Source organism: Durio zibethinus, chromosome 15 (genome assembly GCF_047325235.1).
Source record: "Durio zibethinus cultivar Kanyao isolate XHJ-2024 chromosome 15, ASM4732523v1, whole genome shotgun sequence".
NCBI lineage: Eukaryota > Viridiplantae > Streptophyta > Magnoliopsida > Malvales > Malvaceae > Durio > Durio zibethinus.
The window spans coordinates 17,835,401-17,907,489 of NC_143176.1; positions in this window are offsets into that span (position 1 = coordinate 17,835,401).

Here is a 72,089-nt window from a genome sequence, read left to right on the forward strand (position 1 = left end):
TGGACATCTACTGCCATCATTTAAGTAAGCTTTTTTTGGTAACCAATCTTTTTATTTTTTCAATATACCTTAGTAAGATATGAGAGATCCAAGCGAAAGAGAGTTGAATATTCTTCAATAGTTGGCACCATGTCAACCTCATTGAACAAAGCAGCGATATGAAATGTCCTAAAACTGAACCATGGCCCTAATAAGCTAATCATCAATAGGGATTGAAAGAAGTAATGTAAGTTTTCCAAACTTCTTTTGGAAAGTCTCCTTAGTAGTGACACTCCATTGGATCCAAATACTAACCAAATCGCTAAGATTATTTCGTTTGAGAATGAGATGGATTTTGACAGGAAGAGTAGTTACATAATTGGCTGGCAAACAATCACTTCCTATAAGCTGAGCTTTCTCAGACTTCATTTTCAGGCACATAAGAAACTTTGATAGGCTCTCTATAGATGTAATTAAGATTCTTTTTGTTAAGATTGTTTTATGGCAATCACTCTTTATGTAAATCTAATGATACAAGTATGTACAATAAAGTAGAGAGAGAAAAAAAAAGGTTAGTTAACATAATATAATATATACAAGGAATAATAAACTATAAAGGGTTAATATGCCAAAATATATATAAAGAATTTGCAAGAATAATAACCATCCAATCATGTGTCTTATTTAGGTTTTTTTTAATTAAAGGGAGTTCAGGTCTCTAGCTTAGGTTTGGATCCTTAAGGTTCATGTACATGTTGGGTTCAAAAGCTTGACAATCTAAAGGCTTACAAACTGTTCCTTACATCATCGTCTATTATAAATTAGTAAGGCACCCTAATCCTCGCCCACCATTATAGGCTCAAATAAAATGGTTCAATTTGAGTGAAAGTTTTCGTTAGCTCACCGGAAGTTATCACCTCACGAAAGTATACATACTTGCTCCTTTCTAATAAAGGATAAAGCCCAGGCATAAAGCTTATGCATGAATGCAAGTGTGGTGTGTGTAAAAGGAAATGCGGAGTAATCAAATAGATAGGTGTGAATAAATAATATCTACAAAACAAATAAATAAGAAATCACAAACAAATAGGTTAGTCTACATGAAAGTCATAAATAATTACATAATAAAAACTATCAAAGTAAGGCTTAAGATAATACTTAACTAATTAATGGCTTGACTCTCTAATATCCCCAGTGGAGTCGCTAAACTATCATAATGTTTAGGTTGGGAAAACCTACCAATTAGACACAAAAACTATGAAGTTGCCACCAATCTTTTTTACCTAGATGTGATTGACCACTTATGTGAGTCTATCTTTTTTAAGGTTGTCCTAAGCTTAAGTTGAGAGTCTCTAAAAAGAATAGGTTCTGGTCTATATCAATAAACTAAGGTTCGGAAGTCGGTTACATGTAGGAAAAGTATTAGCACCCTTTTATGCCCGAATTGGTACCAAATTAATTATGTGTTATCTAAATTAAACCTCAATCAAATATGGTTTTATCACGCAAATCAAACAATTCCAGTCCTTTTATTTATTTACAAAACATGGTGACACAAAAATTCTATCAAAATATCAAGCAATCATGTAATAAATATTAAATCATACCATGCAATAAATCATGCAAATATATTATAAATCATACCAAATATCATGTAATAATATCATGCCTAGATCATATTAAAATATTCATGTAAGAATGTCATCCAAATATATTAATTGTCATGCAAAAATAACAATTATGTAAATATATAATATCATGCAAATATATTAATAATTATTCAATAATATAAAAGGCCATGAATAATATAAAATACCATGCAAATGTATAATCATGAAATCAAATATAATCACACAAATATATAAGTAATTATGTAATTAAATATAATCATGAAATTATGCACAAATGCAATTAGATATCATTCAAATATAGTATTTATTATGCAATAAATATAAAATCATGCAATAATAATCATATAAATATATAACCATACAAATAAATATATTAATAATAGTACAGAAACACAAATAAATAAATTAATAATCATGTAAGTAAATATATAAACATGTAATAAACATGCAATTTAATATATAAACCATGCAAATAAATATATAATTAAATATACAATCATGCAATTAGACATGCAATTAAATATATAATCAAGCAAATAATAATATTAATAATCATGCAAATAAACATGCAAATAATAATATTAATAATTATGCAAATAAACATGTAATTAAATATATAATCATGCAAATAAGCATGCAATTAAATATATAATCAAGTAAATAAAAATATATAAACCATGCAAATAATTATGCAATTAAATATACAATCATGCAAATAAATATGCAATTAAATATATAATCATGCAAATTATAATATATAAATAATGCCATTATGTAAATAATAATATATAAAGCATGCAAAATATGTAATTAAATATATAATCATGCAAACAAAATGTAATTAAATATATAATCATGCAAATAAATATATTAATAATCAAGCAATTAAATATATTAATAATCATGCAATGGAATTAAATATAATCGTACAAATAAATATATTAATAATTATGCAAATATATTAATAAATCACACTAATAAATATATTAATAATGCAAACAAATATATTAGGCAAATAAATGATCATGCAAATATAATATTAATCATGCAAAAATAAATATCATGCAATAAATATAAAAATAAGAGTAAGTAATTAAATATTATAAATGTTATGCAAAAATCATAAAAAAAATAAAAGCAAACATTACCTCAATAGATCACGGGTTCCAACAATTTTTTACCTTTCAAAAACTGATATTTCCTACTGTAAATCTTAACCTTTTTTTCTAAAAACTCCAACTAGATCTTCTTGCAAAATTTTTTGCTTGATTGCTTCTTACTTGTTGATTTAAAACTTTGCCCGAATTTTCTCCCTTTTTAATGACCTCTGTTTGATCTTGAAATTAATTACTGTCATGCCCCCATTTGATCACAAATTTAAGGTCCTTATATAGGGATTAAATCTCGTTTGATTTGGAAGGAATTAATTCAACCAAATTTAGGATTTCTCTCCTAATTTTATTTTCTTAGTAATCTTCCCCTTTTCAATAGATTGAGCTCAAAATCTTTTTAAAATTATTCAACCATTAAAGTTAAAATCTGAGATAGAATCTAAGAGTTAAATTGAATCCAAGATTTCTCATGCAAAATCCCACATTCTTTTTATTCCCCCCCCCCCTTTTTTTTTAAATCAATTAACTGTGACTCTTTTGATTAGAAAACAAAAATTAAACTAAAAATTAAAATACAAATAAAATTTAAAGCTTAATTTTTAGGTCCAAAATTTACTCTTCCAATTAAGGCCCAATTTTTCAATCAAAATTAAAATTCAAAACCTAATGAATTTTAAAAAATCATTGGACAAAATAAGGCGTCTATAACTGGATTTGACTCAAAATAAATTATATAGTTTTAATTTAATAAAATATTATAAAACTACATTTTTTCCTAAAAACGCATTATTTGTTGATAAACGATTGAACTTTTAGTTCTTGTGATTAAAGATAAAATTCTAATAGCCTAAAATACAAAAATATAAAAATATTATTTTTAATATAAATTATATTTTAATTATATATAAATGTAATATTTTTATTTAATTAAGATATTACATAATAACTTAATTAATATAATACATATAAAACTAAATAAATAATAAAAAATATTTATATATATCTTGAAAAAGGGGGACAAAACATCCCAAACCCACCTCCGACATGATCCTACATTTAAAAAAAGAAAAACTGCCATGACTGTGACTCGATCTCAATTTTAAAAGAATAATCATCCTTATTAAATCGGGGTAGGCTAAACCTATAAGATACGAGTTGTTTTACCCTTCCTATCTCTAGTAACCCATTTTGTTACAAAATTTATTTGATTAAAAAAATAACAAAAACTGAAAACAAGGGAAGGGGAAAAAAATCAAATAGGGTGCCACGTGCACACCTTATTTGACTATTTATCTTTTTAAATATAATTAAGAAACATTAAAATAGACAATTTAAAATATAACAAAAATAAAATTAAATTAAATTTTAAAAAATTAAAATTAAAAAAGGGTCAAATTTAAAAAAAAAAAAGTTTAGTTGGGTGCCATGTGGACATATTTCATTTAAAGATAGCAATAGGGTCGAGTTGGGTGAATCTGAACTCACCCCAACACTGACATGATTTTTTAATAATTCTATCAAATTTTGACTTTGGCTTGACATCAAGTTTTTTATATACCTAACTTTGAGTCGACATATATATGTGTAACACACATCCACCTTGACTTAACCCGAAATTAAATTCAATAATTTTTATTTAATATAATTTTTATAAATTTTTTTTTATATAAGTTACATCTTAATGATGTATAAATTATAAATTTAGTATTTTTATTAAATTAATATATTAAAATAAATTTATTAATATAATGTATATATAAATATAAAATTAAATAAATAATGTGTATATATACCCGGGGCGGAACACCCTAAATCAACCTCCAACCTAATCATGATTTTCAAAAAGAAAAAACAACCTAACCTCTAACCCAATTTTGATTTAAAAAGAATGCCTCTATTTGATTAAGATGAGTCAAAACTCATTTAATAATATTTTACATTAATAACTTTATTAAAATAATATATATTTAAACATAAAATTAAATAAATAATAAAAAATATATAATTTTATATAAACTCCAAGGCAAATCGTGGCAAAATACCTTAAATTCATTTTAGATCTGACTCTGTTTCTCTTTTAAAAATACTAATCTTCTTTGAATCGATCAAGATTTTGAAACAATCATCACTATTAGATCTAAGTGAATTGAAATATGTCGAATAGGGATTATTTTAGTATTTTTGTTTAGCGACTCTTTTGTTGTAAATTTTATTTAATTAAAAAACACATAAAAAAGCAATAAAAAGGTGAAAAAAAAGTGAAATGAAGTATTAAAAGAACACTTTCATTGGCCTTCTTTTTTTTTTTTTTCATAAAATTTATCTAATTTAAAAAATAAAAAAAGGGTGGAGCAACTTAAACTCGCTCGCGACCTAATCATGATTTAAGCGACAACCAACTTGAGTCAATCTCAATTTAAAAATGTCCTTATTGTATGAAGTAGGTCAAAACTTGTTGGAAATTGATTATTTTGTCATCCTTACTTAAATTGACTTATTTTCTTATAAAATTTAATTAAAAAAATTAAAAAAAAGAATGGCAAAAAAAAAAAAAAAACCAAATTGGGTGTCACATGGTGCCTTTGTTTAACTCATTTTCTTATAAAATTTAATTGATATATTTAAAAAATAAAATTATATAAAAAAATACTTAAAATAACAAAAAAAAAGATAAGATCGAAAAATAAAAAAAAAGCATTCAGGTGTCACATTGACAATTTCATTTGTATCCTTTTATGATAAAATTATTTAATTTTTAAAAAAATAAAAATAAAAAATTTTTTAACAAAAATGCAGAAAGGAATGCAAAATTTTTTAAAAATAAATTTATTTATTGAATATGAAAAGAAGGATAATAAAAAAATAATAATAAGAGAAAAATAAAAGAAAAAGTGACAAAAAAAAAAGGTTTTGGGGATAATTTTTATTATGAAGTGACATGTGTACGGATATTTCATTAATTTTATAATTTTATTTGTTGCGAAGGTGACGTGCATTAAAGGCATGTGTATGGCTTGTACTGAAAGAGAGTGAGATGAGGAAATTGTCGAATACCTGCACTTGCAAGCAGAGGTCACGTAGATGTAATTGATTTGATAAAGAAATAAGAGAGAAACAAGATAGCTAGCCTTCAACTAAGATATTTTTAGACGTAAAATGACAAGATTCAATATCCATTTCGGAAGACAGCTTCGATTGCCATCTAAAATTAATCCTAGTGTTGACGTCACACCAGTTCTTAACCTCCATGTTATTTTCCCACCGAAGGAATTTGATTCCAAATAGTGGAAGATTATCATATATACAGTGGTAGATTCAAATGGAGAAGTAAAGAGTTTTCGACACCTACAAATATTGGAAAACGAAAATTTTTAAGAGAAAATTTTTTTTGAATACTTTCAAGATTTTTTTATATATTTTAAATAAAATTAATAAACTTATCGATAACGTTTTTATTTAGATTATGAGCGAATATCATAAAAAAATTTAAAATTCATCATTGTATATATATAAAATTAAGAAAATAGTTTTTAAATTTTATGAATAGATTTAAAAATGTGAAAATCATTAAATTATCATGATCATTTGACTAAGCATGCTATTCATTTTTTTCACTTGCAATTTTTAAAAACTTTGGTATCCTAATTTTAATAATTCTAGCATAATTATTTATTACATAAGCTACATAGGAAAAAATGTGCATTCTCCCATTTTAACTGATCACTACTAGAAATTAATAATTAGGATTTGGTCACAAATCCTAATTATTATAATCAGTGACATATATGATCAGTTAAACCTATACTACGTAAGTAAAGTACTTTGTATTCGATAATAAATGTATCGCTGAATTGATCAGTTCTACTTTCAAAGGGATTTTTCCCATTGAATATTCGAATTCCAAGCACAAAATGAAAACCTCCCTCGTTACAAGAAAATGAAAGATTAGTGACACTTTTGTAACAACGTTTCATTTACAAATTCTGTTAGCTTTTGTGTTTTTATAAAACTTAAAGCATTTATTATCAAAACGTCATTAAATATTCAAATAGTGATGTTATTACTTATAAACGTTATCCAAGATTTGATATTAACGGTGTTTATCGACTAAAACTCCTTGAATAATCTTGTCTTAAAATTTTGAGTGAATGACGTTTATTGACTAAAACTCATTGAATAATCCTGTCTTAAAAGTTTGAGTAAATACTAAAAGCATTTTTGACAGAAAACGGCTTGAATAATCCCGTTAAAAAAATTGATAGGAAATTACTGAAGATAGTTTTGGCAAATAACGCTTTCAATAATCCTTTCATAAAAAATATATGTGATTATTGAAGACGTTTTCAACAAGAAACGCCTTTAATAATTCCACCAAAAATTTTCACAGGCTTATTGAAGGTATTTTTTTTTATCAAAAACGCCTTCAATAAATATCATATAAAAAATTTTGGATTATACGGATATTAACAATAAGGTGGTAGGTTCGATTCCTCCTTTTAGCTTTTTTTGAATTTTTACAGAGATTATTTGTAATTGATCATTCTAGGCATTTTCTGGACAAAAACGCCTTCACCATTTTCTCCAAAAATTTTAGAGAAAATGGTGAAGGCGTTTTTGGCAGAGAAAATGCCTTTAATAATCTATAGAAAAAATATGAAACCGATTCTTGAAGGCGTTTTTGGCCAAATTCACTTTTAATAATCCAATCAATAAATTTTTAGTATGGATTACTAAAGGCGGTTTTTGTCAAAAATGCCTTCAATAATCCATACACAAAAGTTAGAACAGATTCTTAAATGCATTTTTTGCTCAAAACTCCTTTAATATTTCACATGATAATTTTGAATGGTCGGATTATTGAAGACAATATTTTTGAAAAACGCCTTTAATAACATTTTGTTAGGGATTATAAAAGGCATTTCTGGCAGAAAAATACCCTTAATAATCCATACCGAAATATAAAACGGATTATTGAAGGCGTTTTTGGCCGAATGCACCTTCAATAATCGATTCAAGTAATTTTTAGTTGGTATTATTGAAGGCATTTTTTTTTAAAACACCTTCAATAATCCATACAAAAAAATTGGAATGGATTCTTGAATAAGTCATTTGCCCTAAATGCCTTTAATATTCCACACAATATTTTTTTAGGTGAGATTATTGAAGGTGGCTTTGGTTAAAAACGCCTTTAATAACATTTTGTTAGGGATGATTTAAGGCGTTTTCTTGCTAAAAACACCCTCATTAATCCCATCAAAAATACATTTTTGATATTGTATATGTCAAATCAGTTGTAGATTTATACCTAAAAAATATTTGATGTCAGTTGTATATTTATGCCTAAAAAATATTTGGTTTATATATATGATACTACGAATTACATTTTGGAATTTACACAATGAACATTGTTGTATTTCAAAAAATTGACCACATATCTGAATTTAAAACTGATAACATTGCCATACTAACATACTTTTTTGAAATAATCGTATTCAATAATATATTAAGGACACATAGTGTATTCATTTTAAGTATACCAATAATATTAAACCAATACCCTAATCTACAAACTTAAATTTTCCATTCAACATTGCATGTTAAAAACATTACAACAATTTGTTCCTCATATATTTACATTCAACCAACAATGTCTAACCTCAAGATTTATCAACATTGATAAATGATAATAAATACTCACACCATTCTTTACGGACTTCATCCAATTCCTCTACCGTGAAGCTTTCTTTACCCTTCCACAAAAAAAAAAATATCAGAAGTAAATGTTAATAAATGATAACATAATTTAGCTTTTTATTTTTTTAAAGATATGATGAGTTTATGAAATTTATACTAACCTTGAATGGTGTGGTCATAAAATCATATAAAATTATCTCCCTCATAAAATGAAAGACATAATATCCACATTCAGCATTACTGGGTTGACGATGTACCAAAAAATTAAATTGAGTGGGTTTTGGAAACGTTTATCTATATAAACTTAGCATAAAAAAATAAATTTCACATTTACTAGTAATGACACCTATTTTGATTTTTTTGTCTTCTTATCGAATGCAGATATTATCCTAAATTAAAAAGAAAAAAAATTACTTAATACATAAATAAAATTACTTATGAAGAAACAAAAGATATATAATATAATAAAGTGTAATACCTCTTTATAAAAGTTTGAATATTAGGGTTAGGCATCGCTATTGGATTAACTGAATTAAGTAAGTATGGCGTTATGGATTTGGTATCAATCACAATAAGCACCCAATGACGAATGCAAAATAATAACAATGATATACTCAGATTATGCATCAGATCAGATTTGGGTAAGGTTGGAATAATTAAGGTTGGAATATAACTTACTACGTATTATATGAGAGCAAATAATAATCAATTAATCTTTTCATGCATTCAATCACATAATTAGCATGATAAACAACTGTGCTATTCTGCTCACTAACGAAGTTAGGGTCAATGAATCTAAAACTATTGGTTAATTGTCTCTTATTGAGCTCTCTATATAAGAAGCTACATAATAACAATCAACAATGCTAGTTAGTATTGCATCGTAATATAGATTAATACATATTGAATGTACATATTTGTATTTATAAGCTAACCTCATATAAGTAATAATATCAACAGCTAATAATTCATCCAAGTCACAAAATTCTTTAACCTCTTCCACACCAATGAAAAAAAATGATAGTTTATCAAATAACCCTTCCTCAGACTCAATGGTTATAAAGTTTCCTCTGGATAAATGCTTTAGTGAATAATTAGATAACTCATCCATGGTAGCCTAAGCAAGGGTCATACTCTGAGTCCCAACATCTTACTACAATATATAATGAAATATAAGCATTAAAACCAAATCAATAAATATAATAAAAAAATTAATATTAAACTTATAAACAAAATCATACTTCATGGGTGGTAGCGAAGGATGGGTTTGCTACCTCACTTGCAATAGAAGCTTGTCCTATGGGGACGATGCTATCAGACTGGCCTACTGGCAAGCTATGCTGTATTGCTACCAACATGGCCTTCAAAGCAGCGAGTCTTTGCTATTGCTCATTGAGGCATTGCTTCTGGTCATCAATTCATTGCTTAATGATTGCTTCATATTGTGCATTTCTCATTCATGGGGTTTTGGGTTGATTACTAAAAAACTTTGATGGCAAGATAAATTTATCAACCCCACGAATATCACCAGGCCTTTCTTTAGTGCCTAATGCTAAAGACAATGGATATTCATCATACTCGATTGCCAGCTCACTAGATTTGACTTTGACAGCATAATCATCTTGAAAAATAATAATAAGATAGGCTGTAATAACAAATCTATACTAGCTAGTATACAGTCATTCATACAACCACAATGCCAATCATACATGATATTAAAAAAGTAATTATACATACAATCTTTTTTGCCATTTCTATAGTTGCTTCATCTGTAAAAGATCCATCATTTTTAGATGTCTTTATTTCCAGACATCTCATTTGGAAACTTTGGGGCTAAAGCTCTCTGATTCCTATTAAATTACTATAATATAAGAATCAAAATATATAAAATGAATGTTCATAAATTTTCATTAATGAGTTTAAAACAAGTGTGTGAATACATACAAGCTCATACTTCACATTTGCATATCCTTTTCTTATTGTTCGATGGTGATATTGTTGTTTGGCTCGAATGTTCCAATGGTTTTCTTTGATTTTCTACAAAAGAAAGAAATTTTGTTAATCACATATGAAGATCAAAGGATATATTGCATAAATACTTACAAATAATTTTTTTGGTAATAGGTTTGCATATTGAGAATTCTTCTAAAAGCTGATATCAAATAAAATTTGTCCAATTTTTAACACTTATTACATCTACATATGACACAGGTGGAACAGCCAATACATCATCTTGATTAGCCAACGATAAAATATGTTGGGTTGTTAATCTGCTTTTAAAGTTTCTGAATACTTTCCCAGTAAATTGTAACATAATCATTTTAAAGTTAATTGGGACGTCGAACCATTCCTAAATAAGTTAACACAATTAGTATGAACACATTGAATTTCAATTAAATTATCATTTAACAAATTTTACAAAATAGTTGAATAAACATACCACAATCGACTGCCATATATTATTCTTTAGATCATCAAGAGCTCATCACTAATTGGTGTACGTAATTGAAATCTTGCTATGAACAATGGCTTTAATATAAGTAGCCAACTTAACAGCTCTTTCAGACACATGCTACCCACTTTGATTGAAGTTAACGTGAATTTTTTTGTCACTCACTTTAATTTGTTTATTTGGGCCCCTTCCCTTTTCTTTTTTGGCTTACAAGTGTGTCTTATGCATGTTCATTAGAAATAGAATGATGTTCAGAGTCCATAATACCTGCGATCTTGATCATAATTATACAAATTATATAAAATGATAATCTAAATTTAATATTGTACGTAATTAAATACAACCAATACCATACTATGTACAAAAACACCATTTAGCAAATTAATTGGCAATGTGCTCAGACACACCATTCAGTAAACAATTCAAAAACACCATTCAACATACCATTCAGCATATAATTCAGCATACGATTCAACATACTAATAACATACAATACCATTTAGCAAAATAATATCACATAACAAGGTTCAGCAAATCACAATATTTAAGGTGTACTACACAGAAACAACATACATACAATGAAAGGCGCTTGGACGACTATGCTTACAGTGAAATTAATAAAAATATATAAACGCATATGTAAATATTAAGGAACCAAAAAAAATAACTCTATCAAATAATATAAATAATATAGTAAACAAAAAGAAAATAAAGATATACTGATAAAAAGAGAGGTGTGCGCCATTGATTTGTTAAAGGTTGATGGCGATGATAGGGATAAAGAAACCAATGGTTTGATAGAAATGTATTTATGGGTTTGGTTTAGTTGATTAATGCAGCTTTTAATTGTTCTGTGTACTAACAGTTTTGTGATTCTGATGTTCAAGATAGGGGAATGAATATAAAAATTATTATTAAAGGCATTTTTCTAGAAAATTAGCCTTCAATAATCCCCTTAAAATTTTATTGGAGATTATTAAAGACGTTTTTTTACAAAAAAGACACATTTAGTAATCTAAAAAATAATTTTCAAAGAAAATTATTAAAGGTGTTTTTCCTCAAAAAATGCCTTTGATAATTTTAAAAAATTATTGAAGGCGTTTTGAGTAGAAAATCGCCTTCACTGATATTTTTATGATAAAAATGGAGGGAGTTATTGAAGGTATATTAAATAGAAAATGCATTTAATAAATTTCTTCAAAAATTATAACAAATTATTGAAGGCATTTTTTACTAAAGACATCTTTAATAATCTCAAAATTTTTTTAAAGAAAATTATTAAAGGCATTTGTTCTAAAAACTTACCTTCAATAATTATGTACAAATATTAAAACGAATTAGTAAAGGCGTTTTTCTAGAATAAACGCCTTCACTAACCATTTTAAAATTTGAGTACTAATATATTGAAGGCATTTTTTTAGTAGAAGATGCCTTTAATAATCCTAAAATTTTTTAAAAAGAAATTATTGAAGGCATTTGTTATAAAAAAATATCTTCAATAATTATGTACAAAATTTAAAAGAAATTATTAAAGGCATTTTTCTAGAATAAACGCCTTCACTAACCATCTTAAAATTTGAGCACTGATATATTGAAGGCATTTTTTAGTAAAAGATGACTTTAATAATCTCAAAATTTTTTAGAAGAAAACTATTAAAGAGGGTTGTTATCATAAAACACCTTCAATAATTATGTACATAAATTAAATGTAATCAATGAAGGTGTTTTTCTAGAATAAACACCTTCATTAACCATAAAAAATTTTAAGTTGTGAAATATTGAAGGCATTTTTCATTGGAAGACGCCTTTAATAATACTAAAAATTTTAATAGAAAATTATTAAATGCATTTGTTCTAAAAAAATGCCTACAATAATTATATACATAAGTTAAAAGGAATTAGTAAAGACATTTTTCTACAATAAATGCCTTCACTAATCGTCTTAAAATTTGAATAGTGAAATATTGAAGGTGTTTTGCAGTAGAAGACGCCTTTAATAAATTATTTCAAAAAATAAAATAAATTAGTCAAGGTATTTTTCTAGAATAAAAGCCTTCAACAACCCCTTAAAATTTTAGTTGTATAATATTAAAGGCTTTTTCTACAGAAGACGCCTTTAATAATCTCAAACAATTTTTAAAAAGAAATTATTGAAGACGTTTTTAGTAAAAAACCATCTTCACTGATATCCACAGGTAAAATTGAGAGAATTATTGAAGGCATATTATGCAAAAAATACCTTCAATAAATACACCATAAAAATTAGATGAAATTAGTGAAGACATTTTTGTAGCGTAAATGCCTTTAATAATCCCAAACAATTCTACAACAACTTTATTGAAGGCGCCTATAATATATTCAAAAAATATTTATGAAAAAATTATTGAAGGCGTTTTTCTTAGTAAACGTCTTTCATAATCCGATCTAATAAAATTCTTCCTAAACTTAACGCATGTAATCACCAACTTCAAGCTTCATCTTTATTATTTTATTATTTCTCTTTTCAAACCAAGTACAATTTATTTTCCTTTCCTTCAGCTTTTAGTATTCAACCATTGTCATTTAGAACCCTATTTTGACGATTCATTACTTATTTACTTTAGCTTTTACTTCATTCAACTATTCTTTCAGCTTTTGCAATTCATGATTTTCTTTTTAGTTTAAACAAATATTCCCAAAACCCACCTTATTTCACCTTATTTTAACCCCAACTACAAATACTCTTGGGTGTTATCTATGTTACCAGTAGAGTTTTAACATTCATAATATCAAGTAGCTGATAAATTACTTCACAATAAGGAGTTCTCATTTTCTGTAAGTACTGGTCTTATTATTATCTTTTGTTTAAAACATAGTAAACTTAAGTATTGTACATGTTTGTTTTCATATAAATTATTTATATACATTTGGTCTGATAATGTAGCAAGTACTAAATGATAAGAGTTAAATGCAAAAGTCAAGATTAAGTCAAGAGTACAGAGATGAAGTGAAAAGTTTTTTTAATTTTGCATTTGAGAATACAAGTGAAGATAATATGATATTATGCCCATATGTGAAGTGTGCTAATATCGAGTGGCAAATGCTTCAAGTTATTTTTGAACATTTAATTTGTATTAAATTTCTTTCAGGATATGTTAATTGATATTTTCATGAAAAGTCTATACTGTCAAGGTCTTCCACTAGAGTTCTTTCAACTTTAAGGGCTCCCCAACATCAACATGATCCTTTTATAGTAGATGATATTAAAGGCATGTTGGAGATGCTTTTAACATTTATAACCAACATTTTCGTAATCATTCTCTCCAAAATGAAGGATTTAATCAGTCCAATGTTGAATGAATGAATTTGGTGAACCTGGGATAGGTGTACATGACCAACAACCTTGAGGAGAAGCATAAAAATTTTATAGGCTACTTGAGGATGTGAATGAAAAACTTTGAGGGATCGAAGCATTCAAGGTTATCTTTTTGAGTTCGTCTTTTTTACTTGAAATGCTTATATGGATGGACGAAAAACTCTCTGACTTTATTATTAGAGTTTATGAAAGAAATTTTTTTTTTTACAAAAATCCCTGAATCTTGTAAAGAATCAAATAAGACGATCAAGGATTTAGGTCTCAAATATGAGAAAATTCATAGTTGTCCCAATGATTGCATGTTGTATTGGGGTGATAGAAAAAATAAATCTTATCATTTGTGTGATCTTTCTCGTTAGGTGGATAAAAACCCTGATGAAAAGTTGAATGAGGATGGTGATGAGGTATGTGTAAAAAAGAAGCCTGTTAAGGTTTTATTCTATTTTTTATTAATATCAAGACTTTAACGACACTTTATGTCTTTCAAATTTGTAGATTTAATAAGGTGGAATCATGAGAAGTAGATGGATGATGGATCATTGAGGCATCCTATAGATTCTTTGGCATGAAAATCATTTCATTCTAGATTTTCAGACTTTACATCTAATCCTCGAAATGTTATGCTTGGACTAGCATCTGATGGATTCAACTCGTTCAAAATGATAAGTACTTCTTATAGTACTTAAGCAGTTGTATTGATTCTTTACAATTTGCCACCATGGATTGCTATGAAGGAATAGTCATTTATATTGTCTATGATAATTCCTGAGAAAAAAGTCCAAGTAATGATATAGACATCTACTTACAACCTCTTATTAAAGAGTTAAAGCAATTATGAGAAGGAGTGTTATATGAGACATCGTCGACGGTTAGATGATAATCATTGATTTAGATTTTAAAAACATCTCTTTAATGGAAATGAAGAGTTAAGGAGATCGCTTTTACCCATAAATGGGTCTAATATCTTGTCAAAGTTAAAAGATATCAATTTCACTTATGGAAAAATGACTTCATAAAAAAAGAGTGAAGGATATCTTTGAAGGCGTTTGGCCTCATATTACATAAATTGGTGATATTGATATTAAAGTTGATGATCTTGATGTTCAAAGTGATGAAGAGAACGATGAAGAAGATGACCTTAATGAGTCTGAGTAATGAAAAAAAATATCTTTTTTAAGTTACCTTATTAGGAATATAATTTATTATGCTATAACCTTGATTTGATGCACAAAGAGAAGAATATTTGTGAAAATTTTATCAAGACAGTTCTCAATGTGAATAGAAGATCCAATGATAACTTAAAGAGTCAGCTTGACCTAGTTGATATGGGAATTTTCCTTGACCTTCATTCGAAGTTGCTTTATAGTGGCGAATATCGATTGCCTGCTATTTGTTTTGGGATTTCTAAAGCTGAAAAAGATGTGTTTTGTAAGGTTTTGAAAAATGTCAAAGTTTTGAATGGCTATGCATCAAATATATCGAGATGTGTGAATTTGAAGGAGTGAAAGCTTTTTTTATTCAAGTTTTATGATTATCACATTTTGATGCAATACTTACTTTTAATTGCTTTATGTTCATTAATGTCAAAGCAAATCACTTCTGTGGTAATTGAATTGAGGAACATATTTAAATCTTTATATGGGAAATGTATGAATGTGGAAGTGCTTGACAAACTTCAAGGTCGAGCCGTGATTACTTTATGCCATTTAGAAAAGATTTTTCTTTCAAATTTCTTCACTATTATGATGCATTTGGTTATCCACCTTCCATATGAAGAAAAAGTTAGTGGGCCGATTTATTATTGATGGATGTATCATATCGAAAGATATTATTTGTTAATAGATTGATTACATTTTTATTAATGATCAAGCCACTCTACTTAAAAAGTTATATGACTAATGTTTTATGCTATAGGTTTTTGGGGAGGTTAAAGTCTTATGGTCGCAACAAACACTATCTGAAAAGTTCTATTGCTGAAGGATATTTAGCAGAAGAGTGTATGACATTTTGTTCTCATTATTTAGAAGATGTTAAAATGAGATTTAATAAACCATCAAGAAATGTTGGTATGTAGTATACTGACTCTACCTATGATTATCTTTTTCAAAGTTTTGAACAGCAAATAGGCAAAGCTGAAATGGTGGAGTTAGATGATAAATCTTGGGCACAAGTACATCAATATCTTTTTTTTCATCTTGACTCAATTGAATCATTTCATGCGTAAGTTTTTTAGCAAGGAAATTATTCATTACATTAAGCATAATTTATTTTCTTTTTTTTAATGTTACTACGTTATCATGATGCTTTGTAATAAGTATAGAAACAATTTGAGAGCTTCTGCACATTATTAACGATCAAACCCTCGAGAGCTTGATAAATTGTTCACCGAAAACTTTCATGAATGGTTAGGAGCAACTATAAGTAATGCCATACTTCCCATTATGAGAAATTTACATAGAATGCTTACGGTATAACTTACATTAATAACATATATATATTTATTTCACTTTTATAGGTTTGAAGTGGAAGGCTTGTTAGTGCAGAAGTGAAGTGTCTTTCATAAAGTTTGAATCGGATTGTGAAACGATACAAAGATTTCATCATCAATGGATTTATATTTCATGCTAAATCCTTGAGAGATTTAGAAGTACACAAAATTCAAGAGTTATGGTGACTTCATCAACTACTAGCTATGCTAGTGCTAGGGACACAAACCCTTTAGAAGGAAATGTTGACTATTACAGTATGATTAATGACATCATTAAGTTAGATTATTATGGCAAGTGAAAAATTATCTTATTTCGGTGTGATTGGGCTGATGTGAATAGTGCTTGAGATATTAAGAAAGATCAGTATGGATTTACACTTGTGAATTTTTCTCAATTAATTCACACTAGACAACAACTCATCGATGAACCTTATATTTTTTCATCTCAAGTCAAACAAGTTTTTTACTCTGAAGATCTCAAAGAATTGGGTTGGTTTATTGTTCTTCAAAACATACCTAGAGACTTATTTGATATGGGGTTAGATACCAGAGATGATGTTGAACATGGAACTAAATGTTATCTTTTTGTTAAACAAAACTTGGATGAAAATATCTCCAGTAACTACGCTCAATGAGTCCACGAAGATGTTACTGAAGACATTTATAAACCATGAAATGGTACATTTATATTTTGTAATTTGAGTGTTTAAGACATAATATAATAAATGATTATATGTAATTAATGTCGCATTCACTATTGTATATCTATTGTATTCTAAATCATACATTATCTTTTGATTTAATTAAATTGATATGTTTTTTATATATCGTAGGTTTTGATCTCTTAACTTCTCAATTTTTTTATATATGTTAAACTAATATCTTTTCTACATTCGCTTTTATGATGTAGGTAAGCTACAATGCGAAAGAGTAGGTTGGAAAGAATACATATCAAATAAATTAGTTCAGAATCGTCTACGGCACCTGTTGATATTGGCTATGGACTAAATCTTTTAAAGGGGAATGAACATACTGTCGGATCTAACTCAGTCACTTCTAACCCTTCAATTGATATTAGATTTGGTAATATAGGAGGTCTAGGTTTAAATAGTATCCCATCAATTGATTATGCTTTAAATTTGAATGCAGGTATCATATACCCTATATTTAGAATTTGAGTATAATGATAAAAGTATTGCCATTTTACAAATTTATTTTTTATTTATTGCAGTTGATAACAATGGTCAACGGAGGATTAGAGGCCGAACAACTTTGAAGGAATTGTTTGCACTACCATCGAACAAGCGTATTGTAGTGTCTGCAAACTCTGATAGGCAACCAATTGGTAAAGAGGCTTAATTGTTGGCTGGATTTCTAGGCATGCTTGCCTGTAATGGAATTAAATTGCCTATTCATTATGAAACATGGCGTAAAGTTCCAAAAGAAGTTAAGGTTGATGCATTAAACTTTATTGAGGTATTAGTATAATTAATTACATATAAAAATATAATTATTTTACATTTTGTTTACTTATTCAAACTTTTCTTATTGTATTATTACAGTCAAGATTGTACTTCAAATACTAACTTCATTTGTGCTTAAGTCATTAGGAAAGAAATGGAAAGATTATAAGCATAATTTGAAGAATAAGTATTTCAATCGAAATACTATTGTAAAGGCGTTGATGAAAAATCTACCCCGTAATATGATTAGATAGCAATATGAATAATTAGTTATATTTTTGTTCTCAAGAAAAGAAGAGGTACTGATTTATAACTTTGTATAGTATAATGGAATGATGAAAGTGTTTTATGCTTTAAGTTGGTAATATTTGTATCTCTATCATATACGCATTTATTTTTTATAATAAGAAAGAGAACAGATTGGGATTGGTAGCAGAAAGCAACATAAATATAGCCATACAAGTGGATCAAAAAGTTTTGCAAAAAAGCAAAAAGAAATAGTAAGTTTATGATTTTAAACTTATTCCAATGAATGAACTTTTTGTGCCGTTAAAAGGTAAATTGCAAATTAACAGTTATTGTTTTATTTTAATAGTTTTGATAGTTTCAGTACATAATAATAAACTTATCGAAAGTTTTAAACTTAGTTGACATGGATGATATGTATAAAAAAGATATTGTTTACGTATATTTAGGTAAAAATACAAATTTGCTGTTATTGTTGTATTTTAATAGTTTGGATAGCTTCAATACTTGATATTAAATTTGTCTGATTGATTGAACTTGATTTCTACGGTTGATATGGGAGAAAAAGTTATCGTTTATGTCTACTTGAGACTATTTTTGCTTATAAAAGGTAAATATACAAATTAAAATTTTGGATGACTTTCAATAGATTGAATGGCTTCAATCCATGATATTAAACTTGTCCAAATAATTGAATTTGGTTTCCATGATCGATATGTGCGAAAGCCCAAAATGCTTTTTATTGTTTGCATTTGTTTAAGACTATTGTGTTGTTACGGGACCAAAATGTAAATACATGATATTAAAATTATTCAAAATTTTAATACTTGATTGATAGGCTTGATATGTATGAATAAGTTACGGTTGATATGTATCCTATCAAATAACATATGTTTTTGTATAAGAGAATGAGATGGGCGGTAAAATTAGATGTATGAAACTTTTTCGCTTAACACACATAAAAAAGACGGATCTTACATGAATGTTAAAACACAAGAAATTATGATAATTTGTAACATCTATTTTAATAGAAAAGTAAATATTTACTCTTTTTAACATATTATCAATTAATCATTAAACTTGATAGTTGTATATGACAAATTTACAGGAGAAAGTGAAGAGAAAATGGCTGCTGAGATTGAAGTAGCATCTGATGGTTCTTTCAACATGCAAGAATTGAAAAATTGGATATTCATAGAAGTTGCTAGAAAAAAAAGGCATGGACGGGTCTGGGGCCTTGGATTGGTCCAACACCATCTACTTACTATGGACATAGTTCTCAGCAATTTACATTCTCAGTAAGTCAATCTTCGTGAGACATTTCAATATTGAGAGAAGAGTTGCAAACTATGCAACAACGATTTCAGCAAATGGAAGCAGAAAGAAAACAGGAGCATGCTAAAATTGAGGATGAACGTGCTAGAATAGAGTAAGAGTGTGCAAAATTTCAGCAATTGCATGATCGATTTGATTATCTTATGAATTTTATGTAACAACAATTTTCAAGAACTGATCTTGGTGGTCCACCAACTCAAGTATTATATTTAGTAAATAGTTATATTTTTTAATAAAAAAAAATGCTTACAATGAAGTGTTAAAAATTGTATGGTATTATTCAGTAGGTTCTTGAGCACACTAGTGACCAAGGTTAAAAAATTTCTTCATCAATTGGTAGCCTTTAAAATCTATGTAGTCATCAATTTCATACATTTTAATTTTTATTTTGTTAATGTATTAAAAATATTTGACTGTTATTATACTAATTAGTAAATTTTGTGTTAATTAGATGCATATTTGAACGTGAATTAAGTTTATATTAATTTTAGTTTTTGAATTTAAACTCGTTTTTGAATTGTTAACAGTAAAACCCTGCAATGCCATTAATATCTTAGCAGGCTTTTTACTTTTGAAAATTGGTTTTCCACTAAACCAAAGTAGGAAAAACCCATTCGACAATAAATCCCTTTTTTAGATGGTTAGAAATTAAATTTTTACAAGAGAATGATTCACTTATATTAATGTAAATTTTATTTTTTATCTTTAAATCAAAATTATTAAAATTTAAAATATTATTTTAATATAAATTTAATTTTAATTTAATAATAAAAAATTAATACTTGCATTTATATAAATATCTTACTCTTTTTATAATATTATTTTATAAAAGAGACCGAAATCCATGAATAAAGCAAAGAGAGTTATTGCAAATGTTAGAAATCATAATCTTATAAAAATCTACTTCCAAAAAGTAAATTATAAATCATTTAAATTAAATCTTAAATTCTAAAATTTTATAATTTATTCGTTTATATAACAAAATTAAAAACTGTCGGTAATTTACCTGTACGTCTTCGTCAGCCGGTGGATGCACAGTATCACGTGTACATTGTCCATACCAAAGTTTCAAGATTTGATTTGTTCACCTTAGGAAATGTTAGACTTGGAGGAGTGGCAGCTGCATGCTCCAATCATTAATTGTAGTAATTTCGACATGCCTCACCATATCGTTTAGAGAAAACAATATACATAAATATAAATACCCAATCTTTTGGGTAATTATATGGATTTAGATTGAATTATGCCCTTAATAGAAATTAATGATTTAAGAGAACAAAATGGTTTACCTATAAGTAATTACTTATATATCAACAAATGGTTCATCTATAACTCAATTACTGAATTGAAAGAGATAAAAATTAGTATAGGTTGCTTTTTCTTATTAAGAACAAACGTCTGTGGGATGTAAGAAAATTTCATTCTAGCTTCTTTTTTTTCTCGGCCAAAATAATTTATAGAATCTCATTCTAATTATACTAATTTAAATTGAAATAATTTACTGTGGCAGAAATTATTATTGTTAACAGTAAAACTTTAAAAAAATTTTGAAGTTTTTTTTTTTTTAATTTTTAATCAAGGGTCAAAATTTCAACTTTAATCGTTAAAATTAAAAGTTCCTCCAACAGGCCTCAATAGTGTTCGAAGGCAAAGCTAAAGGGAGGCTAGCAGGTGCCATGTTCCCTCTAAAACTTAGATAATAAAATATTTACATGTACAAAAAAGGTTGATAGGGTTACTTTTAAGGTAAGTGCAGCTTGAGATATGAGATGGCAAGGGCGATGGCCCCTAAAAGCTATATAAAACATGTAATTTTGATTTTTTTATATTGTTTATTATTTTTATTATTTCATTAGTTTTTATTTATTTATTTATTCAGCTTAATTTTAAAATTCAAGTTAAATTGAAGCCTAATTTACTATTTAAAGCTAATTGAAATCCAAGTTAACTATTTTTTTTTATTATGTTTATGTGCTTCATTAACATATCTAACCGTCGTCTCTTTACAGTTTTTATCAAAATAAGTTCCTTCTAAATTTTTCATCCAATTCTCAATCTGATTATCTCATTACTTTAGCAAAAATAAGTTTTTCAACTTGAGTGGTGTTGTACGGTTGAAACACTTTTTTTACTCTTGAGAAAACAAGTAGACTGTGAAATTGGTTTTTTTTTTCTTTTTTATTAGTTTACAACAATAGTAAAATATGCTATATTATTTTTTTATTAGTTTACATTGATTTGTTAGATTGTTTTAATTTAATATGCACCTTATTTTTTTATATGTTTGCATTAATCTATTATATAATTTAAATTTAATATGCTGCTTGTTTTTTTATTTGTTTACATTGGTTTATTAGATTATTTTAATTTAATATGATGTTTATGTTTTTATTTGTTTGCATTGATTTCTTACATTATTCTTTTTATAAATAGATAAGAATTTTTATTTTATTATACTTATATAGTAATTGGTAATTTTATTCAAAATTTCAGGAATATTATTGTAGCTACGAAGTCAAGAACAATAGATTTTGTTTCTTTAAGAAAAATAGTCAAAATATAAAGTCAGAGACAACATTTCTATTGTAGAAGCCAATGCTACACTTTCTAATTTTACGTCACAAAATGAAGCACCGCCACCACCATCATTTACTCCAAATTGTGAAACTCGTGCTTCTAAAGTTCCTAGAGTTGAAATAAAAACAATTGATTTATCTAATTTAGAATGTGATCTAGGATGTGTAAACAAATATATAAGTATTTGGTTAATCTACATGATGAAATTCAGAAAGCTTATATCAAGGCTGGACCATATCAGCCTAATTTTTAGAATATCCTGCTTCTAGTTCAAAAAAGCATCTTTGTCATTTTCAAGCATCATGGTTCAAAATTTTTCTTAGTTATAGCATTTTGTTTCCTTGTTTTCTCTTTTATAACAAGTCAAGTGGACACTTTGGATCAACTGCATTTACTTATAAGGGTTTTAGAAATTGGAAAAGGTACATTAAGGATGCAATTGAGCTTTTTTTTTTTTTTTTTACTTATATAGGAAAAGGTTGAATTCACCACATAACAATGCAAAAAGAGCTTGTGTAGATTTAATGAATCAAGCTCAATAAATTGGAGTATCACTTGATAAGCAAAGAATACAACAAGTTGCAGTTAATCATCTAAGTTTGAAAACTAGTATAGATGTTATTTAATGGTTGACATTTCAAGGTTGTGCCTTTAGAGGTCATGATGAAAGTTTAGAATAAAAAAATCTTGAAAACTTTCTTGAATTTGGTAAAACTATTGACATCTTATGATAAAAAGGTTGATGTTATGAAAAATGCTCCACAAAATGCCACATATAATTCTTCAACATTATGTTAAATGACTTCATGATGCAATTCGTGAAGAAATTGGTAATAGAAATTTTTGCATTATTATGGATAAAGCCAGATATGAGTAAAAAAAAGAGCAAATGGCAATTGTTTTAAGATTTGTTGATAAAGAAGGGTTTGTGAAAGAACTTTTTTTTTATCTAGTTCATGTTAAAAATACTTCCACACTGACTTTGAAAAATGAGATTTTTAATGTTCTTTCCCATCATAGTTTTGACATACAGAACCTTCAAAGACAAGGATATGATAAAGCAAGTAATATATGTGGAAAGTTAAATGGCTTACAAGCTTTGATTTTGAAGGAGTGTTCATATGCTTATTATGTTTTTCATAACATATAAATCTGTAAATATATAGCTAGACTTAACAAATGGAGTCGCCACTAATCTTTTTTAACTAGGTATGATTGGTCACCTAATGAATCTATCCTTTTATGGAGCTCTTAAGCTTGACTACGAGTCCCTAAAAGAATAGGTTCGAGTCTACTAACTAGAACATGGTTTAGGAGTTCGATTACTTATTGGAAAGGTTATAATACCCCCACATACCCATCTGAATGATGGTACCATATTATTTTAAATTTATCATAAGGTCTTGATTCTAATGGTTTTAAGTTTTAATGTTTAAATATTAGAAATAATTCTTAAGATTTTCCATCAATCTAGTAAAACTTTTAAAAATATTTTTTCACCTCAAGAGTATTCAAGAATTTCATTTGTTTTCTTGAGAGACTCTCTCATTGGAAAAAATGTTTTATTATTTTTTTTATTTTGGTTTTTATTATTGAAAACATATCTAATTATTCCACCATTTGGGCCCAATTAGAAATATTTTTTTTATTTTCTAAATTTTTCACCATTTGGGCTTATTTAGAAATTCTTTTTATTTTTTATTTTTGAAAAAAAAATAATATGACAGTTATTTTTCTTGGAATTTCATATAAATTTTTTCATCATTTGGAATAAATTTAAAGAAATTTCTCACCTACAGGTTTCTTAGGAATTTACTATTTGAAATTTATAAGATTCTCATCCTTGGATAACTGTCAAATATTTTTAACCAAAATTTTTATTTGGAAAAGAATACAAATACTTTTATTGAAATTTCATCTAAATTATTCCATCATTTGAGACACATTTAAAGAAATTTCTCACGTAAAGATTTCTTAAAAATTTAATCATTTGAAATTTCTAAGAATCTCATCCTTGGATAATTTGTATTTAATTCTAAAATTTTATTTAAATTTTTTTATCTTTTTTTGTTTGAAAATAAATATTAATTATTGTTATTGAAATTTTATCTAAATTATTCTATCATTTGGGACAAATTTATACAAAATTTCTTGCCTAGGAATTTTATGAAAATTTATCATTTAAAATTTCTAAAAATTCTATCATTGGATAATTAATACTTATTCTTAAAAAATATTTTATTTTTTTTTATTTTTTATTTTTTTTTCCAAATTGAATCATGCAAAAATACTTAAAAAAAACAAACACATAAATAAAATACTAAATAAAATAAATAAATAAATACCAAAAAAATAGAAATGGCTCAGTTGGGCGACTTGGTGCGGCTTGACTTCAGACACAAATAGCAGCTCAGAAATGCGGCTCGAGAAATCAACTTAGCTTGGCTCGGCTATAGAGTTTGGTTGGGACAAGAGTCAGCAAAGTGGGTTGTGCTTGGGTTAGGTTGGCTCGAATAAAAACATGTGGATCCTGGAGGTTTTTTAATGCCAAAACGATGTCGTTTTGAGGGAGTATAAATAAAAAGAATCTAGCCTTTCTTTTTTAGATTTCTTTTTCCCCCTCTTTTTTCTTCCCTTTTTCTTTCATTCTCTCTCTAAACCCTCAAGAACACCGGTTAATCTTTCATCAAAATTTGAAATTGTCATCGAAATCTGGGTAAGTTTGCCAAAATATGGCTGAAAGTTCATCAAATTTTGAAACTTTGCCAGAATCTTGAAAAGTCACCGAAAAATTCAATCAACATAAAAAAATTCACTGAAAAATTCAATCGGTGTCAAAAAATTCATCAAAAAACTAAAACTTTTTCAAAAAAATTTCCAAAAAAATCATTTTTTTAACACCAAAAAAAATTTTCTAACGAATTCCTAATTGCTTTTACATGTGGCTTTGTGTGTTTTTTTTCCCTATTTCTGTGTGTTATTTCTCTATTGCTGTCTCTATATTTCTATGTTTCCCTCTATGTTTTTTTTTCTGTGTTTTTTTTTTGTCTTTTTCTCTTATCAGTGTGTCCATTTATAAAATGTAGTTAAAAGAGTTTCTGATTAACTCTAAGTTTAGCATCAATAAGAATTCTGTATTATCATAAAAAAATATCATTTATCCCTTACAAATTCAATCCACCCCCAACTCTACCAACATCCTTGCACAGCCAAATTTCTGTTTTTTGCTCTATTTTTCTTTTATCATCACTATTATTATCTGAGCACCTAACATAAAAATTATAGATAAATCATATAAAAATAAAAAAAAATCAAAGATAAACAAACAAATGAATGAATAATCAGCATAAGATAAAACAAAAAATATATATAATATGTAAAATAAAAATGGACAAATAAAACCAAAAAAATGTAGAATAAAATAAAATAATATAAAAAAATAAAAATGAAAATGGACAATAGGGCTTAATAATCTAGCCCTGTTGAACCAAGCCCAATGGGTTTAGGCTCGAACCAATTAGGGTATTTACAGTGGCTCCTCTTTGCCCATTTCTTGTGCAACAAGAATTGCACAAGAAATGTGCAAAGACATGGACACCCAATCAAGACTTAACTTGACACTTCCACTAATTTTTTTTTTTTTTTGCATAATCAAACACTCAAACTTCCTAAATGACACAAAACTCCCCTAAGTAAAGACTCATAAATTTTGGAAAAGTAAACAAGGCTCCTCTAATCAGAGGCTCAACAACTTTGAAAAATAAACAAGGCCCCTATAATTAGAGGCTTATCAACTTTGAAAAATAAATAAGGCTTTTCTAATTAGAGGCTCAACAACTTTGAAAAATAAAGAAGGCTTTTCTAAACAGAGGCTCAATGACTTTGAAAAATAAATAAAGCTCCTCTAATTAGAGGCTCAACAACTTTGAAAAATAAATATGACTCCTCTAAATAGAGGCTCAATGACTTTGAAAAATAAATAAGGCTTCTTTAAACAGAGGCTCAATGACTTTAAAAAAATAAATAAAGCTCCTCTAATCATGTCTAGAGGAGTCATAGATCATATTTGATGAAATTTGTCATAGAAACTCAAAGATTCATAATTTTAGTTCGAAATTCAAAGATTCACGATTCAAAGATTCACACAAATTTTCATATTCACAAAAGCTTTTTAGCTTCACAAGAATTCACAAAAATTTGATTCTCAAAATTTTAGTTTCACAAAAATTTGATTTGTAAAATTTCAAATATGCAAGATTTCAAGATTCGTATTTGTAAATTGTAAGACTAGCATCCAACATTCTAAAGAATCAAATTCTGAAGATTCACATTCAAATTCTGGTGATTCACATCCCAAAGTTAAAAACTTCAGGGATTCACTTCCCAAATGTTAAAGATTTTGATTCAAAAAAATTTCTCACTTAAAAACTTCCGGATTTCATCCAAAATTTCAAAACTCCTCATTTGAGTTCAAAGATTCACATTCAATAAATCTTAGAGTTTCACATCTAAGTTCAAAGGTTCTCATTAAAAAATTTAGAGATTAGCATCGAAGAGTTTAAAGCTTCTCATTCGAGTTCAAAGATTCACATATGATAAATCTTAGAGTTTCACATCTAAATTTAAAGGTTTATATTTGATAAATCTGATATTCACATCCAAAAAGTTCAAAGCTTTTTGAAGATTCACATTAAAAAAATTTTAAGGTTTCACATCTCAAAGATTCTTATTTAAAACTCAAAGATTATCATTGGATAACATCAAAGATTTCATTTGAAACTTAAAGATTCTCATTTGAGGATTCAAAGATTATCATTGAGGATTCAAATATTCTTATTTGAAAATTCAAAGATTCTCTTTTGAGGATTCAACATTTTATCTTAAAAGACTTCAAAATATTCAAAATTTCTTTTCTAGATGACTTTCAAACTTTTACCAAAGTTAAAACTTTGTAAGTAATGAATGTCATGATCAATGATGCAAATGCTTTCTTAATGATGCATATGCAACAATCTAGATTCTCACAATGCCATATTCTCAATCATGATTCAAATGTTTACTGCATAATGCAAAAGCATAGCCAAACCAAAGTTTCAAATATTATCCAAACAACAATGCAAATGTAATGCATTTAATGCGAATGTTCATGTCATGAAATTCTAATTAATTGTGGTAATATGGTTCTCAAGACTCCACTATCTCTCATCTTTCTTTTTTATCTTCTCAGCACTAACTATTTAGAACAAGTTTCGTCAATTGATATTTGACTGCAATTCACAGGCTTTTCAGCACTAGCAATATCAAAACAAATTTCGTCCATTGATCCATACTATTTTCACCATAATTCACAAACCTATCAGCACTAGCCATTTTAGAATAAATTTTATCTTTTGATCCACATTATTTTCATCATTTGATTACAACTAACAGGTTATGTCGATCAATTCATCACCGTATATCCTTTTAAATCATCTTTTCAAATTTTTGCCATCTTTTCATTTTTTTACCCCCTATCATCTTGGATTTCTTTTCAAAAGAATACAAGAATCTTTCATGAACATTACCATTCATTCATTATCATTTCAAATCATGACAAATATAATGCAATCATACATTTTCTCAATTCATTCTAGGGATGTAAGAATAAAAAAGCACAAGGTGAATTGGGAGAAAGGTAATAAATGAGGAGTGAGTCTGGTACAAAACAAATGGACAAAGGAACAAATTCAAAGAATATCACTAAAGATGGCATTGAATGGTGTAACAATGTTCAAACAATGAACACTTAGACAATTCTTAATACTAATCTAGAATTTTTTTTGAAAACTCATTCTATTGACTTTCAAAGTCATTTTGAGCTCATTAAACTTTGACCTAACTTTGAGATATTTTCAAATGCCTTGATCTTCTATATATTTGAACTATCATCCAACTCTTAGCTTAGATGCTTTTCTACTCAAATCACCCTTTCAGGTTTTCAATTTGAGTTTTTCTTTTCTTCTTTTTTATTTTTCATTTTTTTCATTTTTTTTAGTTTTTTTTCTTTTTTCCTTTTCCATTTATTATTGATATCTCTCACATACGATAACATGATTCCATGGTTCCACCATAAGCATGCTTTAGCCTAACATATAATCATTTAATTTGAGCATTTATATTTGATCCAAATGGACTTTTAAAGGTTATAATGTAGACTATGGTGAGAAGTCATGAAAGAAATAGATAAAATAGGCTTAAAACACATATTTAAAGGGTTTAAAATCGAAGGATCATATCCCATCATGTGATATAATTTGGTATTTTGCCCCATTTTACATTATTTCACTATTTTTTTCTTTTTTCATTCACCTTATTCCTCACAAAAAGATTCTCATTACATTGCCCCAACTCATTTGTAGCATTTAATTTTTCTTTTCCTTTTTTTTTTCTTTTGTTTTACTTTTTTTTTCTTTTTTTCTTCTTTCTATCTTTGAGACCTTTTATGATCTTTTGCCTTTTTTTTTTTTAAAATTACCCTCCAGTGTAGGTGGTGATCCTTGGTTAGGGTTCTTTAGAAAAAAAATCATAATAAGCCCAAAAGGGTACCAATGAATGATTTTTCGAATGGTAAAAGAAAAACGACCATTTTTCATCTCAAATGTGAATGCTTTCCTTGAACATAACTTATTGAACAAAAACAAGCTCATGGTTCTTTATAAAAATTACACATATTTAAAACATATTAATTTCATATCTACTCACAGCTGGCTTTTTTTGCTCAAATAGTCTCATTAGATTGAAGTTTATCAATGTGAATGAGTTTTCAAAATTAAATCCTAAAATTATTGTTATCATTGTCTAAACATTCATCATTTAGAATTTGAGAATGAGAATAAAAAGATATGACAAATAGCAAAGCATGGAATAGTGGCCTGGATGAAAGAGAAAATGAAATGCATCAACTTATCTTTTATTAAAATGATAACAAATAAAATTTTATTGCATGAAATAATTCCTAACATTACTTTGAAAGAAATCTTAAAATGACAAGCAACTTATAACTAGCCTTAACATCCTTATCAAAATTATGCCCTTGTACAATCAAGTGAAGGATTTTTATTGACATCTTACCCCCTTGATTCATTGAAGTTCACTAAGCCTTTTCGGATCAAACTTTACACTTTGTGTTTAAAAGCATGGCAAGTTTTAATAGAATTACCCACGTTCCCATTATGATAATCACACGTTGCATTAGCATCGTATTACTTTGGATAGGGGGCTTCAATGGTTCTAAAATAATTGAAGATACCAAGTTGTTCTTGACCAATTTTAGGAATAACTCAGTGTAAGTCATGGGGATAGGGTCAATAAGTGCTTTTTTTTTGTTTTCCCAAGATCTCCTTAAACCACTTGCTTGGTTGTTAGGTTTTGAAGCTGATGCGGGTACTTAAAATGCTTATTGGTAGGTTGGTGGGTAAGTTGGTTGCGGATATAGTTGGTAAAAAGCTTGCGTAATACCATTAACTATGGGATAATAAACAGGATAAACTTGTGGTAAATATGGAGCATACCTTCTGTATTGTTGCCTATCAAAGTTTACAGCATAGGCTTCAGTTTTTTTTTTTTTTTGGCAACCTTCTTTTCTTAGTGGTTTCTCATTCCTGAAGCTTGGTTGTTAGATTTTGAAGCTGATGCGGGTACTTAAAAGGCTTATTGGTAGGTTGGTGGGTAAGTTGGTTACGGATATGGTTGGTAAAAAGCTTGCGTAATACCATTAATTGTGGGATAGTAAACAGGATAAACTGGCGGTAGATATGGAGCATACCTTCTATATTGTTACCTATCAAAGTTTATAGCTTGGGCTTCAGCTTTTTTTTTTTTAGGTAACCTTCTTTTCTTGGTGGTTTTTCCTTCTTGAAGCTTACCACTTTTAATGGTATTTTCAATGATTTTCCTTGAAATTACCATATTAGCGAAGTTTTTCATTGCATTCTCTATCATAATAGAGTGATTTTAAAGTGTTGACGAATAACACTGTAGTTTCTTTCTTGGTTAAAGGAGGCTACACTTGAGTAGCTATGTCCCTTCACCTTTGGGCATATTCCTTGAATGATATAGTCACTTTCTTTTTCATATTTTGCAAAGATAGGCAATCAGGGGCTAAGTTTATAATATACTGATATTAACTGATAAAGTCGCGGGCCATATCACTCTAGAGCTGAATGCGAATCCTATCTAGCTAGACATACCATATGGCAATAAAGCCAATAAAGCTATCTTAGAATACATGCATTAACAGCTTCTCATTATTAGCATGAGCAATTATTTTTTAATAGTACATAGTAATGTGAGTCTTCAGATACTTTGTACCATCATATTTTTCAAACTCTGAAACCTTAAACTTTGGAAGAATAATGATATATAGGACTAAATAGAGCCTGACAGCATCTACAAAATCATAAATATCAATTCCTTCTATGGCTTGCAACTTTTCCTCTGATAAGTTCATCTTTTGTTCAACTTTTAAGGTTTTTAAAGTCTCTTTCTCCTTAAACCTCAATTAATCTTTCTCTTTCGGATCATCCAAGTTGGAGATTAGTATTAGTTCTACTACCTTCTCAATAAAGATAGGATTTGCATAACTCTAATACTGTTTTAGATTTAAAGTTGATGGTATTCTAAGGTACATGTACCTTACAAGATAGGTGAACTGTCATGGTGGTGGATCTTGAGTGGACTGGGCTTGATGAGGCCCAAAACTAAGAGGGTATCGAGGATCAGTCACCTTTTGTGATGGATGATCGTGCTGGCTAATGTTTTTCTCTATCTTTTTCCCTTTATTTAACTTGTTTAAGGCACTTAGGATTTTACTCAACTTGCCTTCAAGCTTTTGTTGAGCTTTCTCTATCCTCTCAAGACGATTAGAATTTTCTTATTCCATTTGTCTAGCTTGAGCTCTTGCGTTGTATTGGTGAGTTGATTATGTAGGGTTCTTATTTAGTGGAGATATCATTGAACCTTAAATACCACAATTATGTTAAAAAATGATATGCTTTGTGTGTAATGCATGTAACATACCCATGGATGTAAGTATGAGATCTGATTTATCAATAACTACTATGTAGTAAATATTCCCTTTATACACATGATGCAAATGACAATGTTAAATATGATAATGAAAATGATGCATGAAATTAAATGCAAGCACTAACTAGACTGATGTAATGCACAAAGTCAAACAAACAAAACGGTTAGCAAGTTAATATATCACACAAATTATTCCTTCTTGTGTCCTAACTTTAGGGTTATATTTATCAATAGGTAAGAAGGGCTCTATCTTAGGGCTGGCCTCTTAAGTGTAGATTAGATGCTGGGTTAAATGATTTTGACCACTAAAAGTTCCTAAACTATTCCTTACATCATTGTCCATCACAGACTAGTAAAGCATTCTAATCTTTACCTATCATAAGCTACCAATAGAAATGATTTAATTTGAATGAAAGTATTTCTCTAGCCATTACAGAGATTATCATCTCACGAAAGCATAGATACTTTACTCCCTCCTAAGAGAGACGAAGCCCGGATATAGAGCTCATGTAATGTAAATGCATGTGACAACATATATGAAGGAACATAAAATTTTCAACTCCATAAATAAAAGAGAAAAAACCAAAATAAAAATGTTAGTAAACAGATAACATAAATCATTACAATTTAAAACTATTAGAACAAAGGATAGGATAAGTTTTAAAATTATGGCTCGACTCTTTAGAATTCTCAGCGGAGTTGCCAAATTATCATAACATATAGATCGATAAATCTATAGCTAGACTTAACAAATAGAGTTACTACCAATCTTTTTTTAACTAAGTGTAATTGGTCACCTAATGAATTTATCCTTTTAAGGAGCTCCTAAGCTTGACTAAGGGTCCCTAAAAGAATAAGTTCGGGTCTACTAACCAGAATAAGATTTGAGAGTTTGGATACATATGAGAAAGGTTATAGCACCCTCAAATGCTCATCTGAATGATGGTACCATATTTTTTAAATTTATCTTAAGGTTTTGATTCTAATGATTTTAAGTTTTAATGTTTAAATATAGGAAAAGGCTCCGTCATTGGAAAAAAGGTTTAGTTTTTTTTTTTATTTTAGTTTTTATTATTGAAAATATATCTAATTATTCCACAATTTGGGCCAAATTAGAAATATTTTCTTTTTTTATTTTCTTTTTTTTAATTTCTAATTTGTTTATTTTTTTTTTTAATTTCTAAATTCTCCACTATTTGGGCCTATTTAGAAATTCTTTTTATTTCTCTTTTTTTTGGAAAGAAAATAATATGACAATTATTTTTCTTGGAATTTCATTTAAATTCTTCCACCATTTGGGACAAATTTAAACAAATTTCTCACCTAAAGATTTCTTAGGAATTTACCATTTGAAATTCCTAAGATTCTCATCGTTGGATAATTGTTAAATATTTTTAACCAAAATCTTTATTTGGAAAAGAATACAATTACTTTTATTGAAATTTCATCTAAATTATTCCACCATTTGGGACAAGTTTAGAAAAAATTTTCACCTAGAGATTTCTTAAAAATTTACCATTTGAAATTTCTAAGAATCTCATCCTTAGATAATTTGTATTTAATTCCAAAATTTTATTTAAATTATTTTAATCTTTTTATTTTTTCTCTTTTTTTTGTTTGAAAATAAATATTAATTATTTTTATTGAAATTTTATCTAAATTATTCCACCATTTGGGACAAATTTAGACAAAATTTCTCACCTACGAATTTTATAGAAATTTACTATTTGAAATTTTTAAAAATTTCATCATTAGATAATTAATACTTATCAAAAAATATTTTATTTTTTTCCAAGTTTAATCATGCAAAAATACTAAAAAAAATAAACACATAAATAAAATACTTAATAAAATAAATAAAAAACCTAAAAAATAGAAACGGTTCAGCATGGCTCGACTTCAAACAAAAATAGTGGCTCAAAATGTGGCTTAAGAAATTGACTCGGCTCGGCTATAGGGTTTGGTTGGGACATGGGTCAGCAAAGTGGGTTGTGCTCGGGTTGAGTTGGCCTAAATAAAAACACGCAGATCTTGTAGATTTCTTAACGCCAAAACGACATCATTTTGATGGGGTATAAATAGCAAGAATCTAGTCTTTCTTCTTAAGATTTTTTCTTCTCCCTCTTTCTCTTCTTTCCCTTTCTCTTCCTTTCTTTCTAAACCCCTAAGAACACCGATTGAATCCTTTAGCGGATTATGGAATTATTGTTAAAATCTGGGTAGGTTCATGGAAATCTGACCAAAAGTTCATCGATTTTTAAAAAATGGATGCCAAAAACTAGAAACTTCCTTGAAATCTAGAAAAGTCACTAAAAAGTCACCAAAAAAATTCAACTGTTGCCGAAAAGTTCACCAAAAAATTCAACTGATGTAAAAAAATTCACTGAAAAACTAACAATTTTTTAGAAAAAATTCAAAAAAATCTTCCTTTTTAAACCCAAAAAAAATTTCAACAAATTCCTGACTGCTTTTATGTGTGCCTTTGTGTGTTTTTTTCTCTCTGTTTTTATGTGTTATTTCTCTGTTGCTATCTCTATATTTTTGTGTTTCTCTCTATGTTTTTTCTCTGTATTTTGTTCTCTTTATCTTTTTCTTTGATCAGTGTGTCCATTTATAAAGTGTAGTCAAAAGAGTTTCTAATTAACTATAAGTCCAATGTCAACAGGAATTTTATATTATCATAAAAAAAAAATCATTCATCCCTTATAAATTCAATCCATCCCCAACTCTACCAACATCCTTGCACAGCCAAATTTCTGTTTTTTCCTTTATTTTTCTTTTATCATCACTATTATTATCTGAACACCTAACAAAAAAATTATAGATAAATCATATAAAAAACAAAAAAAAAATCAACGATAAACAAATAAATGAATGACTAATCATCATAAGATAAAACCAAAAAAAATAAAATAATATAAAATAAAAATAGATAAATAAAACCAAAAAATGTAGAATAAAATAAAATAATATAAAAAATAAAAATAAAAATAGACAATTGGGCTTGATAATCTAGCCCTATTGAGCCAGGCCCAGTGGGCTTAGGCCCGGACTAATTAGGGTGTCTACAATGTTCATTGTTTTGCTCATTGACTTCAATTAGCATTGGTTGTAGCATCTAGAGAAGTGGTTGAAATGCATCAATTTTTTAAAAAACTTGGTTGATATTGTTAATGTGGTTTGTGCTTCTTTCAAATGTCATGATGAATTACAAAAAGCTCAAGCAACTGAAATTGCTCATTTAATTTCTATTATTGAATTGGAAATTGAAATTGGTATAAATCAATTGGGTATTTCACAGCATGTAAATGATACTCAATGGAGTTCTCATTTGAATTCAATTATCAGTTTAATAAAAATGTTTTGTGCAACATGCACTATTTTTGAAAATATAAAAAATATTGCACCTAATCATTCTCAATAAGGAGATGCTCATGTTGCATATAATAGGTTGAGATCATTTGAATTTGTTTTTGTGTTACACTTGATGAAGGAAATTATGGGCATTACTAATATCTCGTTCTCAAGACATATTGAATGCCATAAATCTTGTGTTGACAACCAAAGAATTGATTCAAAGGTTCAAAGAAAGTGGATGTGATGAATTATTGAATAATGTGATGTCATATTGTAAGACTTGTAAGCTAGATACTCCAAATATGAATGCTTCATACATGGTAGGTCGTGGTCATAACAAGAAAAAACATGTTATACTGGATTATCATTATCGAGTAGATATATTGTTGCTGTAATAGATACTCAGTTGCAAGAATTGAACCATAGATATAATTACCATGTTATTGAGTTACTTACTTTTATTGTATCTTTAGATCCCAGAAAGTCTTTTAAAATATTTGATGTTGAAAAAATTGGCAGCCTTGTTAACAAATTTTATCCAAAAGATTTCACTCACCAAGAGAAAGAATGATATCCATATAAGTTGAGACATTATGAAGTTGATATGTGTCAACATTCTGATATGAGAAAAATATCAACACTTTTTGAACTTTGTAAAAGATTAGTTGAAAGTGGAAAGTAAAAAATATATCAACTTGTTGATAGATTGATTCATCTTATAGTGATTCTTCTAGTTTCAACTACATCTATAGAACGTGTTTTTTCAACTATGAATATTGTAAAAACTCAACTCCGAAGTAAGATAGAGGATGATTTTTTGAGAAATTCTTTGGTTGTCTACATTAAGAAAAAAAATTGCAAAAAAAGTTGATATTGATGTAATAATAGATGATTTTAGTATGTTAAAAAAAATGAAGAGTGCAATTTAAATAATATTTTATTTATCTAGCCTTTTCATGTTTAATAATATAATTTTTTTAATTTTATTTTAAAAATTTAAATTTAAAATTATTTATTATTCTAGCCCCCTTCATCCTAATGCTGGCTTCACCTTTAATGGTATCGACAAGATTTGAAGTCCTGTGGGCTTTCAGATTGTAATATCAAAAGTATTTGTAGCAATCCTTAATTTATGCAATTATAATTTAATTTACAACAACGTAGTGATTGAAAACATAGTTACTTTGCAGCCAAAAAAAAACCAAATTTGTAGTTTTACAAAAAAAAAAAATCTTAAAAACTGTTATATTGTTAATCTAGTTTGTTACTTGTGTAATACACAGTTTATTTTTATTTTTATTTATTTAAATGTATTTAAATATATAAATTAATATTGTTTAATTCTTTAAATGTTCAATATATATGAAAAATTACAAATAATATAATTAAGATATCAAAATATAATAAATTAAAATTTTTAATTACAAATTAAAAAATTCAAAACATATAATAATATATTTAAAATAAAATTTATTTTTAACAACTTAAAAATAATTAAATTGATCTTCTACTTAAATTTAAAAATTTTGAATAATTAAATAATTTTAAAATATATATTTTTAATAAATATCATAAAAGTAAAAAATATCTTGTATGTCATTATAAAAAAAATTAAAAAAAATTTTTTTACGTATAAGAAAAAACCATTCACGTAAATAAATTTTATTATATTTTTAATATAATATTATATATGATTTTGATTCCTTGCAGTGAATACTGGTTGAAAGGTGCTCTATCATTGTCACAATTATATTAAAAAAATTCACAATTATTGTTAACAAAATTCACAAAGTTGTGACATCAGTAACCATCGATACGTGCAACGTTAGCATGCTGCATGATGTTGAAAATTTGTAGCTTTCAAATAGTACAACGCAATTATTTGGCTTTGAAGGAATATATAATAATTACAGAGTAATATTCAAAGAGTTTTGCACTTTGTTATTTGGCTTAATGATAAAATGTATGTATCTTTGCTCCAATAATCAAGTTCCAATACCTTCCTCCAAACAATGGTATCTTAACAAAAAAAAAAATCAAAACTCTCGAATAGATGAAAATACACATTATCTCAATAATAATTATCAAGTTTATCAAAAAATTAAAGGAATAAAATATGCAAACTAACTATACATGCATGTTAATTCACCATGAATGTAGCATCTAATTAGCAATTAGTTAGTTTATTCTTGCGTAAAAAAAAAAAAAACAGTAACTATTAAATCATGTTTAGAATTTAAATCGTTAAATTTGTAATTTAATTCATATGATTTATATAATTACTTTCAAGATATAACACATAGCATATTAGAAATTCAAATTTTAACATTTATAATATTTTTTGCTCTCTCCAAATTGTAGCCTTTTTTATATATAAAAAAAAAATCAAATCACAAATATATATATAGATATTTATGATTTTTATATTTATAGCTAAATTGTATTTAAAAACATTTATGCTTATGATAATACTATGAAGTTTCTAACAAGCAATAATTCATTTTCTACCATAATACAATAATCAGATAATATTAAAGAATCTATAACATACAATTAAAAAATTCCAAAAGATTAGAGATAAACACGTCTCATATAATAAAATGATCACTTTATCTTATAAACCATGCGTATTTTTTTGGATGCCAATTGTTTTATGGACTGGATTAATAATTAAACTATTTTTTATTGATTTTGATGGAAAGCAAATGGACTGAAATTTTATTTGGTCTACGATCTTATATAAATATATAAAAAAAAAGTTTTTGGTTAAAAAAATTGTTCAATTTGAATGACTTATATAATTAACATGTAAACAATCTTAAAAAATAATTGTGTCCTACATTTAAATTTTTTATTTAATTTGATTTTTTTTCTCAGCCAAATAATTGATTTTATTCATAATAATAACGGCAATACAATAGGCCTTGGTACCAGCAGAAAGCTTCCCATGACAACCACACCGCCGATCTTGTTTATTCAACAAATACCCTATATCCATTATAGTTAGGTCTGAAATAGCTCGGAAGATTCAATACCCATCTTAGCAAGGGACTCTGCACAATGATTAGCCTTCTTACAATGTAGACAAAATCTACCTCGGTAATGATTTCAACACACCTATCTATCTCGACAAAAACCTTCCATAGGTTCCAAGGTCTCAGATTTTGTTGCACACGTAGCTATTAGTAACCATTGGGTCTGATTCCACAACTAAACGCATTTTTTCAACCATGGGGAGGAGAAAATCTGAAGTACAGTCTTAATGGCCATAATTTAAGTTGTACTAGAGTCCTGCTCTCCAAGTGGGCCAATATTTCCAGCCGAATCACGTAAGGTCCCACCACAACCTGCCGAAGCTAGTTTCCTGTTAGCATGGCCATCCACATTAAACTTCAACACATTTTCATTTGGGCATAGCCACTTGACATCCTCTCTGTTGTTACTTGTTAACAGCCCTTTAAATATCTGTAAAAACTCATGGATTTGACCCGGAAAAGGGATCTCAGTTTGATTAAAAACAAAATTGCCACTCCATTCCAATTTTTCCTTATAAATCGACTCATTTTTGGCGAGCAATAGACCCCAGAATAGAGCACCACAAACCGTTAACTACCTTTTCTTAGCTAACCCACTCACTGTAATTCCTTCACAATGGAGCAACATGTGCTCCACAATATTCAGCATTACCCAATCCCAGCCCCATCAGTGAAAAACAGAACACCACACAATCCAAGCACTATGGCAGGAATCCAAGATACGAGGGCAATCCTACTAGACCTGATTATCAGAGAGATGTGCACTATCTTTACTCTTCAAATTCACTACATTTATCATATTTTCCGTTTGAACATCGGGCCGATATCACTGTAACACCCCTCTGCCATGCTTCTACTCAATTAACCTCTTCCATTTTTATTTGATTAGATTGGAGATTCCCAGGCTGCTCAAACTTTTGATTTACATACTGCGGCCCATCTCATCTTAAAAATCCTTTTCTTTTTCCCCTTCCCATAAGAAAAGCCCTTCTCATCTTTCTCCAGTAATCCTTCCCGAAAGCCAATAGACATTCTGCTGACATAAAAAATCAGTCAATCCTGCTTTTTTTTTTTTTGACCCACTTTTTTCCATGTAACGATAAATCTATCATCTCCCCGAACAAATTAATTCATTAAAATTTCCAATCCCAACCCCCTCCATGAACAATCACTCCTTTCCTCCGAGTGCCTTGCAGTTTTGAAGTCTCTTACAATACACTGATTTCCTCCCATACCCACCTTTATCTCCAGCAATTCCCGCAATAAACTCTTCTTTCTTACGAGATCCGACCCATCCTAGACCCGGTCTTTCAACACTAACCATTCCATCTCTTTAAATTTCTTGATGACAACATCTTCATCCCCTATTAGAAAGATTCCCAATTGTTTACCTACGTTCCAAATAGCCTCCGCTTCCTTGAGTATCTCTTCCACTTCCACCTCTTTTGATAGCACTCTGTTTCGGTTTGAGAAATTCCCGTCTGAGATTGATGCATTCACTATACGATCTTCTTCAGTCTATCGTTTAGAACCAATCGTCCCCATTCTACTCTTCTTGACCAGTTTTTTCTCTTTCGTATTAACTCTTCCAAGAAACTTTTCCTCAATTTCTTCATAAAACTTCCATTTCTTAGCCCTAGACTAGGTTTCGATGCCCCTCTTTGCCTCCCGAATGTCTTCTGTTTCTTTCACACAAGAAGAACCTTAAGTAAAATGAGGCCCATTCATATCTGTTACGTATTGGCCGAAGCCCATTCCTCCAATACTTTTAAATATTATATATGTGCATAAATATATATATATATATATATGTGTACCTATATACACATGCATTTACATATATAAAATTTTTAAATTCTGAAAAGTTTCTCTTTAAAAACAATCTATTCATATTACTTTATTGAAATAAAATTCAAATAAAAAATTAAAATAATCATATTCAAAGATTTATTTTTAAATCATTAAATAATGAAATATGAAAATGCAAAATGAAAAAGGATCTACTTAAACATATATAAAACTAAATTAGTTCTACACCTTCTTATATCATTTTATATGATTTATGTTTGATAATCCGACCAATAAATTTTTTGCAATATTCAAATAAAACATTTTGCCAAATTTCAAGTAAATTTAAAATATATAACTATTTGTGTGATAATAATAAAATATTAATCATTAGTATATATTGAAACGATATTATTCTCAATCAAAATGACAAGAATATTGAATTGATTTGAAATATTATGTGAATGATAGGTACAAATATAATGTTAAATCATATATTGTTGGTGGTAGAAAATTATGAAAGTTTGAAAAGTTGATTTATATATATTTTTTCTCTTTTTAAATATTTATTTTTAAATCATTAATTATTAAAATGTGAAAAAATAAAAAAATAAATATTTTAACCTTTCATATTTTACTTTTTACTTCAAATAAATATTGATTTAATAACTTAATATGCAATATATATATGTACATCAATAATGAGCATATCTATTGTTTGGAATCTAATTATATATATATATATATATGTGTATGAAAATTCTTCATATTTTACTTTTTTATGTTAATTTATTAACAAATAATTAATACTTCCAAATATTGAAATTAATATGATGACTTTTCATGCAATGATTTTTTATTTAAACTAATTTACACTCAAAAAAGATAAAAACATTTAATATTTGTATTTATTTTGTGGAAACCTATCATTACATAAAAATAAATGGAGAATAAATTGTTTTTAATATATCAAATCAACTAAATAGTAAACATTCTTTTATCTCTTGTTTATGTTTGTACTCTTTAAAATATATGATATCACTAAAAGCTTATGTTTTAAGGGATCGGTGTTAAAAAAAAAAAAATTAAAGGAATCATTTTCATGTGTTGTCTGACAAAAAGTTATTTTGAGAAGGAAATCTAAATAAACAAATACATTTAGATAACCACAAGCTTTATTAATTTGACATTAAACCCATAATACTAATTCTTTGGGTTAATATTATAAGTGGTCCATGAATTATAGTGAAATATTCAATATGGTATTTGAATTTTTAAATTCTCTAATTAGGTAATTGAACTATGAATTTGTTAACTAATGTAGTACTTACCCTTAATGTGGCTAGCTCTAAATGATGATATTTGATGCACAAACAACCTTTCAAGTACAATATTAGTTAAAAAAATGATAGTTCAATACCACGTTAGGAAATTTTAAAGTTCAAGCATCACATGGAACATTTCACTATAGTTCATAGAACATTTTTTAACATTTTTCTTTTTTTTTCCTTGTGCATGTTCCAAAAAGTAGAAACTCATATGAAATTATTGTAATGAATTATCTTTTAAAACTCATACATGCTAATTAGCATGGTTTCAATAGTGGGATAAGATGGATTAATTTTCATTAAATTCTTAATATTTTATCAAGTACATACATATCTTTTCATAATTTTGGTAGCCGTTAAATTAAAGATCTTAATGAAGGTGACGATGATGATATGTGCATGTAGCCATTAAGATTAAGAGAAGGGTAAGTTTACATATCTTTAGCTTACATAGATTTTTACTTTTTTTTTATATATATGTGTTATTTTCAAAAGTAAGAATTTGAAATGAAAATGATAATTTCATTATTATATATAAACTATCATTTAAAACTAATATTTTAACCAATAGATATGAAACGAAAATGACAATTATGTTACTATAAACTATCATATTAAATGTAAACCTATTTAAGAGTCAGGCTATCTGTCCAAGCTTGAAGGCCCATCCAAGTTTTGAAGGGGTTTAGACAAAAAATTAAAGCCCGTTAAATGAGATTAAACATAATTTTTAGGCTTGTTTAAATTTTGGGCTAAGCCTTAGACAAAAGATTTAAAGCTTGACCCAGCCCAAATTCACACATACATAAATTTTTTATTTATATATGTATATGTGAATTATATATAAATTAATTTGTATATATATAAAAATTAGTAATAAAAATATATACATTTTATTAAACTTAATTTTTATTTTTATATAATTTTTAATTTTAATTTTTATATATAAATTTTTAATTTTTAATTTTTGTATATATGTTAATTGAATATAATCACATTAAACCTATGTTAGCGTTGAATTGATTAAAAGTTTCGAATTGCCAAAACAAACATTTGCCTAACTTGAATCAAACTCTCCTAAAATTGAACATTTTTCTAACGTTCTATCTTGTCAAAATTCATTTAGGAGCCAAAACAAAACAAATTCTCAAAACAAAATGGATTAAGGCATGTTTTGGATAAAAGGGATCAATCCCCTAAGGGAAAGGATCGATCCCTTCCCTTACTTGATCGATCCCCTAGCCAAAGGGATTGATATGTTTTTCTTCCAATAGCTAAACTCGTGAGAATTTATCAAGAACCAATCAATCCCCTCCCTGTAAGGATTAATTGGTTAGGGTTTAAACTTACCCGATCGATCATTCCCTTAAAAGGATCGATTTGTTTTTTATACATAATGCAGTCTTGGGTTAAAAATCCACAAAAGGGATCGATCCCCCTACATAGGGGATTGATCACCTTAGCAGGGGATCGATTCCTCCTTTAAAGGGATCAATTTGTTTTTTATATAGAATGCAATCCTGGTTTGAAAATTCACAAAAGGGATCGATCTCCCCATATAGGGGTTCGATCACCTAAGAATGGGATCGATCAAGTATGTTACCTAATCGATCGGGTAAGCTTTTTAAGGCACAAAATTGGGCTTTCACATAACTGACCCAAGCGATCCCTTATATGAGAAGATCAATCCCTTGATGCCCAAAAAATCCCAATGGCTATTTTTTGTCTGATATTTTACAAGTTTGAATCATTAAATGTAAAGCAACGACTATCTACTCTTTTTTATATACAAATGAAGGCTTTTACTACAAATCAACAGTATAAAATAGCTAAGAGAACATATTTCCTCCACCAACCATCTTGTTCAAGCATTCAAACAAGTTCAAAAGAGAGAAAAATGTAAAAAATCTTTCTTATATCAGTTTTTCTCTAAATTCTCTTGTCAATATTACTTTGTACTTAAAGCTAGCAAATACTTAATCTTAAAGAGGTTATTTAAGTTTGCATAACATTTCAAAAATTTTGTATTGTGAGATTGTGAGCTTAAGGGGAAGATAACCCTTAAGAGTTTGTGGCGTTATTGTGTAAAGCTTTGAGAAGCTAGGTTGCAACTTTTAACACATAGTGGATTGAACTTCTTGGCAAGTAAGGCTAAGGGAGAGGACGTAGGTGCCTAAAGAAAGGACCGAACCTTTATAACTCTTGGTGTCTAATTCTCTATCTCTATCTTTTTATTTTTAAGATTGTTAGTTTACTCTCATTTATTGTGTTCATTTGCTTAAATAAATTATTTTGCAAAATTTGTGCTTATTAAGCATTAATTTTTGAAAATTTTATTATCAATCAATTCAACCCCCTTTTTGATCTTTTTCAAGTCTTTGAGCTAACAATTGGTATTAAAGCTAGTATTCTTTTTTGTAGGTCTAACGACCCAAGAGTGATCATGAAAATGGCTCAAAAAATATGGTGATTAACGTGGAACAACCATCTTCAAGCTATAACAAATACAATAGGTAACAAGAAGTGCATCCCATGGTAAATGAAATAATTACTACATCTCCTAGAAGTGAAGGCCATTCAATTATAAGACCTCCTTTCTCTGTTGGTGATAACTACTCCAATTGGAAGACTAGGATGAGGTTGTTTATTCAAGCCAATGATTATAAAATTTGAAGGGTCATTATAAATGGTTCTCAAATTCTAATAAAGATGGTAGATGGTAGGGAGGTGATTAAGCAAGAGAGTGAATGAGATATCAATAATATGAAGATAGCTCAACTCAATGCCAAAGCAATACATACACTCTTTTGTGCATTGGAGCCTAATGAGTACAATCGATTTTTTTTGTGTAAAAATGCAAAAAACATTTAGGACAAGTTAGCTATCACTCATGAAGATACAAATCAAGTAAAAGAGATAAAAAAATTGGCATGCTCACTCATGATTGTGAGTTATTCAAGATAAAACCAAAGAAAACCATTAGTGAAATGTCAAACTACTTCACTGACATCATTAATAGTATAAAAGCTCTTAGAAAAACTTACTTAAATATAGAGATAGTGAAAAAAATTCTTAATAGTCTACCAAAGAGTTGAGAAGCTAAAGTAATAGCCATTGAGGAGTCCAAAGATCTTTACACACTTTCTTTGGATGAACTAATAGGTTTTATCCTTACTGATAAGATGAAGCTCAAAAGAGGATAAGAACCAATCAAGAGAGGTGGCATTGCTTTCAAATCAACCTTTAAAAAAGATGAAAAAAAATTTTGACAAGAAAAAGATGATGAAGATGAAGAGATGGCCATGTTTGCAAAATAATTCAAGAAGTTAATGAGGATGAACAAGTCTTCAAGTAGAAGAAAACCATAAAGGAAAATGATTAAAGAAGAATCAAGTAGAAGAAAAAATGAGCAAATTATTTGCTATGAATGTAATAAATCAGGTAATATTAAATCTGATTGTTCTTTATGAAAGAAACAAAACATGACAAAGCTAAAAAAAAAAGTAATAGTTGCAACATGGAGTGATAGTGACTTTTTCGAAGATGAATCAAATGAAGAAGAAGTAGCCAATCTATGTTTCATGGCTTTTGATGAGCCTAAGGTAACTTCTAATCCATATGATTTAAATTCATACACATTTGATGAATTACAAGATACTTATGATGAATTAGCCATATAATTTGAGAAAATGAACATGAAATATAGGAAAATGATCTCTAAGTTAAAACTAGAAAATGAACTCGTGACTAAAGCAAAGGATAACTTACAAAAGAAAATTAAGCTCCTAAAGTTGAATGTCAATAACTTGACTAAGAAAAATGAAAATTTGCATAACTTATTTTTTAGATTTTATATGGGACATCAAAAGCTCAATGACATGCTTGACACATAAAGAGCATTCTTTGATAAAGATAGATTAGGTTATAATGATGGCAACAAAAAGACTCATTTAAAGAATTTTCTTGTTAAGCCAAATGATTCATCTAGCATATGTGCATATTGTCATAAATTGGGTCATTCTATACAATATTATTTCTTGAAGAAAGTCACTTGTAGAGGTTAGCTCATTAGAAAAATATGGATTCCAAAAGGAGTTAGTACATCTCAAGATGAGATTACTAAAATGAAGTGGATTCCAAAAGGCACAAAAATTATTAGTACTAACACTCAAGGACCCAAGAAAGTTTAGGTACCTAAAACAAAAATTTAATTGTGTTTTTATAGGTGGATGAGCATTGCTACAAAGCAAATTCAAGCAAGAACAATCCATGATACCTAGATAGTGGATGCTCAAAACACATGATAGAAAATAAGACTCTTTTTAAGAACTTAAAAGCTAAAAGTAGAGGAGATGTTACATTTGGTGACCACTTTAAAGGCCAAATTGAAGGGATTGGCTCCATTGGTAACTATACTTCTACTACTATTGAAAATGTTTTACTTGTAAAAGGACTCAAGCATAACTTACTTAGTATTAGTCAATTATGTGACAAAGGACTTAGAGTTGTGTTTCAATGCTGTCAAGTAATTGATATCAAAACTAACAGACTTCTTTTTGTTGGACATCGTTAAAGAAATATTTCTGTAGTACATCTAAATGATCTTTCCTCTAAAAAAATTTATTTTATGGCTAAAAAGAAAATGAAATTTGGATTTGGCATAGAAGACTTGGACATGCAAGTATGCATGTAATTTTAAAACTTTTTCAAAATGATTTGGTTGTTGGTTTGCTAAAGTTGAAATATGAAAATGACAAGGTTTGTGATGCATGTGCTCAAAGAAAACATAGAAAAATCTCTTTCAAATTTAAGAATTGCATTTTAACTACTAAACCTTTTCAACTACTTCATATTGATCTTTTTGGTCATACTAGGATAATGAGTCTTGGTGGAAAACAATATGGGTTTGTTATTATTGATGACTTTACTAGATTCACATAGGTTCTATTTTTGCATTCAAAATGTGAAGCTTTGAAAAAATTCATCACTTTTAGCAAGTAAATACAAAATGAGAAAGGCTATTCAATTTCTAGTATATGAAATGCAATCCTGGGTTAAAAATCCACAAAAGTAATCAATCCCCCTACATAGAGAATCGATCACCTAAGCATGGGATCGATTCCTCCCTTAAAGAGATCGATCTATTTTTTATACAAAATGCAATACTGGTTTGAAAATCTATAAAAGGGATCAATCCCCCCACATAGTGGATCAATCACCTAAGAATGGGATCGATCAGGTATGTTACCTGATCAATTGGGTAAGCTTTTTAAGGCATGAAATTAGGTTTTCACATAACTCACCCAATCAATCCCCTATATGAGGGGATCGATCCCTTGATGCCCAAAAAGCCCCAATAACTATTTTTTTTTTTGATATTTTATAGGTTTGAAGCATTAAATATAAAGCAACGGCTTTTTACTCTTTTTTACATATAAATGAAGGCTTCTACTGTAAATCAACAGTATAAATTGCTAAGAAAACTTATTGCCTCTACCAACCAACTTGCTCAAGCATTCAAACCAGTTCAAAAGAGAGAAAAGTGTAAAAAATCCTTCTTGTATCAATTTTTCTCTAAATTCTCTTATCAATATTACTTTGTACTTTAAGCTAGCAAATACTCAACCTTAGAGAGGTTCTTTAAGTTTGCATAACACTTTAAAAATTTTATATTGTGAGATTGTAAGCTTAAGGGGAAGGATAACCTTTAAGAGTTTATGGTGTTGATTATGTAAAGCTTTAAGAAGCTAGGTTATAACTTTTAACACATAGTGGATTGAACTCTTTGGCGAGTGAGGCTAAGAGAGAGGATGTAAGTGCCTAAAGAAAGGACCGAACCTTTATAAATCTTGTGTCTAATTCTCTATCTCTATCTTTTATTTTTAAGATTGTTAGTTTACTCTCATTTATTGTGTTCATTTACTTAGATAAATTATTCTACAAAATTTGTGCTTATTAAGTATTGATTTTTGCAAATTTTACTATCAACCAATTTACCCACTTTTAGTTTCTTTCAAGTCTTTGAGCTAACAATTGATATCAAAGCTAGTATTCTTTTTTGTAGGTTTAACAAACTAAGAGTGATCATGAAAATGGCTCAAAAAAATATGGTGACCAATGTAGAGCAACCATCTTCAAGCTATAACAAATACAGTGGGTAACAAGAAGTGTGTCTCATGACAAATGAAATAGTTGCTACATCTCTTGGAAGTAAAGGCCATTCAATTGTAAGACCTTCTCTCTCTGTTGGTGACAACTACTCTGATTGGAAGACTAGGATAAGGTTGTTTAGTCAAGCTAATGATTATAAAGTTTGAAAGGTCATTGTAAATGGTCCTTAAATTCCAATAAAAATGGTGGATGGTAGGAAGATGATAAAGCAAGAGAGTGAATGGGATATCAATAATATGAAGATAGCTCAACTCAATGCCAATGCAATGCATTCACTCTTTTTGTGCATTAGAGCCTAATGAGTATAATAAAGTCTCTTTATGTGAAAATGCAAAAAAAATTTGGGATAAGTTAGCTATCACTCATGAAGACACAAATCAAGTAAAAGAGATAAAAATTGGCATTCTCACTCATAATTATGAGTTATTTAAGATGAAACCAGATGAAATCATTAGTGAAATGTCAAACCGCTTTACCAACATCAGTAATGATTTAAAAGCTCTTAGGAAGACTGACTTAAATATAGAGATGGTGAAAAGTCTACCAAAAAGCTGGGAAGCTAAAGTGACGGCCATTGAAAAGTCCAAAGATTTTCACATACTCTCTTTGGATGAACTAATGGGTTCTATCCTTACCTATTAAATAAAGCTCAAAAGGGGATAAGAACTAATCAAGAAAGTTGGCATTGTTTTCAAATTAACCTTTAAAGAAGATAAAGAAAATTTTGGACAAAAAGAGGATGATGAAGATGAAGAGATGGCCATGTTTGCAAAAAGATTCAAGAAGTTCATGAGGATGAACAAGTCTTCAAGTAGAAGAAGACCACAAAGGGAAATGATTAAAAAAAAATCAAGTAGAAGAAGACCACAAAGGGAAATGATTAAAAAAAAATCAAGTAGAAGAGAATGGGAGTAAATTATTTGCTATGAATGCAACAAATTAGGTCATATTAAATTTGATTGTCTTTTGTGGAAGAAGCAAAATATGACAAAGCCAAAAAAGAAAACAATGGTAACAACATGAAGTGATAGTGACTTCTCCGAAGATGAATCAAATGAAGAAAAAGTAGCCAATCTATGTTTCATGGCTCTTGATGAGCCCAAGGTAACTTCTAATCCATATGATTTAAATTCATACACATTTGATGAATTGTAAGATACTTATGATGAATTAACCATAGAATTTGAGAAATTGAACATGAAATATAGGAAAATGATCTTTAAGTTGAAACTAGAAAATGAACTCTTGACTAAAGCAAATGATGACTTAGAAAAGAAAATTGAGCTCTTCAAGTTGAATGTCAATGATTTGACTAAGAAAAATGAAAATTTGCATAACTCATTTTCTAGATTTTATATGGGACTTAAAAAGCTAAATAACATGCTTGAAACACAAAGAGTATTCTTTGATAAAGATAGATTAGGCTATAATGGTGGTAACAAAGAGACTCATTTAAAGAATTTTTTTGTTAAGCCAAATAATCCATCTAGCATATGTGCATATTATCATAAATTAGGTCATTATATACAATATTATTTCTTGAAGAAAGTCACTTATAGAGGTAAGCTCATTAGGAGAGTGTGGATTCCAAAAAGAGTTAGCACATCTCAATATGAGATTACTAAAATGAAGTGGATTTCAAAAGGTACAAAAATTGTTAGTACTAACACTCAAGGACACAAGAAAGTTTAGGTACCTAAAACAAAAGCTTAATTATGTTTTTATAGGTGGATGAGCATTGCTATAAAGCAAATTCGAGCAAAAACAATCCATGATGCCTTGATAGTGGATGCTCAAAACACATGACTGGAGACAAGACTCTTTTTAAGGACTTAAAAGCTAAAATTGGAGAAGATGTTACATTTAGTGACAACTCTAAAGGCCACATTGAAGGGATTGGCTCTATTGGTAACAATTCTTCTACTACTATTAAAAATATTTTACTTCTAAAAAGACTCAAGCATAACTTACTTAGTATTAGTCAATTATGTGATAAAGGACTTAGAGTTGTGTTTCAATGTTGTCAAGTAATTGATATCAAAACTAATAGACTTATTTTTGTTAGACATCATCAAAGAAATATTTATGTAGTGCATCTAAATGATCTTTCCTTTAAAATTATTTGTTTTATGGCTAAAAAAAAAATAAAAGTTGAATTTGGCATAGAAGACTTGGACATATAAGTATGCATGTAATTTTAAAACTTTTTCAAAATGATTTGGTTGTTGGTTTGTCAAAATTGAAATATGAAAATGACAAGGTTTGTGATGCATGTGCTCAAGAAAAATATAAAAAAATCTCTTTCAAACCTAAGAATTATATTTCAACTACTAGACCTTTTTAACTACTTCATATTGATATTTTTGGTCCTACTAGGATAATGAGTCTTAGTGAAAAACAATATGGGTTTGTTATTGTTAATGACTTTACTAGATTCACATGGGTTCTCTTTTTGCCTTCGAAGAATGAAGTTTTGAAAAAATTCATCACTTTTAGTGAGCAAATACAAAATGAGAAAGCTATTCAATTTTTAGTATACGAAATGCAATCCTGGGTTAAAAATCCACAAAAAGGATTGAACCCCCCATATAGGGAATCGATCTCCTAAGCTTGGGATCAATTCTTCCCTTAAAGGGATCGATCTACTTTTTATACAGAATGTAATCCTAGTTTGAAAATCCATAAAAGGGATTGATCCCCTTACATAGGAGATTGATCACCTAAGAATGAGATAGATTAGGTGTGTTACTCGATCGATCGGGTATGCTTTTTAAGACATAAAATTAAGCTTTCAGATAATTGACCCAATCAATCCCCTATATGAGAAGATCAATCCCCTTATGCCTAAAAAGCCCCAATGGTTATTTTTTGTTTGATATTTTATGGGTTTGAAGCATTAAATGTAAAGCAAAGGCTATCTACTCCTTTCTATATATAAATGAACACTTTTACTGTAAATCAATAGTTTGAATAGCTAAGAGAACTTATTACCTCCACTGACCATCTTGTTCAAGCATTCAAACAATTCAAAAGAAAGAAAAGTGCAAAAAATCCTTCATGTATCATTTTTTCTCTAAATTTTTTTGTCAATATTACTTTTTACTTCAAGCTAGCAAATACTGAACCTTAGAGAGGTTCTTTAAGTTTGCATAACATTTCAAAAATTTTGTATTGTGAGATTGTGAGCTTAAGGGGGATGATAACCCTTAAGAGTTTGTGGTGTTGATTATGTAAAGCTTTGAAAAGCTAGGTTGTAACTTTCAACACATAGTGGATTAAACTTTTTAGCAAGTGAGGCTAAGGAAGAAGACGTAAGTGCCTAAAGAAAGGACTGAACCTTTAAAAATCTTAGTGTCTAATTCTTTATCTCTATTTTTTATCCTTAAGATTGTTAGTTTACTCTCATTTATTATGTTCATTTGCTTAGATAAATTATTTTACAAAATTTATGCTTGTTAAGTATTGATTTTTAAAAATTTTATTATCAACCAATTCACCCTCTATTGGTTTCTTTGAAGTATTTGAACTAACAATTGGTATCAAAGCTGGTACTATTTTTGTAAGTTTAACAACCTAAGAATGATCATGAAAATAGCTCAAAAAAATATGATGAGCAATGTGGAACAACCATCCTTAACTTATAACAAATACAGTTGGCAACAAAAAGTGTGTCTCATGGCAAATGAAACAGTTGTTACATCTCTTGGAAGTGAAGGTCATTCAATTGTAAGACCTCCTCTCTCTGTTGGTGACAACTACTCCTATTGAAAGTATAGGATGAGGTTGTTTATTCAAGCTAATGATTATAAAGTTTGAAGGGTCATTGTAAATGGTCATCAAATTCCAATAAAGATGATGGATGGTAGGGAAGTGATCAAGCAAGAGAGTGAATGGGATATCAATGATATAAGATAGCTCAACTCAGTGCCAAAGTAATACATACACTTTTTTGTGCATAGGAGCCTAATAAGAACAATAGAGTTTCCTTGTGTGAACAAAAAAAATTTGGGACAAGTTAGCTATCACTCATGAAGATATAAATCAAGTGAAAGAGATAAAAATTGGCATGCTCACTCATGATTATGAGTTATTCAAGATGAAACCAGATGAAACCATTAGTGAAATGTCAAATCGCTTCATTGACATCATTAATGGTTTAAAAGCTCTTGGGAAAACTGACTCAAATGTGGAGATGGTGAAGAAAATTTTTAATATTCTACCAAAGAGCTAGGAAGCTAAAGTGATAGCCATTGAAAAGTTCAAAGATCCTTGCACACTCTCTTTGGATAAACTAGTGGTTTTTATCCTTATTATAAGATGAATCTCAAAAGGGGACAAGAGTTAATCAAGAAAGGTGGCATTACTTTCAAATTAACTTTTAAATAAGATAAAAAAGATTTTGGACAAGAAGAAGATGATGAAGATGATGAAGATGAAAATATGGCCATGTTTGCAAAAAGATTCAAGAAGTTCATGAGGATGAACAAGTCCTCAAGTAGAAAAAGATCACAAAAGGAAATGATTAAAGAAGAATCAAGTAGAAGAGAATGGGAGCAAATTATTTGCTATGAATGCAACAAATTGGGTCATATTAAATTTGATTGTCCTTTGTGGAAGAAGCAAAACATGATGAAGCCAAAAAAAAAAAAATAATGGTAGCAACATGGAGTGATAGTGACTTCTCCAAAGATGAATCAAATGAAGAGGAAGTAGCCAATCTATGTCTCATAGTTCTTGATGAGCCCAAGGTAACTTCTAATCCATATGATTTAAATTCATACACATTTCATGAATTGCAAGATACTTATGATGAATTAACCATAGAATTTGAGAAAATGAACATGAAATATAAGAAAATGATCTCTACATTGAAACTAGAAAATGAACTCTTAACTAAAGCAAAGGATAACTTGGAAAAAAATTGAGCTCTTAAAGTTGAATGTTAATGATATGACTAAGAAAAATGAAAATTTGCATAACTCATTTTCTAGATTTTATATAGGACATCAAAAGCTCAATGACATGCTTTAAACGCAAAGAGCATTCTTTGATAAAAATAGATTAGTCTATAATGGTGGCAACAAAAAGACTCATTTAAAGAATTTTCTTGTTAAGCCAAATGATTCATCTAACATATGTGCATATTGTTATAAATTGGGTCATTCTATATAATATTATTCATTGAAAAAAGTCACTTATAGAGGCAAGCTCATTAGGAGAGTGTGGATTCTAAAAGGAGTTAGCACATCTCAAAATGAGATTACTAAAATAAAGTGGATTCCAAAAGGCATAAAAATTGTTAGTATTAATACTCAATGACACAAGAAAGTTTGGGTACCCAAAACAAATGTTTAATTATGTTTTTATAGGTGGATGAGCATTGCTACAAAGCAAATTCAAGCAAGAACAATCCAAGTACCTTGATAGTGGATGCTTAAAACACATGACCAGAGACAGGTCTCTTTTTAAGGACTTAAAAGCTAAAAGTGGAGGAGATGTTACATTTGGAGACAACTCTAAAGGCTAAATTAAAGGGATTGGCTCCATTGGTAAAAATTCTTTTACTACTATTGAAAATGTTTTACTTGTAAAAGGACTCAAGCATAACTTCTTAGTATTAGTCAATTATGTGACAAAGGACTTAGAGTTGTGTTTGAATGCTATCAAGTAATTGATATCAAAACTAACAGACTTATTTTTGTTGGACATTGTCAAGAAAATATTTATGTAGTGCATCTAGATAGTTTTTCCTCTAAAAATATTTATTTTATGGCTAAAAAAAAATGAAAGTTGGATTTGGCATAAAAGACTTGGACATGCAAGTATGCATGTAATTTCAAAATTTTTTCAAAATGATTTGGTTGTTGGTTTGCCAAAATTGAAATATGAAAATGATAACGTTTGTAATGCATGTGCTTAAGAAAAACATAAAAACATCTTTTTCAAACCTAAGAATTGCATTTCAACTACTAGACCTTTTCAACTACTTCATATTGATCTTTTTGGTCCTACTAGGATAATGAGTCTTGGTGGAAAACAATATAGGTTTGTTATTGTTGATGACCTTACTAGATTCACATGGGTTCTCTTTTTGCATTCAAAGAATAAAGCTTTGAAAAAATTCATCACTTTTAGTAAGCAAATATAAAATGAGAAAGGCTATTCAATTTCTAGTATTATAAGTGATCATGAAAAAGAATTTTAAAATCTTGGCTTTAATGTCTTTTGCAGTGAAAATGGTATTAACCACAATTTTTTTACTCCTAGAACTCCTTAACAAAATGAGGTAGTAGAAAGGAGAAATAGAACTTTAGAAGAAATGGCTAGAACTATGCTTTGTGAAAATAATTTATCCAGATATTTTTGGGCAGAAGCCATAAATATCTCTTGTTATATTATAAATAGAGTTATGATTAGGCCAATTTTGAAGAAAACTCCCTATGAACTTTTAAAGGAAAAAAGCCTAACATAAGTTATTTTCGTCCTTTTGGTTGCAAATGTTTTGTTTTGAATAATGGAAAGATGATCTTGGAAATTTTGATAGAAAAAGTGTTAAAGGGATTTTCGTAGGATATTCTTTGAATTAAAAAGCCTATAGAGTCTTTAATAAAAGAACATTAGTTGTTAAAGAGTCTATACATGTTATCTTTGATAAATCTAATCCATTTTCAGGAAAAGTGCCTCTTGATGATGATGATGTAGGTATACTTTAAGAATATATCAATGATGCATCACATGACATTGAAGAGAACATTCAGAAAGAAGATGATGAGTTTATAGAAGAGCCACAACATATAGAAAAAAAAACCAAAATCACTATAGAAAAAGGAGATATGTCAAAGATAGTGAGATTATTAGTGATCCAACTCAAAGGGTAAGAAATAGATCTTCTTATAATGTGTGTAATTATGTTGTTTTTCTATCTCATAATGATCCCAAGAATATATATGAAATCTTAGGAGATGATCATTGGATATTGGCCATACAAGAGGAATTGAACCAATTTGAAAGAAGCCAAGTGTGGAATCTTATACCTAAGCCTAGTGATCACCCTACTATAGGCACCAAATGGGTTTTTAGGAATAAAATGGATGAGCATGGCAATATTGTTAGAAACAAAGCTAGGTTGGTAGCTCAAGGGTATAGTCAAGAATAAAGAATTGATTATGATGAAACCTATGCCCCGATTGCAAGGTTAGAAGCCATTAGAATGTTGCTTGCATTTACATGTTTCAAAATTTTCAAGCTTTTTCAAATGGATGTCAATAGTACATTTTCTAAATGGTTTTATAAATGAAGAGGTGTATGTAGAGCAACCTCCCAGTTTTGAAAATCTTAAATTTTTAAATCATGTTTATAAATTGACAAAAGCTTTAGATGGTTTAAAACAAGCTCCTAGAGCTTGGTATGAAAGATTATCAAAATTTTTAATTGAAAATGGTTTTAATAGAGGGAAGGTTGATACTACACTTTTTATTAAAACAAAAGCAAATGACATTCTCATAGTGCAAGTTTATGTTAATGATATCATATTTGATGCTACTAATGAAGCTTTTTATCAAGAATTTACTAAGACTATGCAAGGTGAATTTGAAATGAGCATGATAGGAAAACTTACATTCTTCTTGGGATTACAAGTAAAGCAAACAAAAGAAGGTACCTTCATCAATCAAGCCAAATACATCAAGGATTTACTCATAAAGTTTGGATTAGAAGAATCAAAGTCTTGCTTAACACCTATGAGAACTTCAATTAAACTTAACAAAGATGAATGAGATAAATGTGTTGACTCTAAATTATATAGGTCTATGATTGGTTCATTGCTATATCTTACTGTAAGTAGACCAAATATAATGTTTAGTATATGTTTATGTGCTAAATTTCAATCATCACCTAGAGAATCATATTTATCTGCTATCAAAAGAATTTTTAGATACCTTAAAGACACCCTTAATTTAAGACTATGGTGGCCAAAAAGTTCATCTTTTGCTTTACATGCATATTCTAATGCAGATTTTGGTGGTTACAAAATTGATAGAAAGAGCACTTTCGATACTTGTCAATTGTTTGAAAATATGCTCATATCATGGTTCTCCTAGAAACAAAATAGTGTTACTCAATCCACAACTGAAACCGAATACGTGACAGCTAATACTTGTTGTGCTTAAATGTTGTGGATTAAGCAATAATTGAAAGATTGTGGAATTACCATGGATCATATTATTATTAAATGTGATAATACTAATGCCATCAATCTCATCAAAAATCTAACTCAACATTCTAAAACCAAGCATATTGAAATTAGGCATCACTTTATTAGAGATCATGTTTAAAAATGTGATATTATGCTTGAATATATTGATACCTTGCATCAATTAGCTGATATTTTCACAAAACCTCTTGATAAGAATAGATTTTATACAATTAGAGGCAAACTTGGTATGATGAATGCTCCTTAAAATAAATTTCCTGATGGTATGATGAATGTTGCTACCTTGATTGATCAAATGTATGTTTATCTTAATATTTTTTTAATCTTGTGTATGATTGTATGATGCATATTTGAATGTTCATGTTACATGGTTTTTATTTAAAAAAAAATTGATACAATTAAAATCGATCAATCTCCATTAGATCGGATCGATTGGTTTTTCATCCAGTAGCCAAATTAAGGGAAAACATTAAGGAATCGATCGATCCCGCTTGGACCAAATCGATCAGCTTTCCATCTAGTAGCCAAACTGAGTGGAAAATGTAACGAACTAATCAATCCCCCTTATGGACCTAATCGATCAATCTGTAGCAAACTATACCCAATTGATCCCCTTTCATAATCGATTGATTGGGTCATGCAAAACTAGCACTATGCATACCATTTTGGTCTTTTAAAATCGAGTCCCCTCTCTTCCTTGATTGATCATTCCAACTCTTATATCTTTTCTTCTTCTTTCCCAAACACCTTCTTCTCAAATCTTAGGAATTCTTTTTCCATTTTCTCTCAATCTCTCTTAACCAAAATCTTTTGCAAATTGCTTCATTTTACAAAAGTCATCCTTAAAAATCTTCAAATCACATAAAAATTTCCACTCATTCTTTTCACTCTAGAAAATTGATCTCGTTTTTGAAACTACCACATTCACCTAATCTTCTTGCCTCTGTCAAACATATTCTACTACCTATCATCTACAATCACCAATTTCTTCATCAATTTCACATAAGCCTACATATTTTAATCCCATTGTTTTCATGGCTCCAAAGACCAAAAGAAATGTTAGAACAAGGAGGAATCCTCGAAAGGAAGCTTTTAGTTCATTAATGAGGCTTTCATTCAATCAAAATTTTGCCAATCCTGATGTTAAAGAGAGATATGAGACACATTTTGCTCATAAAAAAGTCAAGCATGGAAGGGTAATCTCTCTTGAATTCCTACAATCTATTGAGTTCCCTTATTTACATGCATTTGAGAGATTTAGGTGGATGAACTACTTGTGCATGGATGGAATTTTGTTTGAAAATCTAGTTAAGGTGTTTTATAGCAATGCTACTTGTATTGAAATTGAAAGGTCTGCACATAGATTTTTTCTTGATAGATTCAAAACCTATGTAATGGGCAAAGAAATTATAGTTAGCAAGCAATTGTTAGCTAAAGTATTTATGCTAGATGATGAGGGAGACACTAACACTAGGTGTGACATGTTAGAACTAGCTCAAGATATATTTAGAAATAACAATTTAAAAGTTACTCTAACTCAAGCCACTAGACTTTCAATGCATGATAGGTTGTTACATCTTGTTGTTACTTATGTATTGGCACCTTTTGGCATTCAATACTTAATTATTAGGAAACAAGATTACTGATGCATGTATAAAATTAAACATCAAGAAAAACCCAATTTGGTGTATTTAATTTTCAGTGATATGATAAAGGTAATGCAAAATAGAGACTACACTTTAGTTTATGGGTTTGCAATCAGTAATCTTTTGAAAAAATTGAACATTAATACTAGAGGAGATAAAGAGATTATATTTAATGATCCATTTAGCATTCTTGGTGCTCTTACTTTGCATAGTATAGGATATATTCAAAATGCAATAGGTTTATGGGTTAGAAAAACTAATATCAGGGTTGTGCAAAAAGAGGGGTAAGAGCATGAAATCTCATATATTCCTTATACACCTCAATGAGAACCTTCTATCCCACCATTTGATACCCAAAGAGCTTTAGAAATATTTATGCTTCAGATGAACAGTCTACATTCAGAGGTTTGGATTATAAATTCTTGATTAAAAAATATGAAAGTGACTCAAAATGAGCTAGTTTCCTAAGTTTGCCAAGTTAGAGCTGACATCGAACAAATTCAGTCTGCATAATAGCAAATGGGGTAGCACTGTCCTCATTCTTCTCATTCTCCACCTCTTGCTCAATGATCCATCCTAATGCTATTCCTCATATGTTTTCCCACATCTTTTTTTTATGTTGTAAATTTTTCCTTAAAAATACTTTGTATTATGGTTTGTTATCAAACTTTGGTATTTGATGTTTATATTAATGAAATCTATATTTCATTTTATTATGATATTTGCTATATCACTTTCAAATTTGGCTTGTGAAATTGGTATATTGCTTGATGATTGGTATATTGCTTAACATTGAGATTGGTGTGAACTTAAGTTGTCAAATTGAGTTGGTATGGCCTTGAATTGATTGCTTTCTTCTTTTGACTGACTTCATGCATTTTGCTATGAAAAAAAAGGGGAAAGGCAATGGTATGAAAAATTTCTATTTGATTGATGGTCTTGATGGTATTGATGATCTTGATAGTATGAAAATTTTTTATTTGATTGATAATCTTGATGGTATGAAAAATTTTTATTTAATTAATGATCTTGATGGTATGAAAAATTCCTACTTGATGATATTGACATTGTTTTTGTTTTTAGTTGTTTTAAAATCTTTTAAATTTCTTTATGCTTAAATTCAAAGAGAGCTTTTTTTTCAAATGAAAAAAATGCTTTAAAGCAATTTTTTCACTGGGTTTTGTCATATCAAAAAGAGGGAGATTGTTAGCCTTGAGTTGATTAAAAGTTTTGAATTGACAAAACAAAATTTGGCCTAACTTGAATCAAACTCTCCTAATCTTAAATGGAACATTTTTTCAGCCTTTTATTTTGCCAAAATTCATTTAAGAGCCAAAACAAAACAAATTCTTAAAACAAAATGGATTAAGGCATGTTTTGGATAGAAGGGATCGATCCCTTAAAGGAAAGATTGATCCCCTTCCTTACCTAATCGATCCCTTGGCCAAAGGGATCAATCTATTTTTCTTTCAGTAGCTAAACTCATAGGAATTTATCAAGAACCAATCGATCCCCTCCCTGTAGGGATCGATTGGTTGGGGTTTAAACTTACCCGATTGATCCCTCTTTTAAAAGGATCAATCTATTTTTTATACAAAATGCAATCCTGGGTTAAAAATCCATAAAAATGATCAATCCCCCCATATAGGGGATCGATCACCTAAGCATAGGATCAATCCATACCTTAAAATGATCGATCTATTTTTTAAACAGAATGTAATTCTAGTTTGAAAAATCCATAAAAGGGGTTGATCCCTCCATATAGGGGATCAATCACCAAGAATAGGATCAATTAGGTATGTTACCTGATAGATTGGGTAAGCTTTTTAAGGCACGAAATTAGGTTTTCATATAACTCACCCAATCGATCCTTTATATAGAGGGATCGATCCCTTGATGCCCAGAAAGCCCTAACAGCTATTTTTTGTCTAATATTTTGTAGTTTTGAAACATTAAATGTAAAGCAACAGCTATCTACTCCTTTTTACACATAAATGAAGGCTCTTATTACAAATCAACAGTATGAATAGCTAAGAGAACTTATTACCTCCATCAACCATCTTGTTCAAGCATTCAAACCAGTTTAAAAGAGAGAAAAGTATAGAAAATCCTTCTTGTATCAGTTTTTCTCTAAATTCTCCTATCAATATTGCTTTATACTTCAAGCTAGCAAACACTCAACTTTAGAAAGGTTCTTTAAGTTTGCAAAACACTTCAGAAATTTGTATTGTGAGATTGTGAGCTTAAGAGGGAGGATAACATTTAAGAGTTTATGGTGTTAATTGTGTAAAGTTTTGAGAAGCTAGGTTGTAACTTTCAATACATAGTGGATTAAACTTCTTAGCAAGTAAAGCTAAATGAGAGAACATAGGTGCCTAAAGAAATGATCGAACCTCTAAAAATCTTGGTGTCTAATTCTCTATCTCTATATCTTATTTTTAAGATTGTTAGTTTACTCTCATTTATTGTGTTCATTTGCTTAGATAAATTATTTTGTAGAAATTGTGCTTATTAAGTATTGATTTTTAAAAATTTTATTATCAACCAATTCACCCTCTCTTGGTTTATTTCAAGTTTTTTAGCTAACAACCTAATTTAATCATTTTTTTAATTTTTTATTGCATAAATTAAGTTTAACGGGTGAATTTGGGATTTATTTTTTTAATTTGGGTTAGGTTTGAAAAATTTTTGAGGTCTAAAATTTTGAGTCAGGATGGGCCTGAGTAAGCATATAAGCTATTAATACTAAGTATGAACCCAGCCCAGCCCATGAACACCTCTAATTAAATGAAGTAGATTTTAAAATTATTAATTTATTTATTATGTTATTTAATCTTCAATATTCATCACTTTTTTTTATTTTTTTTATAAAGTGAACATCGTGAAGTATGGAAGTTGACAAAAAATTTACAACTAAACTTATTAATAGATAAATAAAGTTACGCTTCATGTCTTTATACTTATGTTTCAATTTCAAGTATTGGATTTTTTCAACATTTATGAAAGCTTATTATTTTTTAGATTACAAATAGAGTGTAAACCATCTCCTGTCTTATAAAACTAACTCTTTCTACACACCTCAGACTTTTAAAATTTTTAAATGTTAAGGTGAACATTTTCGTAAGACTTGAATTAGTTATTTTAGGTTACATTATATTTGTTGATTATTATAATTATTATAAAATATACAATAAAGTGGTATCCATGTCAGAAATTTTTTCCTTATTTTAGATTACTAATAATTTAATTTATAACTATGAATTTACAAAGAATATAAGGTCATTGATAATATGAATAATATGAATAATTAGATATTCATAGTAATAAAAATATGAGAAAGTATTATAGTTTTCTTTTTTAGATCCTAAAATTAATGTATCCAAAACAATTAAATTAAATTGCATAGTAATTTCATGAATTTTTAAAAAATATGATTTGAGAATGATTAACAATTTTATTTTCCATTATTTTTTTAAAAATAATATTATAGATTTTATTTGACAAACAAATCAAACATGTGATTTTAGATTATGGAGCATATCATACTTAATAAGATATAAAATTTATGCAGTTCATTATATTCTTTTTTAATTTGATGCATAAAAACCTGAAAAACATAAAGAGAATTTCAACACAATTTCATCATTTTTCAAATTTGAATAAACTAATTTTAGTTAAAAAAATTGAGTGATTATTAATACATTTTAAAATCAAAATATATGTATTATTTTATTTGATAAGATAAAGATTTTTAAAAAATTAGTAAATTAAAAATGATAAAAAAAAACTCATTATTCAAAATCACCTAATTATCACTAGATAATCATGTATATAGTACAAATGTGTGATTCAAGAATTTCAAATGAAAAGTTTTAGTCAATATTTGGACTAGGGTAAGTGAAGGGAAAGTAAAGGAAAGGAAAAGAAATGAAAAAGCCTTTTTTTTTTATCTTACCTTTGTTTGGATTTCACATAAATTAAAATAAAGAAAAGGGAAGGATACTTAACAATCTTGCTTTCCTTCGCATTCTCTCATTTTTTAACTATCCCAAATTGAAGGAAAATGAAAAGGAAAAAAGAAAAAAAATTTAAAACCTGAAATAACTATTATACCATTATTGTTTTTTATATTCCAAATAAGTTTTTATTTATTTTATATTAAGTTTTTAAAAGATATTTGGGTTTTACAATTAAAAAAATATTATAAATTATTTTGCATTTTAGTTAAATATTTCATCAAAAAAGTTTAATTTGATATTATATGTTATTTTATAAAAGGAAGGTTGTAATTGAAAATTAATGTTATAATTAATCATTTTTTTCTTTTTTACTCTTTAAATAAACAATGGTTTTTATGATTCATTTCTTTTATTAATTTTAGCTATCCAAATAAGATTATATGTATCATTTCCTTTTAAACCTTTCCTTTCCTTTCTTTTCCTTTACTAATATTTATCCAGAAATAGCATTAGGTTTATTAAAATATCCTTTCAACTTTAGTGTTTATTCATTTCCATTAATGTTTCAACATTGTTATGTGAAAATTTTAGAAGTTTAATAAAACTCATTGTAATATTAATTAGTCAAATATTAGAGAATAATAAATTATTATAATTATTATTTCCTTAACTTTTACAAAATATGTTTTTTAATAGTGCACTACATAAACATACTAAAAGGAGAATATATTTTAATTATTATAACTTGTTGTTTAAATATAACTTATTTTGTAGAGTTCTTAATGCAAATAAAAAGAAATAATTTTTTATTGTTGCATTATTTGTTACCAATTTGAAACTGCTCAAAGATTTACTTTATTTTTTTAAATATAAATAATGTTAACTATAAATTATTAAGATCATTATCTTTATTATATACATTCAAGTATAATGTTATCTACAACATTATCTTTATGATATACATTCTAATATAATGTTATTTACAAACAACCTCTTATATTTCTTTTAGAAATGGTTTGGCAAAGTATAAGTTACGATTTTTTTCAAATGAAATTATAAAGTAATAATTAAGAAAATATATTAAACTAATATCTTTAACATATAGCACTACTCAATAACAAATGTAAATAATAAATTAATATATTCAAGAAGGCAAAAACTAAAAATTACAATTTATAAATGGTTTAACCAATGACAAATTGATGGCACCTCAAACATCACTAATATTTAATTATAACTTGATAACAAGAAGAGTTAATATGTAAAATGGCCTATCTACTGTATACCTTATACTAGTTTGAAACCTAAAGAAATAAAATTATTACTTTAGTATTAAAAACTTTCATACATCAAGCACTTTGGTACCTTACACTCTTACCGTTAGTGATTGACGTGTGGCATGAATATAGAAAAAAATAATGTGATTGTAATAAATGTTCAAAATGACATGAAAAATAGATAATTTGATGATGAATGGATATTTATGCCATGTGTTGTGATTTTATTTGGTATTAATGCCATGTAAGTAACTTTATTAAAGGTATTAGCCTAGAGTACTTAAGTGTTTGACAGAATGAAAGTACGAATATCAAAGTGAGAATTTTATTTCTTAAGTACCAAACTAACAAAAAGTATATAGTATAAAGGTTATTTTTATATATGATACAATTTTTAAAATAAAAATAAAAATTATGCTTTATAATTACTACAAATAAATGAAATTTTTTACCAAAAAGTGTGAAAATTGAAAATTTTAATTGTGATAAAATCTTCTTTTCTTACATGAAATCTAACAATAAACACAAAAAAGTACTCGAAATCTAACAATTTTGTTTACATAAAATTGATTAAAACTACTTGAAATCTAAAAATTAACAGCAAAAATAACCAAAAATAAAATAACAACTACATTGTGAAAAATAAGAAGGGCTAACTAACATAATATCAAACAACATCTTCAGCATAGAACTTGTAAAATAATATGTGAGCAAAACTATACTTTTTTATTTTCAATTAAATTAATGGATATATTTACTTATCTAATGTAATTCATATGAAAATTTATTGAATATAAAAACTTAAAAAATTAATATAAAATAATATAATATGAATTTTATAAAATAATACAATTAAACTATACTTTTCACAAATTCATTCATAGAAAAGAAACATGTTATTAATAACTTTTTTTAAAAAAAGCAATAAATAAGAGATTAGGCAATAAAAATTATACCTTTAACTTAAAGAATAAAAAAATCTTAAAAGATAAAAATAAATAAGATTAAAAAGTTAAAACGGATTATATATATTTTATAAGAGACCAAAGACATAAATTAAAAAAATGATCAAAATGATATTTACTTGCAATTATAATAATAAAGTTATTTTTTAAAAAAAATCATTGTTCTTACAATATTACCAATATAAAAAATATTAAAAAAAGAATACCTTAAATCTTGAAGGCATAACATCACACAATTTACAAACTCATCACCAACAATTTGACAATGAGACAAATCAGTGCGAACAACAACACCAATAATATTTAATGAAAATTTTTTAATTAAATTTTTTTTAAAAAAGTACAAAAACTCAAAATCCATAACAAATTATCAAAAAAATAAATGTCTTAAGCACTTAGTTGAACACTTATCAAAACAATCATAAGCTATGAACAAAAAACATAGAATCAAATATTTACACTTCATCAAGCATGTCTTTGGTATTAGTAAGAAAATGAATCATATTTTTAGCAGTTAGCTGATAATCATCTTTTTTTTTTCTTTTTACAATAGAAAATTTTTTTATGTAACATAATCTTCATCGTGAATTCTATTTTTCAATCAATATGCATTAAAACTCTAAAAAATATCATGAATATAAATTTTCTACGAAGTACAAATATATATATATATATATAAAATAAACCAAAAAATGAAAATAAAAATATAACAAAAATAAATTTATTTGTATACCTTTTTGTCAACCGACATTATTTCTATGCTAACATTTTATTTAGTTATATAATTATAAATATTCTCACAATCAACAAAAACAAATTTTGAACATTCTTATCTCTTTCAAAAATCAATTTAGAAATTGTGACAAATTATAATGGCTAAAAGGCAAACTTGAAATAAAAAAATACGATCATGACAAAAAAATAAAAACAATATAAATACAAAAACTAAAAAGTAAACCAATCATCTAAAAAATTGAAATGTCAAATAAAAAAAATCATAAATTATGATTAAAAGATAAAAAAAATTATAAAATACAAACACAATAAAAAAGGACCTCATTATTAGGAATAGAAAATGTAAAACAAATATGAAATACACTTATATAACTATCTCCTCCTTAAAAAAGGAAGTTGGAAAACCATAATCACGTCCTTAAAAATAGAAGTTAGAAAACCATTAGTCATAAAAATAAATAAATAAAAATCAGAACATAAACATTAGAAAACCAAAGGTTTTAATAAATTTTAATGAATAATGGTTTTAAAGAACATAAATAGAAGAAAATCAAAAGTCCAGATTCCATATAAATATTAGGCAACCAAAAGTTTATTCTGTTTTATGTAATAAAATTAGGATTCGGGAGATATAAGTTTAGAATTTATGTGTAAAAGACTTGACATTTATTGCAAAATATTTGAGTTTTATATATTTATATGATTCTACAATTAAGATTTTAAATTAAATTATATTAAATATCAATATTTTCTTTCCATATTTGCCAAAAGGCTTTAATATAAATTTAAACTGTCTACAATAATACTTGATTTTATGTCAAAATAAATTATGTGATGAGATTATTCATTGCAATCTATTAATATTCCCTTCCATAAGTAATTCTCCTTTTAATTGATGGTCAACTTTTCATATTTAAGCTTCAAAATTTTAAACATTTTTATAATTACTTTGCTGACCAACCAAAATTATAAATTGGAAGTTGATTTGGAGAGCAATGAAGCTTTTAGGTTTGAGTTTGTATCGAAATTTTTTTACAATCCAGTTTTTGTCAATGTATTCATTAACATATTCAAATGATTTTATGATTGTGTCTTTGCATTTATATTTTGTTTTGTATAGTGCAGTATTTTATTTGCTTTTTTTTTTTTTATCCATATATAACGTTTTAGAGGCTTTTAGCAATTCAATTTATCTCTTACTTCTTATATTATGAAATACAATATGAGCTTCATATAAAAATCTATAGCAATTTGATTTTGCATATAAGTGGTCTTAACTAAAGTATATAGAGAGTTGATATTAAGAAATTATAGACTATTGTATAAGTCCAAACAACTAATTATTTGTCTTAGTTAGAAGTTCAGTGATTCTTGATAGTTAAATTTGATTCTTTATATGCTTCACATAAAAATCACTCTGCTCATAAGATTTTGAAATGTATTGAGGAAAATATCAAAATAAGATTCAACAATTATAGAAGAATTACCTAAGATGCTGTTAGTTTGGCCTTTTTTTTCAAACTTAAGGCATCATTCAAAAAATATTTGATTGATTTTTTTCTTTAATAGTTTTTGTGTTACAAATGAAATGTTATATTTCATTTTAATTTGATTGTAGTTTTTTTTTTTTTTTTTTGAGCTCTAGTTGATTTGAAACATTGTTTTTTGATTTGGCATGTTTGTCCTAATAATTTGGATAAATAATTAATCAATTTTTTGTGTTATTGTAGTTGTTTATTAAATTTCATATAAGATTTCTTTTCATTTTATTTGATAATAAGTTTATTTTTTAAACGAGTATGTTTGGAGATGATGTGAATAAGTTCTAAATATGTTATATTTTTCTTCTATTCTTTATTACAAAATCAAAATACAAACATATTTTTGTTTAATTATTTATTACAAAAAATAAAAAACAATCAATATTATAACAAATTAAAAAGTACTTTTATTAAGATATTTTAAGCATAATGTTATTGTATTTTATCAATTTGTTAATAGTATTTTTAAATCTATAATCATTGCTTTTAATTAATTTTCTCAAATTTTAATTAAGTTTTATTTTAGATAACTACGATTTTATGTTATGCAATTATATCGTAATATTATTGTGATAATTTTTTTAGGATTAGAAAATGTAACTAGAGATGCAAGTGAAATATAAGAATATGGATTACACTGGATTCACACTGTTTTTTGGATTTCTTCAACTCAAATCAGTACATGTAATTTTACAACCCAAAATATATAATTAAAACTCTTTATCATTATTTTTTTTTTAATTTTGATAATTTCATAGTTGTTATAATTTTTATATTTTTGCCCATATACCTGTACAAAAATCTACTACCAAATGCAAATTGGTGTCAAAACATTCATTTTGGACTGAATTAATTGCATTAATTTCCTTTTAAACATCTATTTACCTTACATTTTTTAATTATTTATTTGTTTTTAAAATATTAAATGTATAGTTGAAATTAATTTATTCTAAAATCATAGTAATTTACTAGAAATATCACTCTATCTTTTTAAATATTAACTCCTTTCCAAACCAAATTTAAAATTTTGATATAATTCAACAAAAAAAAAAATTCCACTTCCCAATTATATATCATTAAACGTTATGATTCAATTTCATCACTTTGTCCATCATTTAGATTATAAAATGTTGGATTTTTTAATTGACTCAAAATATATTTTTCATAACATTTACAATTTTTACCGGATTAATCAAAAGTTTTTATTACCATTTTGCTTTTTGCATACTATTTTTCATTTTTTTTTTTCATTTCACATCAATTTATTACTTTTTTCCACTAAATAGTTATATAATATACTTTATTAGCTTAAATAAATTGACTTAACTTTCTACGTACATCTACCAATTTTTTTGCTTCTTTTCTAATACTATCTATATTTGAAATTTTGTAGAACATTTTAAAAAATTTTATTTTAATGCAATATTACATATGGATTTATGTATTTTAGATAAGTTATATATTTTAAAAAGAAAAAATAATTATGACAAGAATACTTATTTTATTTAAAGTAAAAAAATGTCAATTTATATGTATATTTTAAAATTTTTATTTTTATATAAAATTTATTAATAATATTATAGTTAAATTTTTTATATATAATTATTACTCATGCATTGCAATGATTTAAAACTAGTTAAAAATAACAATCCAATATGAGTATCATCCTATTAACTAGACAAATAAGTTCAAAATTAAGCCCGAACCAAGTAAAAAAAAAAAGAATATTGATAATTTTTGTTAAGCACTATTTATTTTATTTTCTTTAATAATTTTTTCTATTATTATTATGATCATTAATTCAATTATTTAAAGAAATTAAAATTGATAAAATATATTAAAATGTATAATAAATTAATTATTTATGAGACTTCGATTAAAAATATTGTTTTTCTAAATAAATTCTTGTGTTAAAGAAAATTATTAGCTTCATAAAATTACTCCAAGACTCTTAAAATTCTTCAATATGAAGATTAATTGAATACAATGTTGGCATAGGAGTACAGATAAATCTACCTATATATCTAATATGTACTTAATATAAATATCAAAGGTTGCAAATATTTATATTTAAAAAAAAATTTCTTTCATGAGTCAACTAGTCAATACAATATTGCGAATATTCAAATGTATGTATGGTTCAATTTTTTTTAAAAAATGTTAGATTAAGTATGTAATTCTGAAATATTTAGTTATAATTATAAAATGAATAAAAAATGATAATTAAAAAGTAAAATTGAATTGTTTAAAATATATATTTATTTATAAAATATATTTTATTATTAAATTTAAATGTATTAAATAAAATAAATATTTATAAATATATAAGAAAATCCTACAAAAAATACAAAAAATAAAATTCTAGTACAATATTAAAAATATTCTCAAATCGGGTTTGAATCTCTTTTCTTTCAATTAAAAAAAGTCAGTACAGTTTTTCGTTAATTTAATTTTTCATAAAGGAATCAAAAGGGAATTTTGAATTTGAAATCACTGCAACTAAGGACTAGTCTAATCAAAGAATAAGGTAATTACACATTTACATATTACTTATTTATTTTATATGACTATCCAATTATCAATCCAAGCAAGAACTCAATTAGCTTAATTTCCTCCATTATTTTAGATTATTATTTTTTATATTTGATTCTTACTCGATACATATATGACAATCCCATTCGACTTGATTTGAAATGAATTATATAATTTTAATTTAATATAATATTATAAAATTATTATCTTTTGCTAACAATTGCATGATTTGTTGATAAAGTATTAAATTTTTAGTTTTTGTGATTAAAAATCAAATTTTGGTAGTTTAAAATACCAAAAATATAAAACTATTATTTTTAATATAAATTATATTTTAATTATATATAAATTTAATATTTTTATTTAATTAAGGTATTACATAATAACTTGATTAATATAATATATAAAATTAAATAAATAATAAATATATATATTCTTAAGAGGGTAGGATAGAACATCCCAAACCCACCTTTGACCTGATCTCACATTTCAAAAGGAAAAACTACCATGACTTCGATTCGATCTCAATTTTTAAAAGAAAAATCACCCCTATTAAATGGGGGTAGGCCAAACCAATAAGATACAAGTTGTTTTACCTTTCCTATCTTCTATGACCTATTTTCTTACAAAATTTATTTGATTAAAAAAATGACAAAAATTAAAAACAAAGGAAGGGCAAAAAAATCAAATAGGGTGCCATGTGCACCCTTTATTTGACTATTTATCTTTTCAAACATAATTAAGAAATATTAAAACATAACAAAAATAAAAAAAAATTGAATTAAAAAAAAAGTAAAATTTAAAAAATCAAGTTAAAAAAGAAAAAAAAGTCAAATTAGTATCACGTGGACACATTCCATTTAGAGATAGCAACAGGGTTAAGTTGAGTGAATTTAAGCTCACCCTAACACCAATATGATTTTTTAATAATTTTATCAAATTTTGACTTTGGCTCAACATCAAGTTTTTTATATATCCGACTCCCAGCCAACATATATATGTTATATATCTGACTCCAAGCCGACATATATATGTGTAACATGCCTCCCACCTGACTTGACTTAAAATTAAATTCAGTAGTTTTAATTTAATATAATGTTCATAAAAAAATATTTTCTATATAAATTACATCTTAATGATATATAAATTATAAATTTAGTATTTTTATTATATTAATATATTAAAATAAATTTATTAATATAATGTATATATAAATATAAAATTAAATAAATAATAAAATATATATTTTTATAAACTCGAGATAGAGCACACTAAACCAGCCTCTGACCTAATCACAATTTTCAAAAAGAAAAAACAACTTAACCTCTAAACCAATTTTGATTTAAAAAGAACACCTCTATTCAATTAAGATGAGTCAAAACTCATCTGATAAAATTTTACATTAATAACTTTATTAATATAATATATATTTAAATATACAATTAAATAAATAATAAAACATATATAATTTTACATAAACTCTGAGGTAGATTTGGGCAAAATACTTTAAATTTGCTTTCGGTCTAACTCTATTTCTTTTTTTTTAAAAGAACCTAACCTTTTTCAAATCGATCACGATTTAAAAACAATCGTTACTATCGAATCTGAGTGTATTAAAATCCATCGAATACGAAATGTTTTATTACTTTTATTTATTGATTCTTTTTGTTACAAAATTTATCTAATTAAAAAACACATAAAAAAGTAATAGAAAGGTGAAAAGAAAATAAAAAGTGAAATGGAGTATTACGAGAACACTTCCGTTGGCCCTTTTTTTTTCATAAAATTTATTTAATTTAAAAAATTAAAAAAAGGTAGAGCAACTTAAACTCGCCCGTGACCCAATCACAATTTAAGAGAGAACCACCTCGAGCTAATCACAATTTAAAAAAAATCCTTATTGCGTCGAAATAGGTCAAAAACTTGTTGAAAATAAATTATTTTGTCATCTTTAAATTGAGTCATTATTTTATAAAATTTAATTAGAAAAAGAAAAAAAATAGAAATTAAAAAAAAGCCAAATTGGGTGTCGCATGGATGCCTTAATTTGATCCATTTTCTTATAAAATTTAATATATATTTTTTAAAAAATAAAATTGTACAAAAAAAACTTAAAATAACAAATACCAAAAAAAGATAAAATAAAAAAAAGAAAAAATAAATTCAAATATCACGTTGATAGTTTCATTGGTATCTTTTTATTACAAAGTTATTTAATTTAAAAATAAAAAAAATAAAAAAAGTTTTTTAACAAAAATGCAAAATGGATCCCATACAAAAATTTTTAATAAATAAAAAAATTTATTTATTGAATAAGGAAAAAAAGGATAATAGAAAAACTTAAAAAATAAGAGAAAAAATTAAAGAAAAAATGACAAAAAAAAGGGCTTTTGGGAGTGCCACCGGTCAACAAAAACGAGTAAAATGTTCACGTGAACAAAACTTTTTAGGTTTTCGTGTATGTTATAAATATAATATTGTATATGATTATCAATTTTTTTTATTTGTTACGAATGTGACATGGGTATGGATATTTCAATAATTTTATAATTTTTGTTAACATCATTTAGTATTTTAGGGTATGTTGTCCGATTCTAAAACTAATAGATTGGAGATGAATTAGTATCAAACTTCAAGGATGCAGATGAAATTTATCTTAGAATTAACATAAACTTTTCACAATTACAATTAGGCAATTTTTGATATTTTCTTAATATAATTTTAAAGTTTAGGATAAGTATGCACCCAAATATAAATAAATAAATTTATGTTATGTATTTCAAAGATTAAGTTTTCAAAATTATATACTCATAAAAATTTCAAATATTCTTGTAAAAAAAAAATTACAAATGTCTTTTCTCCAAACTTTCCATTCATTGTGGAAATGTGACGAGTGGATTAGCTCTTTGTGACTAATTGTAATATGCGTGAGCTGTTGTTTTAACTGTCTTATTTGTTCGATTAGAATTGAGCTCATATCCTTTTTTTCTAAGTCTTCTCTGAACCAATTACTCGATTTTTTGTCGATGAAATCCGTACATTAAATTTCGCAAAATTTTGAATATATGAAGCTATATATCCATGTGTCAACCTAATTTTTGCCTTTTATTTTGTTCTTTCATATGGCCAAATTCATTGGTTTTTGCATAAGAAAAAAGTGAAGAAAGAAAGGATTGAAAGATTCATGGGACAGAGAGTATCTGTTTTGAGGTTAATCTATTATATATCCATGATAAATATGAATTTCATTCATTTGTACTGCAAGGATAATAATAATGCATCCATTGATGGTGAATTATGCATTTTCTTTATGAATTATAAATAACTTTATGAAAGCATTCAGCACAGTGACTCAGGACAATTGATAGCAGATAAAACTGTTGAGAAGATAAACCACACTTAGAATTTATGGGAACACATTAAAGAGCCTACACATATATATTGAACACCACTTAAATCCAAAAGTTTAAGTTATTAAGTTTTTGGATTCATCATGCATATATAAGACATCTCATTTAGATTTCTTAATAACGTAAGATTTTTTACTCATATGTGAACCATATCCCAATAATCTCTCCTATTCACTTGTGAGTTTCGATCAAGTTCTACCTCAGTTCCCCCGAACGAGTAAGTCTTTATTAACACTTTTTTTAGGTCAGACAACCTCACATCTCTAATGCGCTTTTGGGTCACGACATAGCACTCAACTTGGGTGCTTAAGTTGTCTCAGTGCTACTTCAAGCTTACACTTCAAGTTGACTTGACACATCGTCCGCTTGAGTGTTTCGCTTTTACATATTATCATATACTCGCTGCATTTAAGTCGAATCTTTTAATATTAACGTTCGAACACATGGAGTTGATAGATGTGATCAACCTCTAATCTGCCAACAATCTGTCCCCAGCAACACTACTGGGACTTGAACCCGTGACTTCTCGAACTCATGACTTTTGGCACTGATACCACTTGTTAGAGAGATAAACCACACTTGGAGCCCATAGAAGCACATTAGAGAGCCTATACATACATGTTAAACATCACTTGAACCAAAAAACTTAAGCTATTAGGTTCTTAGGTCCTTCATGCATATATAGGACATCTCATTCAGATTTCTTAATGATATAAAAATTTTTACTTATATTTG